Source organism: Myotis myotis, unplaced genomic scaffold (assembly GCF_014108235.1).
Source record: "Myotis myotis isolate mMyoMyo1 unplaced genomic scaffold, mMyoMyo1.p scaffold_m19_p_8, whole genome shotgun sequence".
NCBI lineage: Eukaryota > Metazoa > Chordata > Mammalia > Chiroptera > Vespertilionidae > Myotis > Myotis myotis.
The window spans coordinates 92,179,608-92,251,039 of NW_023416390.1; the positions used below are offsets into that span (position 1 = coordinate 92,179,608).

Here is a 71,432-nt window from a genome sequence, read left to right on the forward strand (position 1 = left end):
TAAAACACCCCGCTAGTTAATTTATTCTGCGTTTGTTCAATAAATATTTAATTAAATAAAAAATAAACTTTTTAGTTTGATGCAGTCCCATGTGTTTATTTTTTCTTTGTTGCTCTTGACTGAGGAGTCATATCCAAAAAAATATTGCTAAGAGCAATGCCAAGGAATTTCCTGCTTGTTTTCTTCTAGGGTTTTTATGGTTTCAGGTCTTACATTTAATTCTTTAATCCATTTTGAGTTTACTTTTATATACTGTACGTTGTAAAAGTAAACTCACACTTTTTTGCAGGTATTGGTCTAGTTTTCTAAACACTACTTATTGCAAAGGTTGTCTTTACTCCATTGTAAAGTAAATAAAATAAAATAACTGGCAGTTTGTATTTCTTAATACCTTAACCTTTTTCACCTATTGACCCAACCTCCCACCCTTGCCCATCTGCCAACCATCCATTTGTTCTCCAGATCTATGAGTTTGTTTCTGTTTTGTTTATTTGTTTTTATATTCCACATATAAGTAAAATCATGTGGTATTTATCTTTTTCTGTGTGACTTACTTCACACAGTACAATACCCTTTCAGTCCATCCATGTTGCAAATAGCAATGTTTCATTGAGTCTATGCACCACATCTTCTCTATCCACCTGTCTGTCGATGGACACCTAGGCTGCTTCCATATTGTGGCTGCTGTAAATAATGCTGCAGTGAACATGGGGATGCATGTATATTTTCCATTCGGCATTTTGGGTTTTGTTTTTGTGATAAATACCCAGAATGGAATTGCTGGGTCATGTGGTAGCTCTATTTTTCACTTTTGAGGTAATGCCATACTGCCTTCCAGGGAGAGTGCACCGATGTGCATGCCCACACCCGTGCAGGAGGGCTGCCTTGTGCCTGTGCTGGATGCATCAGGGTCGAGTATGTCCTCCCGTTCAGTGCATTGTCATTTCACTCTGTTGGTGGTTTCCTTTACTGTGCAAAACTTTTTGGTTTGATGGAGTCCCATTTTTTTTTTTTTATTGTTTCTTTTGTTGCCTTTGTCTGGGGAAACATATCCCAAAGAGTATTACTGAGAGTGATGTCAGAGTTCACTGCTATGTTTTCTTCTCAGAATTTTATGGTTTGGGCATCTTACATTTACCTCTTTCATCCGTTTTGAATTTATTCTTTTTTTTTTCTGTTCATCAGCTTATGTATTCACTTGATTTTTAGATTCACTTGTTGATAGATGTGTATTTGTTGTTCATAATTTGTATCTTTACCTTTTTCTTCTTCTTCCTCTTCTTAAAGGATACCTTTCAGCATTTCATATAATACTGGTTTGGTGGTGATGAACTCCTTTAGCTTTTCCTTATCTGTGAAGCTCTTTATCTGACCTTCAATTCTGAATGATAGCTTTGCTGGGTAGACTAATCTTGGTTGTAGGTACTTGATATTCATCACTTTGAATATTTCTTGCACTCCCTTCTGGCATACATGGTTTCTGTTGAGAAATCAGCTGACAGTCATATGGGTACTCCCTTGTAGGTAACTGAATGTTTTTCTCTTGCTGCTTTTAAGATTATCTCTTTGTCTTTTGCTCTTGGCATTTTAATTATGATGTGTCTTGGTGTGGTCCTCTTTGGATTCCTTTTGTTTCGGGTTCTCTGTGATTCCTGGACTTGTAAATCTATTTCTTTCACCAGGTAGGGGAAGTTTTCTGTCATTATTTCTTCAAATAGGTTTTCAATATCTTGCCCTCTCTCTTCTTCTGGTACCCCTATAATTCTGATGTTGGTACGCTTGAAGTTGTCCCAGAGGCTCCTTACACTATCTTCATATTTTTGGAATCTCTTTTCTTTTTTCTTTTTCGGTTGGGTATTTTTTGTTTCTTTGTATTTCAAATCTTTGACTTGATTCTTGGGATCCTCTTGTCTGCTGTTGGATCTCTGTAAATTATTCTTTATTTCAGTCAGTGTATGCTTAATTTCTAGTTGGTCCTTTTTCATAACCTTGAGGGTCTCACTAGATTTCTTGAGGGTCTCACAAAATTTATTGGTGGTTTCTAGAAAAATTCTTGAAAAACCTTATAATTGTGGTTTTGCTTTCCTCCATTTCTGTCATTTGTGACCTGTTTTGTCTCCTCATTTTGGCTGCTTCCCTGTGTTGATAGAGTGGCTTTGTGTGCTAGGTGTCCTATAGGGCCCAGTGGCTCAGCCTCCCCAATTACCTTAGGTGGACACTCTTGGTGCACGCCTTTGTGGGCTTTGCATGCAGTCTTGTTGTAGTTAAGTCTTGATTGTTGTAGGTATCACTGGAAGGAATTGACCTCCAGGCCAATTGGCTGTGAGAATCAGCTGTGTCTGCAGTGGGAGAACTTCTGTGCTGGAGACACCCTTATGGGGCAAGACTTGCTTCACTGGGGCTTTGGTGCTCACTGAGTCTGCCCCCTGAGTGTGTCCCTTATGGATCTGAGGAGTTGTAATCTTGATGGTCCCACTCTGACCACTGGGTACACTGGCTCTTGAATCTCTAAGGAGGTGCTAATTTAGCCTCTGCCTAAGGATACACAGCAGGAGCTATGAAGAGATATGCAGATTCCCCTTCCTTGTTTGGGGTTTGGAGGTGCCCAGATGAGGCCCAGCTGTGAAGCAATGCAAGCTGCTGTGGGGCCTTGGACCTTCTTTTTTAAGTTCTGGGTCTCTCTGACCCAGCTGCAGTTTGTTAGGTAATTTTCAGATTGCAAAGGGCCAAATGTTTCATATGCAAAAGCCTCTGTGCACAGCTTGGGTGGGACGGGGTCTCAGGGGATGAACAGGGCAGTGCAAACAGCTATGGCTGCTCCTCAGTCCTACCCTAAGAGGCCCCATGTCTCAGTGTCCTGGTAATTGCTGCAAGCACCTCTGAGAGAAAGCCGCCCTCAAGTTCTGACTGATGCCAGACAGTCCAGTTTCTCCCCGTGTGAGTCTGGGTCCCCAGAGACTCGCCCGGAACTGGAGTTCAGAGCAGTAGGGAGTTTGAGACTCCCTCCCAATTGAAAAAGACAACCTCGTCCCCAGTTGCCAGCCCTTTCCACATGCGACTCTGTACTTCTGCACTTTATTTCCACACACCTCCTCTGAGTCTCAGTGTGCTTTTCACTTTCCTTCTAGTTGTAGAATTTCCGCTCAGCCAGCCTTCCTGTGGGTCTGGGTGATGTCCGTTTTGTCTTTTAGTTGTATTTTTGAAGGGGTTGTGTGAGGCAGCAATTTCCGGTTGTTTACCTATGCAGCCATCTTGGTTTCTCTGAGTTTATTCTTGTATGTGGTGTAAGAACGTGGTCTGGCTTAATTTTTTAAGGTATCTGTCCAATTTTCTTAACACCATTTATTTAAGAGATTGACTTTACCCTGTTGTATGCTCTTGACTTCTTTGTCATAGATTAATTGACCATATAGTGTGTGTTTATTAGTTTGTCTATTAATCTACATGTCTGTTTTTATACCAGGACCATATTTCTACGATGACGACAACCTTGCAGTTTAGTTCAATACCTAGGGAGCACGGTACCTCCAACTTGCTCTTTTATCTCAAGGTTGCTGTGGTCGGGTCCTTTGTAGTTCTGCATGACTTCAGGGCTGTTTGTTCTAGATCACTGACTCTGGAAAAGCAGTCACATGTGTTCTGACACGGATCGCTGGAGTCTGCATATTGCTTTGGGTACGGATATTTGGCCCCACCTGTGAGGTTTTTTTCCTTCGCCATGTTTTCCATTTCAGGTTATGGTGTTTGATTTTCTGTGTAAAGAAGACGTTTAACACTTTTAAACTGGTGGTTTAATCATGGGGGCCTCCTGTTGGTTTTGCTTGTTTGGGAAAGGACCCTCCTTCATTTCCGAATGACCCTGCTGCCAGGTGGATTATAAACCATTGTTTCTCTTGTGTTTAGCACCTTAAAGAGCCCCGCCCCCTCTTTTCTGGCCTATAAAGTTGCCACTGAGAAACCCAGCTAGACATCTAAGGTCTCCTTTGCATGGATGTAGCTTAAGCTGCCCTCAAATTGTCTCCTTACTTTTACTTTTGCTGTTTCAATAACAATATATCTTCCTGTGGGTTTGGGGGGTTTATTTTGTTTGAAACTCTCAGTGTTTCCTAGATCTGTATGTCCTGTTCCTCTGTCGGGTGAGAACAATTTTCAACCATTATTTATTAGCACCTAGGGTTTTGTGTCTTTCTCCTTCTCCTTCTGGGATGCATATGCTGTCCGTGTTTGTGTGCTTGATGTTGGCCCAGAGGTTCTATATTCTTGTCTCTGAACTAAAATGGGTGCTCAGTAGTGTGGCTGAGTGTGCTGTGCCTGAGTGTGTGCTGTGGGTGAGTGTGTGCTGTGAGTGTGTGTTGTGTGCTGTGGGTGACTGTGTGTTGTGCCTCAGTGTGCTGTGCCTCAGTGTGTGCTGTGAGTGTGTGCTGTGGCTGAGTGTGTGCTGTGTCTGAGTGTGTTGTGGGTGAGTGTGTGCTGTGGCTGAGTGTGTGCTGTGGCTGAGTTTGTGCTGTGGGTTAGGGTGTGCTGTGGGTGAGTGTGTGCTGTGGGTGAGTGTGTGCTGTGGGTGAGTGTGTGCTGTGGGTGAGTGTGCGCTGTGGGTGAGTGTGTGCTGTGGATGAGTGTGTGCTGTGGGTGTGTGTGTGCTGTGGGTGTGTGTGTGTGCTATGGCTGAGTGTGTGCTGTGGCTGAATGTGTGCTGTGGCTGTTTGTGTGCTGTGGGTGAGTGTGTGCTGTGGCTGAGTGTGTGCTGTGGGTGGGTGTGTGCTGTGGGTGAGTGTGTGCTATGGCTGAGTGTGTGCTGTGGGTGTGTGTGTGCTATGGCTGAGTGTGTGCTGTGGGTGAGTGTGTGCTGTGGCTGAGTGTGTGCTGTGGCTGAATGTGTGCTGTGGCTGTTTGTGCGCTGTGGGTGAGTGTGTGCTGTGGATGAGTGTGTGCTGTGGGTGTGTGTGTGCTGTGGGTGTGTGTGTGCTATGGCTGAGTGTGTGCTGTGGCTGAATGTGTGCTGTGGCTGTTTGTGTGCTGTGGGTGAGTGTGTGCTATGGCTGAGTGTGTGCTGTGGCTGAGTGTGTGCTGTGGGTGGGTGTGTGCTGTGGGTGAGTGTGTGCTGTGGGTGAGTGTGTGCTGTGGCTGAATGTGTGCTGTGGCTGTTTGTGTGCTGTGGGTGAGTGTGTGCTATGGCTGAGTGTGTGCTGTGGCTGATTGTGTGCTGTGGGTGAGTGTGTGCTGTGGCTGAGTGTGTGCTGTGGGTGAATGTGTGCTGTGGGTGAGTGTGTGCTGTGGTTGAGTGTGTGCTGTGGGTGAGTGTGTGCTGTGGCTGAGTGTGTGCTCTGGGTGAGTGTGTGCTGTGGCTGAGTGTGTGCTGTGGGTGAATGTGTGCTGTGGGTTAGTGTGTGCTATGGCTGTGTGTGTGTGCTATGGCTGAGTGTGTGCTGTGGGTGAGTGTGTGCTGTGGCTGAATGTGTGCTGTAGCTGAGTGTGTGGTATGGCTCTGTGTGTGCCATGGGTTAGTGTGTTCTGGCTGAGTGTTCTGTGCCTGAGTGTGCCGTGCCTGAGTGTGCCGTGGCTGAGTGTGCTATGGCTGTCTGTGCTGTACCTGAGCGTGCCGTGCCTGAGTGTGCTGTGCCTGAGAGTGCCGTGCCTGAGTGTGCTGTGCCTGAGAGTGCCATGGCTGAGTGTGTTCTGGCTTAGTATGCTGTGCCTTACTGTGCCGTGGCTGAGTGTGTGCCATGGCTGAGTATGCTGTGCCTGAGTGTGCTATGGCTGAGTGTGTGCTGTGGGTGATTGTGTGCTGTGGCTGAGTGTGTGCTGTGGGTGAGTGTGTGCTGTGACTGAGTGTGTGCTGTGTGTCTGTGTGTGCTATGGCTGAGTGTGTGCTGTGGCTGAGTGTGTGCTTGGGTGAGTGTGTGCTGTGGCTGAGTGTGCTGTGGCTGAGTGTGTGCTGTGGCTGAGTGTGTGCTGTGGGTGAGTGTGTGCTATGGCTGAGTGTGTGCTTTGGCTGAGTGTGTGCTGTGGCTGAATGAGTGTGCCGTGCCTGAGTGTGCCATGGCTGAGTATGCTGTGCCTGAGTGTGCTATGGCTGAGTGTGTGCTGTGGGTGAGTGTGTGCTATGGGTGAGTGTGTGCCATGGCTGAGTGTGCTGTGCCTGAGTGTGCCATGGCTGAGTGTGCTGTGCCTGAGAGTGCTGTGGCTGAGTGTGCCTCGGCTGAGTGTGCCGTGGCTGAGTGTGCTAGGGCTGATTGTGTTCTGTCTGAGTGTGCTATGGCTGAGTGTGCCCTGGCTGAGTGTGCCCTGGCTGAGTGTGCTGTGCCTGAGTGTGCTCTGGCTGAGTGTGCCATGGCTGAGTGTGCCGTTGCTGAGTGTGCCCTGGCTGAGTGTGCCGTGGCTGAGTATGCTCTGGCTGAGTGTGCTGTGCCTGAGTGTGCTGTGGCTGAGAGTGCCATGGCTGAGTGTGCTGTGGCTGAGTGTGGTGTGACTGAGTGTGCTGTGCCTCAGTGTGCTATGGCTGAGTGTGCCGTGGCTGAGTGTGCTATGGCTGAGTGTGCTGTGGCTGAGTGTGTTCTGGCTGAGTGTGCTGTGCCTAAGTGTGCTGTGGCTGAGTGTGTTATGGCTGAGTGTGCTGTGGCTGAGTGTGCCCTGGCTGAGTGTGCTGTGGCTGAGTGTTCCCTGGCTGAGTGTGATGTGGCTGAGTGTGCTGCGCCTGAGTGTGCCATGACTGAGTGTGCTGTGGCTGAGTGTGCCGTGGCTGAGTGTGCCGTGACTGAGTGTGCCCTGGCTGAGTGTGCTGTGGCTGAGTGTTCCCTGGCTGAGTGTGCTGTGGCTGAGTGTGCTGCGCCTGAGTGTGCCATGGCTAAGTGTGCTGTGGCTAAGTGTGCCCTGGATGAGTGTGCCCTGGCTGAGTGTGCTGTGCCTGAGCGGGCTTTGGTGATCTTTCAGGTGCCGAGTTCCTGCTGGTTTTGTTGAGGGGGGGTGGAGGTAAACAGGATGCCCACGGACACCCCCATTCAGGGGAGTTCTCACAGTTACCAGAAGGTGTGGGCTCCCACACTTCTCCATTCAACCGTTGTCTCGTCTGTGGTTCAGCAGCTGTTCACCCAGCACGCACCTGTCGCTCTGGAGCACCTTTTCTCCCCACAGTGTATATGTCAGTGCTTGTGTCGGGGCGAGCCCAGCACCTTCTCTGGTGCCACCCTCTTTCCTGGCCTTCACTCATTCCCATTTCTATCTCTGCCTTTCCCTTGGGGTCAGATCACACCTGCTGGGGTCCTAATTCCTGGAGAGATGAAATGCCAGAAAATGGAATTCTAGAAAACTGTAAATAAAACTATAAAACTCAGTTCTCTGAACCTCAGGCATTTAAGATTTCACACATAAGACTGCAAAAATTTGAATTCAATGCAATTCCATTCAGTTGCCCAAACACAGACCCTTTAGCCCTGCATCTGGCACAGAGCTGGGCCTGGGGTGCCTCGCTCTTGTGTCACAATGCACACACTCAGGTCCTTGGAGAAGGGGCAGACATTTCAGTGAATAGTTTGAAACATAGGACCCTTAAGTGCAACATAGACCGATGTGCCAGCCCCAGAGTGACAGAGTGAAGATAGGACGGGCGGAAGGCGAGGTGCAGGTGATGCTGCTTAGGGAAGTACTGAGAGAGTTGAATGTTGAGTGACTAATCAGGTGTACCTGATAGGAAAGAAGGGGAAGAGGCTTGTCTGGCACAGGAACCAGAGAGAGACATGGAGAGAGGTGCAGCTAATAGGAGGTCTGGAGAACAGTTACCTGACCTTATATGAAGAATTCCCTGGACTTTAGGTCGTTGAGCACACTGAGGGCCATGTGTGGACAATGTGGGTCTCTGCTAATGTGGAAGTCACCATCCCTATGCCTCAATGCCAGGCTTTCCCCACTACTCCTTTCCCACAAATAGTCTCATAGGGTAATTCATTCCTTTATCAAAAACCTAGTTTGATGGTTCCTGGATGTGAAGAGAGTGGAGGTGATGGTTCCTGGGTGTGATGGTTCCTGGGTGTGATGGTTCCTGGAGGTGATGGTTCCTGGGTGTGATGGTTCCTGGGTGTGATGGTTCCTGGAGGTGATGGTTCCTGGGTGTGATGGTTCCTGGATGTGATGGTTCCTGAGTGTGATGGTTCCTGGAGGTGATGGTTCCTGGGTGTGATGGTTCCTGGGTGTGATGGTTCCTGGGTGCGATGGTTCCTGGGTGTGATGGTTCCTGGAGGTGATGGTTCCTGGAGGTGATGGTTCCTGGGTGTGATGGTTCCTGGATGTGATGGTTCCTGGGTGTGATGGTTCCTGGAGGTGATGGTTCCTGGGTGTGATGGTTCCTGGAGGTGATGGTTCCTGGAGGTGATGGTTCCTGGAGGTGATGGTTCCTGGGTGTGATGGTTCTTGGAGGTGAAGTGAGTGGATGTGTGAGCAGTGGCCCTCCTTCAGGGTGTCTATGAGGCCTGCCATGCTTGGGCTCCTGGGACTCACAGGCTGAGTAGAAGCTCCACACTCTTTGGTGGAAACATATTCCTGCTTGGTCGCATTTAATTTAGACAGTAATTGCCTTTCTACAAAATTAGTTTTTGGATGAAGGAGTTTTCAGTGGGTGAAGGGGAGGTAGCATTTATTAAGTACCTATAGCAGGGGCCCTCTTATAACTAGGACTTTACCTCACAACTCTGTGAGGTGGGATTGTTAGCTCCAATCTCTAGAGGAGAACAGGAGACTCAGAGAGGGTAAGTGACTTGCCCCAGGTCACCCAGAGAGTGTGTGCCAGCCAGCATTTCCGTCTTGATTGGACGGACTGGAAGCCCCACTCCCAAGATGCGCCCACGGGCCCGCGGCTAGGCACCTGCCTGCCTGTCGGGCAGCTCCAGGCTCAGTTATGGAGTGTGGCTGGTATGACTGAGCACACTTTCACCTTTTTGGAATTGTAATTAATTTAAATTTAAAAGTAGAAACTGAGGCTCCATTCAGTTATTGGAGGACTTTCATGTGTGTTTGGAACAACTTGGGCATGTGAACTGCTCTTTCAACCGTACATGTGACACGTTAAAGACAGGTTAAATGTTTCTGAGGCAAATAGCTGTGCCAGCTGAGACACCTGAAGTATAAAATACCCCAGATTTGGAGGTGCATTGACTAGATGTTGAGGTATAATATTTTGGATATATTGGATTAAATAAAAATATTTTAGAGATTAATTTCACCTGTTTCTTTTTCCTTTCTATGTGGCTATTAGAAAATTGAAAAGTAAATTTGTGGCTGAAATTTTATTTCCATTGGAGAGTGCAGTTCTAAAGCAGATTTGTTTGTTTTTGTTGATCCTCACCCGAGGGGATTTTTCCATTGATATTTTAGAGTGGAAAGGAGGGGGAAAGACAGAGCAAGAGAAACATGGATGTGAGAGAGACACATATATTGGTTGCCTCTCACACGCAGCTGTGAGATCGAGCCTTCAAACAAGATATGTGCCCTTGACTGGAATCGAACCTGGGAGCCCTTCTGTGCATGAGCCGATGCTCTACCCATGAGACAAACCGGCCAGGGCTAAACCAGAATTTTAAATAAATGAATGAAGTTTGTTAACTTGTCAGGTTCACCGTATGCAGCACAAACTAGTAATACAGCACATTCTGCAAACAGACTGACGTTCCTGCCAGCGACCCCATGGGCCCACAGGCCCCAGGCTCAGGAGGCCTTCTGTGAAGGGGAAGGCACCCATCTTGGGTGACACTTTCAGAGCAGCAGGCACCAGGCCCGAGGGCAGGCACCTGCAGGCTCCGGAGGGAAGTGATTACAGGGGTGAGCAGGGAGTGGGCAGGAGAAGGGCGCTGATGCAGACTCGGTCCTGCTCAGAGGGGCTTTCAGAGGCCCCGCTGGTCCAGGCCTTGGACAGAGCCCCAGCCACCAGCCCAGGCCTCTGCGGGAGCGCCCTCCGTGGGAGCAAGGCAGACGTTCTCGTAGCTGATTGCGGGGTTCATTTTTGTCTGAGTCAATTATTACAAAGGGTTTCTGTTTGCCCTCTATGACTACTGTTTGCGAAGCTCAGATTCAGTGTTAGAAGTCTGACTTTTCCTTCATGTCAAACTTTACTGACAGAGCAGCATACAAGTATTTGAGGGGAGAAAAGGAAGTAAAATGAGGTAAACTTTAAAGTTAATGAGGAAACAAATGATATTAGTGAGAGGTGAGTTATGTTGATAATTTGAAAAAATAATTGTGATTAGTATTCTGATTTATTTTGGGTGCCGTTTTTAGTACTTGTTGGAGCCGCTCACTTCTCCAGCAGTAGTAAGGCTATTGCTCAGGATTTTAATGTCTGCACTTTTTCTTTAGAGGAGGGAGGGAGAGGGAGAGGGGCAGGGAGAGAGAGAGAGAGAGAGAGAGAGAGAGAGAGAGAGAGAGAGGGCAATAGGAGTGTGGGAAATTTTGGAGTTAGGATGACTTTATACTCTTAATAGTGGCTGATTTCATATTTGTGGTTTCACGTACTTATGTGCAAAGCACCCCCAAAAAAATGCCAATATGATAAATGGTCATTTTGAGACAAAAGGTGGATCTTTGAGGGTGGCAGGGTCAGGGCAGCACTGACCAGTGCTGCTCAGACGGTTCCTGATTGACTGGTTGAGGATTCCACCTGTCAGAGAGCCCACGCTGGGGCTCAGCGTACAACTCCACTTGGTCCTGGCATCTTGGTTTTAGGGTTACCACCTGGGCCTGTCCTGTTTTCTCCATGTTCCCTCCCTCTCATTAGAGTGTGGTTGGGCCAACCAGGAGGTCAGTGCAGCAGCATCTGCTGTGAGGAGGTGTGGGGAGGGAGGGGACAGAGAGCAGGAAACGGGTCCTGGAGTAATTCTACGTGTGCGTGGCCAGACCTCCCTTCAGCTGTGCCCGTCTGAGGAGCACACAGGGGAAGACAGAATCTGAGGCGGCCTGTAGCGGTGTCAGTGCTGCCTTGAGCAGCATTATTAGCACAGCAGAAAGTCGACAACCGACAGAACTGCAAGAATTCAAGGATCCTTCCCAGCTCCCTAAGGCAGGCCCGTGGTTTTGTCATTTTTAGAGTCATGGAAACAATCTCCACTCCATCATAGTGTGACCTCCATAACGCCCTTCTCCTCTGATCAGTGTGGTGCACAGCACACTCTTATTACAGGCATATGTGTTTTACTTTAGGTATTTGTTTATTTCTTGAGTAGCTGGCTTTTGGCAGCTCAGCATGAAAACTCACTCAGCACACTAAAGCGAGGTAAGGGGAGAACCAGCTCAGGCAGAGCTAGAACGGAGTTCTATTTAGATAGACTTTCCGTAAGCAGGACATTCAAAGGCATGTGAAACCCAGGGACTTCCCGGGACAACTTTGATTCAGGCGAGCCTCTGTGTATGAAAACCCAGACAAAGAGCACTGACCACCTAGGGACACCTGAAATTTAGAGAGGTTTTTGCCTTATGAAGACATCTTCTTCAACTGAAGCTCCTCTAGTGCCGACAAGTCACCAATGATGCTGAAAATGCACAAACAGGGCAAAGAATGTAAGTTCAGGGCTAAGAACGTCCAAACTTTAAGAAAACTGAGGGAGGAAGATACTTGAAAAAATGGGGCTCTGTAATAAAGTGGTGCTAACGAACCTGTTTTGAGATGACTTACTAAATAGTCATTTTATGAAAATTGCAGGACATATTCATGAATAAATTAAAATGGTCCAGAGGATATAAGGTGAAGAGTATGTCTTCTAATCCACTCACCCCAATATTACCATGATTAATCACTTATTATTTATCTGTCCAGAAATTTCCTATGCATTTTTTTCTTGCCAGTAGTGTATGAAAATTCCTGATTCTTTCTAGACCTTTCTAATATTTGCCAAAAGTCACAGGAGAAAAAATTTATTTCATTTGTTCAGTCACTCAAATATATTAATGAGCACGTACTGTTACCAGAGGTGGGCCAGTCTGGAAATTGAGTCTTGTAGCATCATGGGAAAGGCATTTTATGGATACTTGCCAAGGAGGATTCTAGCAATAGTGGAAAGATTATTAGCAGAGCATACAGGGCACAGATGCTCTTATAAGACTGCTGCGCTCCATGAGGCACTCCTCTGGCAGGTCTAGCAGCAGAAGCTGGTCAATTTTGTCGGCCTGCCCATGGGCAAACTAGGCCTGATGTCTCATCTGAGACAAGGTTGATTTGCATTAGCTCTGTCTCACTGCAGAAGGCCAGCTTCAGGGGATGCAGACTCACACTTGTGCCCACTAGGGCCTGGAGGGCGAGGCCCAGAGCTGCAGTGCTGATAGTCCAGCACAGTCTCTAATCCCAGCTATGCTTTGGCCCAACACTGCTGCCAAAAATGACTGGGAACTTAGTTAAGCTCCCCTATATTTCCTTAGGCTTGGGAGAGAGCAGGCTTTTTTCAAACTATCCAATCTCTTTTCTAGGGCTTGTATCATTATCCTATATGATTTCCCTCCTGGATTTTCCCAAATTTGTCTCTTTCTCTTAATGTTGCCATTTTGGCTTCGACTGTGCATGCACCCATTGAAAGTACTACTGCTGAGCCAATCTTGAAATTCTGGTAAGAGTGAACAAACAAGTAAAAATTTCTATACTTGAGAAATGACATATTTTTGCTTAAGTGTCTTGGTAAAGCACAGCGTTCCTGTTTCCAGTCACCACATGTGCAGATTCACCAGGTGACCACAGGAGAACAAAGTTAGTATCAGCAACAGGATGACCAGACAAGTCAAACTTCACGTCTGCAGAAAAACCCTTTGCTGCTCCCCTTAACTCAACTACCACTTCCTTTTCATCCTATATAATTAGCTGGCTTCACAAGAGCTATTGAGATGGGCTTTGGGACAGGAATTCCCATTTTCTCAAGTTGCTGGCAATTGAATAAACCACTTTCCTTCTCATCGGAAGGTCTCATGAGTTTTCTTTTTGGGCATACAGCCAACTCAGGTTTGGTTTCAAAGGGACTTTCCCCGACACAACCTTCTCCCCTTCCCCTGGCCAGTTAATCTGGGGAACAGTGCCAGTTGTTCCATGGCATAGTTGGGAAATAGGTCTCTCCTGCCCACTCAGATGTTAATCCCTTTGGCTGAGCAATGGCAGCTATTCCTTGGAATGACTATGAAACTGCCCCTTCCTAGTTGATCTAGCTTAATCAGATATCTGGCTCCCTTCCCTTTCATTAATATCTAACTAAATGCTTACTGTAATACCACTATATGCCAAATATGTGTGTTAGTTCTGGGAATGCAATGAAAAAAGAAAGGCAAATGGCAGGACCCTTTCCTAGTGGGGTCATGGTGCAGATGGGGGGACTAATATTAACTCAATAGTCACATACATAAAAAGATGCTATAAAGATAAATACATAAGAGCTAGGGAAACATACAAAAGAGAGCTGCTTTAGTTAGGGAATGGCTGGGTAGCCAGGACAAGCTTTCCGCAAGACAGGACAATAGAGCTGCAACCTGAAGAATGAGTAAAAACTCCTGAAGTGAAGAAAGAAAAAGGATAGGGAAAGAACGTTGCCAGCAGAGGGAATGTACCATGGATCAAGTCCTGAAAAAAACCCAGGTGGGGAGAAGTTGACAGGAGAGGTGGGATCAGTAGACCCCACAGTACCTACTTAGAGTTTATACACTTTCCTAAGAGGAATGGAAAACCATTTGAGAGGTTTAAATAGGGGAGTGACATAATCAGATTTGTTCTTTGAAAAGATGATTGTGTTAGCTCTTATATTGCTGTAATTTACATTTATTTAATTTTGAGTGAAGCTGGTCATTTGTTCTTATGTGATGATCAAATGCATTTCATTTTCTTTAATTTGCCTTGACAACTATTTTTTTCTATTGGGTTCATTTTCTTGTATTGATTTATAAGCACTTTTCTATATTAAGGAAATAAGCCTTTCATGTGCCAAAAGTTATAAATAATTTTCCAATTTTGTCTTTTGGCTATATTTAGATGTTTTAAGTATTTATATGATCAGATTTATTAACATTTCCTTTATGGCTCCTCAATTTAATGTCATGCTCATAAAGGCTTTCTTTCCTCTAAGATTATAAATATATTTTCCTAGTGATCATGTTTTTATTTCTTACATTTTAATTGATTTATCTGAAATTTATTTATGTAGGAATTGAAGTAGGTTTACCTATTTATTTTTGCTGATTGTTGGTCCGCTGTACATCACCATTTTATTTTTCTTGTTAATATGAAAAACTACCTTTATCACCTACTAAATTTTCATTTGTAAAATATGCAGTTAGTTATAACAAAATATGCAGTTAGTTATAACTTTATTCTTCATTTTATTTATTCTTTTCTATTTCTGCACAAGTAGTGATGCTAATAAATTATAGTGGCTTTGGAATGTATTTAAGTATCTGGTAGCATTCAACCTCATTTCCCCACTATTTTCCTGGAAATGCTGGCCTGCTTCCTTTCAAAGCTCACTGCGCATAATGAGGCAGCTAGTGTGACCTCCGACACAACCTGAAGGTGCTTGTCATTTGTGTCTCAGTCCATGTGTGACATTCAGTGCCCGTCCAGAGCATGCACGTGTTTGCATGTTGGTCTGTGCCCTCCACTTCCTGTCATCAAGATGCCACTGGGGTTCATGTGCCCTCCCTGTGGTCATATCAGCAGAATAAACAGATGTCAGGAGCATCTGAACCCTGGGGAAGGGGGAATGCGGGCTGTTCTTAGCTCTCTTACCTTGATGATAGAAACAGTTATCATGAGAAGTAACAGGACTTCAACTGTAGAAAGAAGGGGAGCGCACATCCCCTGGTAGCTGGGCTGCTGGCCGGGCCTGCAGACCTCTCTCCCTCCTCTCAGGTGCTGGGCTTCCATCAGCCCTCCCTCCACAGGCACAGCAGGGCCTCCAGAGCCAGTGGACAACAGGCCAGACCCCACAGACCTCTACTAAGAGTTTATATCAGACGATACTTCACTGCTTACTTTTATGTTTAGAATATCCCCCCTCTTTTTATTTGATGTTGCCAACAAGTGACCTAGGAATGACTGGAAGGCCTTGAAACTCCAGTCTGGGAGTTGCATTTAAATCAATATTCAGCACCAGAGGGTCATCAGGACACCACCAGGATGCAGGTCACCAGGATGTGGGTCAAGGGCAGACCATGTAAGTGGGATGGTGCCGGGGTCCTGCCCCAGCATGTCCAGGGGTCCCCAAAGGTGTGGACGGAGTCGGCGAAGAAGAAGGAATGACACGGAGACAGCGTTCAGTTGATCAACAGCCTCGCCAGGATCTCTAGCCAGGATCTCCATCCAAGTTCTGGTCTGGATCTCCAGCGAAGTTCTGGTTAGGATCTCCAGCCAGGTTCTGTGTCCATGTTCTCTTGCTAGGTTCTCCAGCCAGGTTCTGTCCAGGTTCTCCAGCCAGGTTCAGTCACCAGGTTCTAGTCAGGTTCTCTTGCCAATTTCTGAAGTCAGGTTCAGTCCAGGATCTTTTGCCATGTTCTCTCGCTAGGTTCTGTCTCTAGGTTCTGAGGCCAGTTTCTGTCCAGTATCTTTTGCCATGTTCTCTCCAGCGAAGTTCTTCTGTCAATAGAGAATGTTCTGTGTAGGTTCTGGGCCTAGGTTCCATCTCTCTTGGTTCCGTATTCTAAGTTCTGTCTTGCTGTCTTATTACATCTGTATTTATACCAGTTGATTCAATCCTATCAATCTCTATTACAAAGGTTAGGGCGTTTCTTATCTCCATTCCAGGGAGTAAAGATTATGTAGCTTAAGCATGATTGTTCGTAGTTAAAGTGATTAATTACCCACCTGGCACTAGTTAAGAGGTTTTATTCCCTCCCTAACTTCAGGGGAAAATCCCTACCTGGGGAAACAACCTTTCTCAGAGAGGTGACCTTGGTTAAAACACATAGTGCCAAGAAGGTGAGCAAACATATTAAGAACAGTATGCCATATATGCCAGGTCCCTTGAAACAGCAAGCATGGACCGGCTCCCGGCAGGATGGGAATGTGGAAGTGCAGAGCGCTGGCTCCAGAAGGACAGTCACACTTGGATTTGAGCTGCAGACTGTCATTAGGTGGTAAGTACCAAGTGACGAGGGCTCATGATGAACAAACTTGGAAAGAGCAGGGGCCAGAGGAGCAGCAGGTTGTGTGATGTGGGAGATGGAGCAGACACAGCAGATGGGCCATCAGGGTCTGCAGGCCCAGGCCAGCCAGCCGCTGTCCGCAGCCCACCGCGCAGCTCAGCTGGCACACAGACACTCCGGCCCACAGTGAGGAAGCCAGTGCTCCTGGTGACCTTACCGGGATGGGGGCTTGGGTAGGGCCTCCACCTGGTTCCAGCTCCAGCTTGCCTCCTCCTCCCCTGTCACCTTCCCTTCTCCTGCAGGCCTCCCCCTCCCCTGCCCACCTCCCAGCTGCATCTCCTGGCCTCAGTGCAGCAGGAGTCCTCTGGTCTTACTCATCCTAGTTCCTCAGAGCTGAGCTTAAGCGTCACTTCTTCAGGAAGTTTCTCTGGTGCTTCTACCTGGCTGGTCACCTCGAGGCTGGGGTAGATGCTTGCTCTGGGCCCAGAGCATGTGCCTGGCTCTGCTTCTCTGGCTGGGCTGCCTGGAAGCAGACCCTGGGGCAGAGTGAGCCGGGCGGAGCACAGGTACACCGGGAAGCTTTTAGTCTTTGAAGAGGAAGTGTGACTGCCTGCTCTGCATGTGCAGCACGTAGCTCTTCCTGCTACTCGAGTCCGGGGCAGAGGCAAGGTCGGAAGTGAGCAGGTCAGTTAGGAGGCAAGAGGTGAGGAGGGTCGAGGTGGGGAGAGCGGGGCAGAGGGTTCGGAGGAGCTGGGTGGCAGCTGCTGGGGGTCTGCCTCCTGCGGAGGACATGGTGGGACAGAACTCCTGGCAGCTGGCTGTGAGCCTGTGACTGTTAGGGGGAGAAAGTTCCTGAAATGGTGGGGCCTGTCCCTGCCTCCTGAACCCCCCTCCCCCCACCGTGCACTTCCTGTTTTATGTGCCCTTTCCTTGGAATTAGAGCTCCTTACAGAGACAATCAGGAAGCCAACTCACAAGAATGTCCAAAGGACTCAGATGTCTCGTCCAGAGCGCTGCCCGCAGGGCGGCTTGTGGCGAGGAGGGCCTCCGCATGCCAGTCTGTGTTCTCAGGACACTTTATCTCCCGTCCTGTGTGCAAATAAATGCAAAGCAGACCAATGACAAAGAAATGGGCATCTAAAGCCGAGTCAGGGGCTTCCTTAGGGGTGAGCCACACAAAAGGGGGGCAGGTGTTTCAGCCCAAGCGTGCCCACATTTCCCAGCAGTGCCGGGGATGGGGGCTGCTTGCAGGTTTCCACTCTCAGCTTCGATCTCCAAGAGGGAAACTGGCCCGGGCAGCACAGGAGGGCTGCTCACCGAGAGGGTGGGCCCTGCCCAGCTGCACAACAGGCTGCCTGGCAGGGGGTGGCAATGGAGGAGCCTCGGCCTGGTGCTCTGGCAGGCTGTGCTCTGGAGTAGTGGTCGCCAACCTTTCGGACCTCACGGACCCCCGGCTGCCGACGGCTGCTCTGAGCACCTAGAGCGGGGCTAGGGGAGGAACCGTCTTGTGGAGGACCTAAGGTCAGAACTGCAGGGATGATGCTTAGAAATTGCAGCTGCGGTGTGACTGGCCCAGGACCATGGGACACAACCAGTGGCTCCACAGCGTGGAAGGTGCGACCAGTGAGCCCGGTACCAGGAAGGCTGGGGAGCGCTGGAGCCCAGTGTGTGTGGGGAGTTGGGGGAGGGGAGGCCGCTAGGAGAATGCAGACAGGAAGGAAGACTAGCTGTGCCTTCCAAACAATAAAGCCTGGGACCCAGTGGCCCAGGAGCTGGGGTGTCAGGGAGAGCTCTGCAGGAGGGAGGTGGGGTGGTGCTGGGCCAGCTTTCCCGGGCCTGCAGCGGAGACAGCTGAGGCCCAGATGTGATCTCTAGTTTGCTTGAAACTGCCTCTGACCTGAGGCTTTGTTTCCTAAGATTGTTGGCTCACTGTCCTGAGCACTGAGTAGATGCCTAGGAAGGAGGTGGCTGAGGTGGGTGTGGGATGAGGAGGGTTTGAACAAAGGGGAAAGGAGAAAAGTTTGCATTAAAGAAATGCGCTTTCTTTGCGGTTACACATGCCAAGGCCCTGAGGCACAAAATCTGAGTCTGTGTGACTAGAGCAAGGATGTGGAGGGCAGAGCGGCCTGGACGAGGCGGGGCAATGCCAGGAGGCAGGGCCAGGCCTGAGGCCTGTGCCAGGGGTGACGCTGAGGCCTGGGCTGGGAGCGAGGAGCCTGGGAGGGAGCTGGAAGGTCAGTGCTCCGATTATGTGTTGAGGCCCAGTCCCTGGAAGCTCACTCAGGCTTGTAGACCTTCCGTTTCTTGTTAGGAAATGAGAAAAGCACTGTTCCGCTGGCCACTTTGCCCTTGTCTCAGAAGCTGCCTGTGGCTCCTGTGTGCCCTCCGGCCCTCGGCCTGCCAAGATCCGGTAGGAGCCGTCCATCTTCCAAGAGGCCGGTCTCTTGGTTCGACCCTCCTGTAATCACTCCCCACTCCACCTAGGCGCCATGGCAGCTCACACAGTGGAGCTCACCCCAACCGCGCCACCTCCAGAGGTGCCGGTCCCCGGGCCTGGCTTAGACACCAGCCTCCCGGCCTCTGGGTGCTCGTTCAAAGACCCCCCTCTGTGCAGGCTCTTCAGTCCTATGATCATCCCTTGTGGCCATTGACCATTTCAGCCTCGTCACTGATATGGAATTTTTGGACTGGAACCCGGATTCTTTGTGAAATATGGTAGCAATCATCTCAGGTAGAAACTATAGTTTAACTTTAACCCTGCTGTTTGGCTTCTGTTCTTATTTGCTTGCTAAAATAATAGAAAAATTATTTTGATTTTCTGAATTATATAAATTATCTCATTCGATTGAGTACCTTATTGATTGTAATGTGAATATCCCATTGGTTGTGGTCATACTGATTATTGAAGCACATTATTCTGTACCTGGGAAGGACAGCACAATTATCCTAAGGTCAGAGGGCTCCAGACAATGTGTCCCTATTGACTCAGTGGTCCCAAGACCTGAGGGCTCTAGATAATGTGTTTCTGTCAACTCAGTGATCCGGAGACCCAAAACTATAATTTAGATAACATGCTTAAGTCTGCTTCTGTAAACTGCTTTTTTGCAAACCAGGTTCCTCATTCCAAACCTTGGTATGTAATCGATACCTTTGTGATTTTTGCCTATATAAATCTGGTGTTGCGGCCATCTTATCACTATGAGATCTGGGAGAGTGAAATGCCCCCTCATAGTCCCGGATTTGGAATAAATGTGACTCTTTAATTCGACTTCTTGAGGCGTCCTCCTGTGATTCGCAGAGTACATTACAACACTCTCTCTGGCTTGGTGGCCCCACTCACTCCTACGCTTGCCTGTCTCACTCCATAGCTATGTGGCCTTAAGCAGCCACAGGGCCCGTGGATGTGCGGGCCCCACACACAATGGACTGCAGCTGGGAACACAGCTAAGCTGGCCCGATGCTGGACCGGACTGTGCCTTAATACGGGCGGAGACTCTGGGCAGCGGCCTCGGCTCCAGCCCTGCTGAAGATGAGGCTGGGCTCCTTCCAGGGCGGGAGGGCCAGAGATGGGATGTTGGAGAGGAACCGAACCCCCTTAGTTTTCCATCACCAATGAAGCTTTCCACCAAGCCCATCCTCCTGTGGGGGTCTTTAGGAAATTCTTTTCCTCATGGCACCCCAAGAACTCCACGTCCACCGAGAACAAAGAGATGGTCTGAAATTAAAACTTTTTAACTAAAAGCAGTGTATGTGAGGTAGTCATGTCCTAGGTTAGAATCCTCCCTGACAAAGGTCAGTCTGTACCTTACTGAGCCTATCTATTGTCTTTCTGCATCTAAGGTAACATTCTGGGACTATCAAGGTAACTTCCCTTTTTTGGGATCCCTGAGGGCACAACCACTGCACCAGGGCTGAGACCCCTGATCCCCTTGTAGTCATTGTCACCATGCTAATTGCTGACTGTTAACTCTCCTGCACCCACCTCAGCGAAAGAAGCGTGTGTCTATCACCTTACTTTTTATCCAGTCCCAGAGGTTCCCCCCCCACTTTGTTTTCTCCCTCCTCCCTAACCTGTCACCCATGGCTTTCATGTAATCCACTCACCTCCTCTCTTTTGATTGTTATGTAGAAAGCAGGGAGCAGAACTGCCATTCTCCGGAGCATTTTCTCAATCAGTTGAGATTTTACTTCCAGTAATTGTCAGTTTGGCTCAAATAAACTCACAAAAATTCTCTACAGGTTTGAATGTTTCTTAAATTTGCAAGAGTTAAGCAGAAGCCTGAGGCCATGAATGTAAGTGCCTGTGTAGCCAGTTTGACACCAAACTCTCCTGAGGTTCTGAGGAGGAGAAGGAGGAGGAGGAGGAGGAGGAGGAGGAGGAGGAGGAGGAGGAGGAGGAGGAACTGGAGCTCCAGAGATGGGTCTCTTTCCAATCTGGTGGGAAAGGCGCAGTGAGATGGGTGGGGCCCAGGCCTGAACTTCTGAGCAAGTTCAGTGTAGCCTGCTGGGAGGTGGAGTGTTTGTTTCTGAGTCCAGTGGATCAGCTGGCTGTGCGTCAGGCTGTCTTCTGTTGGAGTTGTCCTGTAACCTGACAACCAAGGGGTCCGGGCTGCCTGTCACTGCTTGAGCCAATTAAGCAGAGACAGGGTTGAATCCTAGATGAACATTTATTCCAATCCTGCCGGCAGCGTGGGAAAGCAGCAGGTCACATATTCTGGTGACCACGAAGGGACTTAAGTGAGAGACTCCTCGGGGTGAGTACCGGGGATCCTGCTTGCTGCCTGGACTGGGGATTCCTGGGGCTGAGGTCTGGACTCTTTAATTTGTAGCGCTGCCAGAAATTTCCTGTTCTAAGTCCCAGCTGCAGCCTCAGCAATCCCTGTCATCTCACCTGAGACCGAAGGTGAATCAAGCGTTTTGTAGGAGGAATCAAGCATTTGTGAATGTGTTGCTAATCTGAAGAACGTTAATTATATATATATATATATTATCACCTAAAAATTAAGGTTTCCAAGGGTTAAGAACTCTAACTAATTAGAAAGAAATTCTGATTTTGGAGTAATAGAAAGCATGGAACATGGAGATGCATTTTGAAGGGAAAAAAAGTGGGTTCTAAAGCTGGTCATTTCTGATAAAGTTGTATGGTTTGTGAAGAAAGGTTTGTGAAAGTTGCAGAATATTTGTAAAGAGAAATGTTGAAAAGAATTTATATAAATGACATAGGCCAGTAAGCCAGGACAGGTAGAACAGAGAAACTGAGATGGTTATCTTCCCTAAACCAAGGACACTTAAGAGTAAATAATTTGCATTTTGCTTCCCTAACCAGAGGGTATATAGTTTATATCAACCTACTCAGGGAGACAGATAGCAGAAATCCAATTAGTGCCATTTGCTGACCACACCCAAGGACAAATGAAGTTAAAGAGAATAAGCCTCATTTAGGTCAGTTCTTTTCTAGTCTATTAAAAGGGAATAAGTCTTTCCTGTTTTTGTCCAGGAATCAAACGTTATATAAATTACTGAATGGTTATAAGTTATGTTAATCAGGTAATTGATTTTTTAAAAAGCCATCTTCTTAATCATGGGAACTGAAGGTTGCTAGCCTATGTTTGTGTTTAATATCCTTTTCTCACTTTGAATGCATAATAATAATAATGATATATGATATATAATATTTTGGGAAAATAAGTTTGACAATCTTCCCAGGGCTTGAATTTTAAGAAACTGAAAGGGCGAGGGCTATGCCATCCATCTTGCCCCGGATCCTCCATTTTTGGGCAAATGCCTTAGCCATGTGCTCCGCAAGGAGCTTCTTCCTGGAAGCCTAAGTCTCTGCTAGCCACACCTAGGATTTCTTTAAACTAACCAATGATAATCAAGGGAAGTGCGCGCCATAGATACGACCACATCCTGTGTAACAAGACACCAAATTGCGCTCTGCCAATCGGCAGGGCCCACAGTCCTCTCTCCTCCCCTTACTCCAACCCCCTATAAAACCCCTCACCACACAGAGCCCGCTCTTTTTTGCCACTTGCCGCTGAGTCGGTAAGGAGGGTAGGGGAGCCAAACCTGGGTTTGAAATAAAGACTCTTATGCCTTTGCATCGGATACGGCTGGCTCCCTGGTGTGTTTTCTTGAGGATCCTGAAATCTGGGCATAACAGAAACTTTTCTTGACCTAGAATTGGCTTTAGGTCATTCCAAAGGCCCTGGAATGCCCTAAGGATTTGTTTTCTCTCATGAAGGAAAATTTTATACTTTGTCAAATAAAGAAATAGCTATATTATGCTTTCATTTATAACACTACTAGTTACTTTAGAACATTGTGTTTTGCAGAAAGGACAAGATTTCATGTCATTTCCATTATAATCAGATCCATAACCATGTCATTTTAGAGACAGTCACTGTTTTGTTATAATGCATTTGGAAAAATGATACATCTTCTGAGGGATCCATGGAAAGGACTCTGACATTTTCAGATCATTCCCTTCGAACTTGATGAAAATTATTAGAACTCTTAGAATATCTGGATTTATAGAAGTACTGGCAGGAAAAATCAGGAGAAACAATAAATTGATTATGGGACTGAATGACTTAAAATAATCATAGAGATTTGTAACTTGTTGAAAGTATTGCTGATTCTTAAACTTTATGTTTTTTTAGATATAAGGAAGCATCTTTAAAGCAATTTGGTAAATTATATATTTTTCTCCCGACCTAATCCCTCCAGAATTTGGCAATTCTTTATAAGTGAGTCATGGCAATACATTTCTTTGCATGAATCCAATAAGACCTGTTTACAATTGTGGCTATATTAACCAAGACTTCGACTGGAATGTCATGTCTGAGAGAGACGTGCCCAGACTCTGGATGTCACCAGAAAGTTTAAGGAATGGAAGCTGACCTCAAAGCCCATAAGAGCCCCTTGGAGAAATAACCTGGTACCTTGCTTGGCCACATCTTTCCAGGTAAGGAACAAAGGTTACTTTTCTGAGAGATGGCGAGGAAGGAACCTCAAGACATTTGGGAACCATAGAATGTGAGGAATTCACCCAAGTCCACAGGTATTGCAGGAAACCTGATGGCAGCTAGATGGTTTGGTTTTCTTTGCTCTGAGGGGCTAATTAAAGCTCAATCATGAAATTCCAGCAAAGCCAAAAAAAAAAAGTCTATATGATCAATTGCTATTCTTACTGTGTTTGTGCAAATGGTCAAGCCAAATTGAAACTAGACTTAATACAGTAAGTGAATTGGTCTTTAATAAAAATGAGGGTGATTTTAGAAAGAAAAATTGTGTTTCAATAGGAAATTATTAGAACTGAAATATATTTCCCTTCTACCAGACCATTTGCCATAATTCTTACTGTTCTAACTTTTGCACAATGATACTAAATTTTATAACAGTTTGTCTCCACCAGGTTACAAGCCCTACTCGCACCTAGGGAATACCATCTCTAGGCCCCATTCCCGCCTTGTCCTGTGCCCAGGCCTCATCGTCCCTCTGACAGAGAGCAATCATCTCTTGGCTCTGAGAGAAACCTCCGTCCCTTCTCAGCATGAAGCAGTTACGGAAGAGACCCCGCCCCCTCTTTGCTCAGAAAGAATTCAGAGCCAAGGTCCTTGAGGAGGGATGTTGTGGGCAGTTAGACAGACATGAGCAGAGCAAGGACGATAGGCCACCCTGCACGGCTTCTCTAGCGCACCTGCCCTGTGATGTCACAGAGCACTCCATTAAGGAATCCTTTGCAGTGGTTCTCCACCTTCCTAATGCCGCGGCCCTTTAATACAGTTCCTCCTGTTGTGGTGACCCCCAATTTCATTGTTACAAATTGAACATAATTAAAGCATAGTGATTAATCACAAAAACAATATGTCATTATATATGTGTTTTCCGATGGCTTTAGGCGACCCCTGTGACAGGGTCGTTCGACCCCCAAAGGGGTCCGACCCCCAGGTTGGGAACCGCTGCCGTAGAGGATTAAACATCAGAGCAGCGTGCTTACCACGTGACCCACCATCAGAGAGGGGACGCTTGGTTATGCTGAGTGTGAGGCCTGGGTTCCTGCTCAGTGCCTGAGCCCAGGTGGAGAGGCTCCCGGTAACAGGAGATGCGAGTGGGCGTTGCTGATCAAGCCCAGGATGAAAACAGGGATGATCGTCCTGGCTGAGATAGAAATCAGGATTCGGACAAAACAGACACAGACTGGAGGGCCCGCCCTGCCACAGGCAGCTTTGAGGAGGACCCACCTGGAATAGGTGGTGACAGCTTTGGAGACAAGTATGGAGATCGAGATCATTATGATTCAGACCGATACCGTGATGGGAGTAGGGATAGTTACCGCGATGGCCTGCGCGGGATCTGGACTGCGATGGTGGCCGGGTTGCTATGATGACAGAGGCAGCAGAGCCTATGAGAGGCTGTGCCTCCAGGACCGGGCAGTGGCAGAAGAGACATGGTAGTGGGTGCCGGAGGGATGCTGACGGCAGAGGAGGCGGGCCCGCTCTGAGGGCAGATGTGAGGGATGTGATGATCGGTCATGGAGCTGATAGGGGTGATGACAGAGGCCCCCTGAGACCCAAGCTGAATCCAAAGCCTCGGAGCGCTCCTGAGGAAGACGCCTGCTCTGCTAGCACCTCCCAGCCAGCGGAGCAGCCTTCGTCTTTGGCAAGGCCTGTTGGCACAGCTGCTAGGGAACGGGATGTAGAGGGGCGGCTACAGTGGGGCAGGAGAAACTGCAGCCTCAGCTGGATGAGCCACAACCAGAACAGCGGCCTCGGGAGAGGAAGGACCTGCAAGGAGAGCAGATGAAAATAAAGTGGGTGGGTGTGTCCCAAAGGGCCACCGTGGGAACTCCAGCCGTGGCCCAGGACACGGAGGGACAGACCACTGGCGAGAGTCAGAGAGGAAAGTTGGCAAAAAGGCTCCAACTCCCTTTCTCTGAGTCTCTCTCTACCCTGGAACATTCGAGAGCAAGCCAAACCTCTAGCCAGACAAGACAAAATAAAACTCACATCTCCTGGAAAAAAGAAAGAAGAAAAGAGAATCCAGCATTGACTTGTGATCAAGGAAAGGCAGCTGGGTCGTCTTGCTGCCATAGGCTTTGCGATGCTCCTCCCATCACTGCTCTCTGGGACCCTTCCCTTCTCTCAAGTCTCCTTCACAGACTCCTGGACACCCGGAGGGGTTTTCCGTTCAGGCTCCACTCAACGTGTACGCTGTTGAAGCCGGCCCTGCCCTCTGTTCGTGATGGCAGCCATGCCCAGCACCCAGGCGGCCAGTCCCGGCCTGGCCTGTGAGGGCCAGGGAACGGTGCAGGGGAACATTCGTTTGGATTGTCTTTTCTCCACTGGAAAATTACCAGAGAATTATTTTTTGCAGATTTAATGTAATGGAAGTGGAAACTTGGACACATTAGAACAGTGGTTCTCAACCTTGGCTGCACATTAGAATCACCTGGGAATCTACTTAAAATCCTCATTTCTGGGCCTCATTCTCCGGAAATTCTGTTTCTTTGTTATGGGGTGGGGCCACACCATTAGTAACAAAGAAACGGAATTTCCGGAGGATGAGGCCAGAAATCAGGATTTTAAAAAGATTCCCAGGTGATTCTAATGTGCAGCCCAGGTTGAGAACCATTGCATTAGAATCTTACAAATTAGAACAATTGTGGGAAACTGGAAACACCAAGACCAGATTTTCTGCTCTTGCATTTCTCTGCTCAGAGGCATTTGGAAGGCCAAGGTGAGTCAGGGGGGCAGCCCTGGGCGCCATCCTCCTCCCACCCCGCCCACGGGTTTTGCTGCTGTCTCTGACTTCAGATGTGGCTTAGAGAAAGACCACCTTGCTCCTAGCAGGCCAGGTCAGCATGGGTGTGTGGTGCATGGGGAGGGATCAAGGTCAGGTCCTTGGGTGTACCCTCTTGGTCCTTGTTTTCTTGGTTCCTGAGTTTGGAATTAAATCTGGGCACAGAGCGGCCTCGTGTAAAGCTCCTCCTGGCCTCTGCACCCCTCATCCTGCCCGCCTGCACCCCCAGGTATGCGGACGCACACCGCACACCATAGGCTCCTCGGCCCTGTGCCCACACCCACCCGCTTTGCTAGGGCGTTACCTTTCCTCAGGCCTCGGGCTAACGCTCGCTCACCTGTGCGCGCCTAGAAGGCCAGGCTGAACTCTGGGAGCGGCTCCTGTCCACCGCGCCAGTGCCGCCCTCCATGACGCAGGATTAGTGTTCTGCTTGGCTTTCCTTTGCGGGTGGGTGAGACCCCGTGAGAACAGTCTGTCCTTCTTTCCTTCCAAACCCCCGGCACCAGCACAGCGCCTGGCCCCGGATGGTCTCCGCAGCCCCACACGGAACTCCACCGGGTGAACAGCCAGGGTTCCTCTGGGCACAAGTGGACCCGGAGGCCTTGCACGTGGCTCGGAGGGCTGGCCTCCTGCACGGCCAGCGCTGAAGACACCCGGGCGTTTGGCGCCTGCAGCAGCCTCGCCCTCGTCGCCCTCCTGCCAGGCTCCCAGGTAACATTTGCGTCTAGATGCCACCATTAACGCCACGGACACTTTCCGTTTTCAGATGGTTGTTCCTGTTAAGTGGAACAAATGACTATTACTTGTTTTATTTTCTTCTTAAAAATCTGTTTCCAAATGGATGTTTTACCACGTTTTCAACAGTAGATATTCCCTGTGACTGAGCTGGTGGCTGGAAAGAGCATCGGCGTGGGCTGGCAGCGGGGCTGGAGCGGTCCCCGCTGGTGCAGTCACCTCAGCGGCGAGACCAGGAGCGCGGGAGGGAAGCCACGCTGTGCTCACACTGTCTGCAGAGTTGGCACCACAACCTAGGAACCCGCATCCTTTATAAGTTTATTTCTCAATTGGTAATGATTGTCATAAAAGACTTCTCTACACTTGCAGTATGGAGATAAGAATAAAAAAATTAGACCATATTTTCAGCACCTGAGACAATGACAATATTTTAGTATATTTATTGGTCAGTTTTCCCATGTGTACATATTTTATACGTATTTAATAAATATGCAAATCTGAAAAGAAAAAATATACACTACGAAGAAGAAAGTGAAAAATCTCCCAAACTGAAGCCCCGGGTGTCAGTGCTGTTAGCGATGTGATGTGCAGTCTTCGGGAATGCTTCTCTCCTGCTCCAATAAATACCACCACGGAGATGCTCATCCATCTTGCTGGCAACTTGCTTTTTGTCGCTTGTACTAAATCATGAACAACTTTGGGAACCGCGAAGTACAGCAGCCTCATTTTTAATGACTGGCTAGCAGCCTGTTGTGGAGATGTACCACCATTTATTTGTCAAAATTGTTTTTATTTGAAATGTAAGTTGTTCTCAGTTTTTGCTATTATACATAGTACTTTGATAAATATCTTTGGCTGTAGAAGAATATACTTTTGCACTCTTATTTATTTATTTTAAGATACATTTGCATAAGGGTGATTTATAGATCGCTGTGCCTGCGTGATTTGGAGCTATTTGACATGGTCCTCCAAATTGCATTCCGAAGAATGACATCTGGTTATTTCTTACAGAAGCATCGGAGAAGCTCATTTCTCCACACTTGTCCTTGTCCCATTCAAATTTCCCTCTGATTTCATTAGTTTTGGTCAATCCATGTCTTTTAAGATCAACCATTTCTCTGAGATTTTAAAATTTATCAACGAGGTGTACATAGTTCTATAATAAACAAACACTGTTTGTGCCTGCGGCAGTCAGTCCTTTGTTAAGAAGAACGGCTTTAGGCATATTTCAGGATGGCTCCTCTCCCCTCTCTGCTGTAAGGGCATTTCCCAGCCATCTTCATGGCGAACCTGGGGCAAGTCCTGGATGGAGGCAAAACCCAGGAAGTGTGAGACCCTATGACTGGCCCGAGGGAGGGCCCGAGGGAGGGCTGACCAGCAGTTTGTCATCACAGTTGGGCCTCCCAGCATGGCTCCCAGGTAGTGTCTGCCCTGGGCTTTTTGGTGGGCCTGATTCCTGCACCCACCTGTCTGGGCAGAGGCTGCCCGTGATTTCAGTTCTCTGATGGGTCCAAGAAGAGTTGCTGATTTTCAGTTTGTTCAACTCTTTGTGCTGTGAGAGTGAGAACAAAAGTCAGGCCTGGGACTCAGAAGTCCTCCATGCTTACCAGTAATGCTTTAAGTTTTTTTCCCCTTTTTGTCAACTAGCATTGTGAGATATTTGTCTATATTATGGTCTTTTCACCACATAAGTTCTTATAATTGATTCTACTTTTTAGGATTTGAATGAATCCAACTTTTTTGTATTTAATAATTCTTTCCTTTTTCCTTAGGTTTGATTTTGCCACTATTTTTCTAGCTTTTTAAAAATTATAATCCAGACTTGAATATATGTGTGTTTTTTTTTTAATTGATTTTGAAGAGAGGGGAAGGGAAAGAGAGAGAGAAAAAAAACATAGATGTGAGAGTGAAGCGATGATTGATTGCCTCCTGTACACACTCCAACCAGGGATTGAACCCACAGACTGGCTGTGTGCCCTGACCGGGAATCAAACCCTCAACCTTTTGGTGTAAGGAAAGATGCTCAAACCACTGAACCACCCAGCTACCCAGAGCTTTTTGAATTGATTTATTTTTACTGTGTTATCTCTTAACTTGATTCCTTTGTTCTGCTACAATCCTTAGTGAAAAAAAATTATCTGCATGTTACTACATCATAAGCTTCTTTAGGGCACGTTGTCCCGTGTTCTCACCAGCACACTTCAGTGTACAGTGCGAAGCACACAGGAGGGGCATGGCCCGCGTGGCTGGACACATGATGAATGGATGCGTGAATGCTAGATTTAGGGGGTCTGTCGTTTTAATTCCATATATTTTCCCTGTTTAAACTTATGTGACTATTCCTTCAAAATTAAATTTTCTGTATAAAAAGCTCTTGCTTCTTTGATCCACTTCTACTGTCCATATAATTTTATGTCTTGCTTTGTAAAATTTAATCTGGTTATCATATTTTTATGAAATTAATAATGTTATTACAGATTAATTTTACTTGCTTATTAACCTACCAATGTAAAGTTGAGATATTGCCAATTATTTTTGCTATTAAAATTATGTAAATATTTTTATTCATAGAGTTTGTAAAGTATTGTAGAAAGTTTCTTTACAATAAAATTACTGTAGTGAAGTCTATGGAACAAAGGCATGAATATTGAATTTATTTTTATGTTTTTATATTTTGACCTATGGCTTCCCCAAAGGGCGGGGCAGAGTCTGGCAGCCCCTGCAGCTAGGAATAGAATTGTGTCCCTGCAGTTGCCCACTTGGGGTGCTGTCCATCCTTGTGTCTCATCTCTGGTCCTATGCTCCTTGTCTGTCTGTCTGTCCCTCTTTAGATCTTCAGAACGTTTCTCAAATGCAAAGAAGCTGAGAGAGAGAAAGATCAGGAATGAAGAGGGTGTCTGTGGGAATCTCCACACAAAGCTGGAGCGCCACCTGGCGGCAGCGGCGTGAGGGCGTCCAGGTTGTAAGAGGCCTCTGCTTTACCTGCTTATTAAATTTTTAATGGGGGAGTGGGACTGGGGGGAGAGAGAAAGAGAGAGAGAGAGAGAGAGAGAGAGAGAGAGAGAGAGAGAGAGAGAGAGACTTGTTGCTATATGCATTATTGGTTGAGTCTTGTATGTGCCATGTCCCTGACCGGGATCGGGATGACACTTCAGCCAGCTGAGTCCCCCGCCAGGGCAAGGCCCCTCTTCACCTCCTTTTTAAGAAGGGTCACAGTTGCATCTTAGAGTCTGTGAAACGAGATGTACCTGTGTTCACATTTTTAATCCCATAAATGAGCAATATCATGTAGACCAGTGGGTCTCAACCTTCTGGCCCTTTAAATACAGTTCCTCATGTTGTGACCCAACCATAAAATTATTTTCGTTGCTACTTTATAACTGTAATGCTGCTACTGTTATGAATCGTAATGTAAATATCTGATATGCAGGATGGCCTTAGGTGACCCCTGTGAAGGGGTCGTTCGACCACCAAAGGGGTCGCGACCCACAGGTTGAGAACCCATGATCTAGACTGTTCTGTATCTTGCAACGATCGTAAAAAAAGTCCCTCCGCTCACACAACTAGAACAGGATGTGAAACAGGCTCATCTGCTCAGCAAGCACCTATCGTTAACCACTGTGACATCTGCCTCCAGGACGGCACACCTGGGACCAAGGCATCAAAGTTTCCAGGAGGCAAAGCGGACTCTGCGGGGGAGGCAGCTCCAGCAGCGGTTTGTGTGAGGGGTGCCCGCCCTGTGCGGGGGAGCTGAGGGGTCCTGTTCAGGGAGATGCCTTCAGTCCTAGGTGTCGTGGAGACATCTTATTCGAGATGATGAACCGGCATGTGATTTAGAACAGGGCAGCTTCCCCAGGACAAGCGCGAGTCAAGTTGAGTAGTAGGTTGTCAAGTGCGCATTTGGTGAAAGGTATAAAGCGAGGTTAATGCATCGCCTCTGCCCTGACTCCAATGAAACGTCAAGTCAGTCATTTCCTTGTGCCCCGGTTTCCTCATCTGTGAAATGGAAGAGGCTGGACTTAATGAATATGAATGTGCCTTCTAACACAACAACTCAATGGCAGGTTTTTTTTTAAAAAGATATATATATATTTTTTTATTTTTATTGAGTTTTAGAGGGAGAAGAAGGGAAAGGTAGAGGGAGAGAGAGAGACATCAACGTGAGAGTAAAACATCCATCGGCTTCGTCCTGCACGCCCCACACTGGGGATGGAGCCCGCAACCCTCGCACATGTCCTGATTGGAATCGAACCTGTGACCTTTTGGTGCACAGGACAACACCCAGCCAGCTGAGTCACATGGGCAGGGAGGAAGTCTTTTTGAACCTATAGTTTGTGGATGAGGAAGAATAACCTTGTTAGAAGCTGATGGTCAGGGATGGAGTCTTTTCAGCTTGAGTTCAGTAGCACTGAGAAACATTGCCTGTTTATAACTCTCAAAAGGAAACACAGGCCCGTCCTGTCTACTCTTTTCAAGACTTCAGGGTGGCTGACAGCAAGAACATGAGCAGAGGCGAAGTCTGAGATCAACGTGTCACTTACAGCAGAAGCGATGGTGTGTCATGCACCCTGGTCTTTGGTTCTGGGTGGCTCCCTGGCAGATAAATCGGCATTATTTCTAGGGTGTCATCGTAGCATAGATCTGTCCCAGGAGAGTAAAGAAGGTATTCTTAGCTCCCAGTGGGAGGGACCAGGGTTTTAACCATTCTGGGCGACTCTAGATTTGGTGAGTGAGGTTGCTGAGAGTGGGGCACATTTACACTTTTATTTATATGTGGGTTACACAGTCTCTTTCTGATTACATGTCCCATTCATTCATTCATTCATTCATGAATACTACTATACATCAGGCATTTCCCTAGACACTGGAGATGCAGCCAGTAACAGCCGGTCCTCATGGAGCTCACATCCCACCAGGGAGACAAACAAGATACCTTGTCATGTCAGGCAGTTGTTTCAAAGGTAAGAGGAACCAGGCTAGCGCCCAGAGTGACCATGTATGTTACATAGGAAGGTTGGAGAAGTCTCTTGGATGAGGTAGCATTTGCGTGAACAGAGAGAGTTTTTCTAGGCAGGGGAATGACAAGAACAAAAACCCTGAAGAAGAAATGAGCTTAGTATGTTCACAAAACAGCCAGGAGGCTGAACAGTCAGGGAGAGATTAATGGGTGATGATCCCAGACAGCGTGGGGTGGGCCTGTAGGCCTTGTCAGTCATGGCAGGAAGTTTGAGTTTGCTCCTGGTTCTATAGGGGAGCCATCAGGGGACCTGTCAGGAGATGAAGCATGTGCCAATATATGTTTAAATCCAAATGCTGTGAGCAGAGTTAATTAGGGGCAAAGGTCAGGGCAGAGAGAGCCCCTGAGAAGCTGCGGCGGAGTCTGAGGACATGTGTGCAGGAGGAAGCTGCTGGGATGAGGGCGAGGGGGGCGCCATCTGGGCATGTTTCTAACGAAGAGCACAGGGACTCGCTGCCGGATTGGGTGTGAAGGGAGGGAAGATGCAGAGTGACAGGGCTTCTTGGCTTCAGCAACTGGGCTGCGGGCAAGCTAGGTGAGGAGCTGGCGAGAGAAGCAAGCTGCGTGTGCACCTGGGGCCTGCCCGCTAGAGCCCAGGGCACATGTTGGGGATGGAGTCAGACACCTGGAGTCGGAGCTCATGGCTGTGGTCCGGACCAGGGGGCTATGTGGGAGCTTTCAGCATGCATGTGAATGTGCCATGCTGGGGCAGAATTTTAGGTCCCAAGACCATGGATTACACGGGACTTAACCCGTTCGGTGGCTTCAGGCTGCGCTGTTGCTCCAGCTGAGACAGCAGGGTAGCCATGCATAAGAGAAGATGCTGTCAGAGTTTTCAGTCCCCAAGTTACCTCCTTCGCCCTGGTACATGGCTTGACCTTCAGACATGTCATTCATGTCACCAGGCAACAAAGATGAGCAGACTTCTAGCTGTTGTTTGATCCTGAGAGGAATAACTGGACTGCCATCTGTCTGCTGGGACCTTTTTGAGACTCATTTCTCTCTGTACTGTTTCCCTCCATCCTCAATAAATGATCTTCTAGGATGGAAATGCTTGCATACAATAGTCACTCAAAGGAAATTTATTGAAAGAATGAATACTCAATAATTTTATAGGTGAGTCAAGCTGCATAGGGTTTGACTTTCCAAATAAATGATAGCCGAAACCAGTTTAGCTCGGTGGATAGAGGGTCGGCCTGCAGACCGAAAGGTCCCAGGTTCGATTCCGGTCAAGGGCATGTACCTGGGTTGCAGGCACATCCCCAGTAGGAGATGTGCAGGAGGCAGCTGATCGATGTTTCTCTCTCATCGATGTTTCTGACTATCTATCTCTCTCCCTTCCTCTCTGTAAAAAAATCAGTAAAATATATTAAAAAAAATGATAAATGTTTGAATAAAAATTACAGCCTTTTAAAAATACATATTTTTTTATTGATTTCAGGGGGAGGGAGATAGAAACATCAATGATAAGAGAGAATCCTTGATCAGCTGCCGCCTGCATGTCTCCCACTGGGGATTGAGCCTTACCCTGGCATGTGCCCTGACTGGGAATTGAATGGTGATCTCCTGGTTCATAGGCCAATGCTCAACCACTGAGCCATGCTGCCTGGGCAAAAATTACAGCCTTTAACTTACCGTCTCCTATGACCAAAAGTCTCAAAGGAGTTGCCTGTGTTTCAATTTGATGAATTCATTCATTTTTTTTTTTTTAGCATAAATAAGGGTTTTACTATTCAGTTTGTGTGAATGACACACTGACATACCCCTAATTCACTGTTCCACACACCCAAGGCCCTGAGGCTGCAAGAGGAGAAGCGAAGCCCATTGATGGTGAGAAAAGGGTCGGGGGTGGGAAGAACCTGAAAGCCTCTGAGGGTTAACAAGGCTACTGGGACCAGGACCAACGGCCTAGGAATAAATCCAGGATGAACAGGCATCATCCAGGGCTGGAGGGGATGGTGATTCAGGATTATCGCTGGGACTGCCATCTGCTTCTTGATGGGTTACTGGGCTTTCTGTTCAGCCCTCACTGTCCACCACAGTCCAGTGTTCCTCTGCTGTCCCATCTGGCCTAGTGATCGTGGTCACACAAACACTCTTGAAATAGGATTTGGGCTGGGGCTGCAGAACTGGGGCAAGGCCCTCCAGGGAAACCTGGGAATCAAGATTCTTGTCCTCTTTGGCTCTAGAAGGGGTGGGGGGGTGTCACAGGCCACACGTCATCAAACCTACGAAAAGGTCTCTGGGAGCCCAGCCTGCCGCTGGCTTTGGAGAGTCAGTTCTTGCATCACTCTCCAAGACCCCAAAGATCCTGTGTTGGTGACTCTCTGGATACGTAAGCACTGAGTCCCGAAGCGTCTGTCCCGCCTGCAATCTCTCACTCGGTGTGTCTGACTCAGTACCTGGAAGTTCAGGAGGGTGGGGAGGCGAGGTCCAGGTCCCCGCTCGCTGAAGATGTTACTAAAATCCCGCACCAGGTCATCAAAGCTGAAGCTATCCTGGAAACGCATCCCCCTGCAGAGCTGAAGCTGAAGCTGAAGCCAAATTCCTCAGGGGGCTGGGGGTCCTCAAACCTCAAGCTCCCAGGGTCCCACGTGGCCCCTTCCTCTTCTTCATCATCCTTATCTTCATCTCGAGTCATCCCTCCAAAAAAGGATCTCTGTGGCTCTGAGGTTCAAAAAGCCAAAAAAGCCCCAAAATATTCAAGCCTCTGAAACCCTGAGCCCCACCTGAGGCCCATGCACACTTGTAGGAAACTTGCGCTACGCTCTCATTCGATTGTTTAACAAATAGCTATTGGTTGCCTGTGTGCCAAGTGTTCTTCTAGGCACTGGGGATAGAACATGGACAAGTCCTTGCCTTCCCAAAGTTCACGTTCTGGTGAGAACAGGCAGGTGATAAATAGGCAGCAAATAAAATACAAAGCTAGGTAGTTGTGATGTTATGAAGAAAAACCAAGCACAGTAAGGATGAAGGTCTGGTGAAGGTACCACTGTGGATGGGTGGTCCAGGAAGGGCCTCTGAGGAGGCAGGCTTGGGGCTGAGAACTGAGCGAAGTGAAGGTGATGGTCCTGTGAAGGTCTGCAGTAGGACCAGTCAGAAGGGACTGCAGCGCAAAGGTCTGGGTGGGATGAGGTGGCATTCCCAGGCAGCCAGCAAGGAGGTCGCCATGTCTGAGCCACATAGGAGCTGCCAGCGAGAGTTCAGGTATCATGCTCTGTGAGCTGGGGAGCCATCAGCCTTTGAGTAGAGGAGTGACATGATTTGATTGATGTTTTCAAAGGACCAGTGTTACTGCTTTGCAGATAGTGGATCACGGGGGACAAGAATAAAAGTGAGGAGAGCTGTCAGGTCGCCGGGCAGCCAGGTGAGAGAGGGAGGCAAGTTAGAATGGTGACAGGAGGAGATGAAAATGGTCAGATCCTGGATGTATTCTGAACCTACAGGATTGTTTATAAATTGGATGTGGGTTGAGAGAGAGAGAGAGAGAGAGAGAGAGAGAGAGAGAGAGGAGTCAGGGTATCTCTCAGAGTTTTAGCCAGAGAAACTGCTGACTGGGATGAGGGGAACGCAGCGGGGATGACAGGTGAGGTGAGGGGGTGGAGAGCTGCACTGGGGAGCCACTCGATGTGGATGGTTCTTAGAGCCACAGGTCTGGACGACTTTATCGAGAAAACGAGTTAGCTATGGGGAAGAGGAGGTGGCCACACACGCGGGGGTGGGGGAGGGGGGGGCTGACACTTTTTCTTCTTCCTATTTTGTCCTTATAAAAGAGAAATAACTGGCCTAGAATTCCTTCCTAATCGGGGTTAACCCGTCACATGGCAAAACCACTTTCCCCTCCAAAGCCAGTGAAGTGCAAACCAACTGGGGGATTCGGAGCTACGTGTGGCGTTTATCAGCCGTTTTTCTGACGTGAAGCCTCTCACGTCTACCTTTTTGTCCCTTCTTTCACCTTTTGTCTTCTTTACCTGTGCTGACAAAATGCACAGTGTGGCCAACATGAAAGCGCACAAAATCTTTATTTTCTAAATATGAGTACTCGTCCTATGGACCTGCTTCTGGTGGAGGATAAAGAAGAAAACACCAGTTTGCTCCCAGGACTGTGCCCCCAAACATGCCCTGTGTCGCCTCCACTGCCCGAGAGGAAAGACAGTGCGCACGCCCTCCCTCAGAGGGCCTGGGCTCCAGAGAAGGTCCCTGGTCTGCTTTGCTAACAGCAGGTTTGTGATGTTAACTTAAAAAGGAAAAAGGCCTTTCAAGGTTAGAGGCCAGATGCTTTATTTGAAATTGGTAATAATAGATCTTTGGGAGCATTGATTCAGGCAGTAGACAACAGCAACGGGCAGGGAACACTTACATCAATAGATAGAAGGCATTTCTGTTGGTGTCGGATGCTAACACAGTCACGCTATTTGTAAACAATGTTTTAAAATCTCAGTCAGGTAGCCATCAGTCCAGTTGTCCTATGTCAGCTTTCCTATCATCTTTGCAAACAGATGATACAGGTTGCTTAGGCCCAGTACAAGGGACATTTTGCCCTGTTTTAACATCCAAAGATTTGAGGCCTAAGATGCGCAAGGCAGTCCCTCTGGGACGGCAGCTCTGGTTCTATTAATGTGGCTCTGTTTATATTATTGTTTACACTTTCCCTCCTTCTGAGCACGATTTTTCCTTGAAAGCAGTGCTGACCATTGGTGGACAACAGCTCCGATGAGTCATGAAATGTTCGGTCCTCCATTGGCAGGGTCTTGTTTGGGTTTGTCACCACATCGTTCATCCTCATCACAGGAAGGCCAGGCCGTTCCTGGATGTCATGCTCCGAGTGTGAAGGAAAGCAGCTTCTCTTTTCTGGAAGCCTTGGGCCACAGTGAGCGACAAGAGGGCCAGAACAGAGAGGCTTTACTCTCCTGCTCCTTTAAGAACTAACAACTCCCGCAGTTTCTTGAGGTTTTTCACAGGAAGTCTCATAGGCCTTAGTAAGCATCTCAAAACTTTAAGCAGCCACTACCAGAGTGGCATCTTTGTACTATGGAGCTGTGCCGAATAAACAGTTTTATAACAGCAGGAGTGCCTGTGAGAACAAGTGGAATGCAAGTCCGACGTGAAGAACAGACCTGACCAGGAGGCAGTCCCTGAGGGCAGTCAGCGGGAGATATAAAGAACCATGAGGGGAACTTGGGCTCTGCTTTTAACCATCTGGCCTGTGCCCAGGTTTCATCCAGTTCCATCTCCATTTCATCAGAGGTGCCTTATCCAAGTACAACAGGAGGTGCTCCCAACAGAGCACACCCCACCTGTTCAGCCAGGATGTGGTCAAGATGAATTCTATTGTCTAATGGCCTCATGGAAGGAAGCGTAAAGACCCCCCTGGCTGGCTATTGCTGTGGGAGTCATAGTAACACCTGCCCAAGGAAAAAGTATTCTTCCAGATCTGGCGCCTCCATGGGCTGACCTCACCAGCCATCGGGCATCCTTGACTGTCCATTCACTCACTGATGTCTGGAAAGCACAACGGCCTCGCTAAGCCTCACTTCACGCCTCTGTGAGGGGAGTGATAATGTCCAAGCCACAGAGCTGTGGTGAGAAACGCCCCAGGCAGAGTGCCCAGCACATGGTGGAAGCTCACGGAGCACAGGTTCCATCCCTTCATAAATATCACGCACTTTATCGATCTCTGAACTAAAGCAGTCTTATTTCCTCTCATGTTTCAGGTGGAGTGGGCAGGGCGTTAGCCCCGGGGAACAGTGCAGTGCAATTATTGCCAGTACTTGGTTTGCATCAGCCTCATGCTGGGAACTTTATGTCTCCAAGCTAAGATTAATCTTGTTTTCACACTGAATGCAGGTGCACAATTTCATGAATGAGGACAGTGGGTCATAGTGTTTAGAGGTTTGACCTGAGATCATGTGGGTGGAAACATTCACGTCCAGGATCTTGCTAAAGTGTGTCCCTATGAGTACCAGGCATTTTGCTGGGCTCTGGGGGATTGCAGAGCTGAACAGACATAGCAAACCTACCTGAAAAGCTCATGGATTAATGGGAGGAGAGGCAGGCATTCGGAGGGCTTTTAGAAAACAGCGTGGAAGTGCACAGAGAGGTGTGTGCAGGATGCCGTGGGAGCCACAGAGGGGCCTGAGGCTTCTCTGGAGTCCATCATATGTGGCCCGGAGCCTAGACCAGTGATGGCGAACCTATGACACGCATGTCAGAGGTGACACATGAACTCATTATTTTGATTGATTTTTCTTTGTTCAATGGCATTTAAATATATAAAATAAATATCAAAAATATAAGTCTTTGTTTTATTATGGTTGCAAATATCAAAAAATGTCTATATGTGACACGGCAGCAGAATTAAGTTAGGGTTTTTCAAAATGCTGAAACGCCGAGCTCAAAAGGTTCGACATCACTGGCCTAGACATGAATCATGAGACAGAAGCTCAGGGCCAGTTCCATGGAAATGCTTCAGTGACAGAAACATCAGTGACACCTGACAGGACTTCTCTGTGTCCCTTGGTCTGTTCATTGGAAGCCACTCTGTGAGATTTATGCCTCATGACAAACAATGTCTCAGCATGGTTTCTGTTCATTTGCTTGGTGTCCAGGAAGAGCTTTCTTTTAAGGGGAAGGAGCCCACCTCCATGCCACCTGCCAGTGGCTATTCACTGCTGTGGCCCGTTACTGCTGCCGTCTGCTGCCAAGGAAGAGTGTGCATCCCTGGAGGAGGAGCTCATGCAGTCAGCAGAGGAGAGGAGGCTGAACTGAGAATCAAGTGAAAACAGGTTCTGGCAGCACAGTGACAACCCTGCTCTCCTGCCTACGTCCCTTGTGTCCAGCAGGGTCCCCACTCCTCATCCCACCCCTGTGGCCACCCACCCGTATTCTCCATCCTCTTCTTCAGCCCATCCCACTTGGGCGTGAGTTCTGCCTCATTTCATCACTCAAAGTCTCTGTTGAGCAGATTTGCAGATTTAGCCACTATTTAGAAACTACTGAGCAGCTTGACAACACATTGTCAGCTTTTATCTCATATATTGACTAAACAGTAAGTGGGGGCAAAGGGAAGTTTAAGAAGACACCAGACCCTCTGAGATTCCCGCTGTGAAAAATGAAGGTGTCAGTCCAATTCACTTTAGTGTATTTCCACACACTTTTTCTTATTATACACAGATAAGACATGGATGTCTCTTGCCTCAAAAAGCTCACAAGTGATTGTGTTGCACATATTTGTGCATGTGTATGTGTGATGCAATAGACAATTACAGTTCATATGGGTGTGTTTAATGCTGGGGAGAAGTAAGCTATTATAGCCCAGAGGAGATACATAGATGCTTCACATAGGCTTACAACCAGGAGGTGGAGAAGGGTGGATGAGCATGGGATTTGCATTTAGGGAAAAATCATTCTGACTGTGGTTTGGAAATGAATTAGAACAGTTCCAGACTAGAGAGATACTGGAGTCATCCAGGGAAGAGATGGGAAAAAGTAGATAGTTCAAGAGCTACTAAGAGGTTAAAATCAATAGGCTTGGTCATATATTTAATACTAGAGGCCTGGTGCACAAAAATTTGTGCACTTAGTGGGGATGGGGGAGGTCCCTCAGCTCAGCCTGTGCCCTCTCACAGTCTGGGATCCCTAGGGGGATGACCACCTGCTGGCTTAGGCCTGTTCCCTGGGGGATTGGGCCTAAGCTGGCAATCAGACATCCCTCTGGCAGCCCAGGAGCCCTCGGGGGATGTCCACTTGCCAGTAGGGATCAGGCCTAAGCTGCAGTCTGACATCCTTAGTGCTGCTGAGGAGGAGGGAGAGGCTCCCACCACCACCACTGTACTTGCAACCATCAGCCTGGCTTGTGGCTGAGCAGAGCTCCCCCTGTGGGAGTGCACTGACCACCAGGGGGCAGCTCCTGCATTGAGCGTCTGCCCCTGGTGGTCAGTGTGTGTCATAATCACCAGTCATTCCCAGTCTTTCTGCTGTTAGGGTCAGTTTGCATATTACCCTTTTATTATATAGGATAGAGTCCTGGTGCATGGGTGGGGGCCGGCTGGTTTGCCCTTCAGGGTGGGCATCCCCACTGGGGTGCCACTGGGGTGCCTGGCCAGCCTGGGTGAGGGGCTGATGGCTGTTTTCAGCTGGTCACACCCCTTCAGGGTGGGGGTCCCCACTGGGGTGCCTGACCAGTCTGGATGAGGGGCTGAGGGCCGTTTTAAGGCTGGCCAAGCCTCCCGGCCTTGGAAGCTCCCAGCCTCTCTATTTTGTCTTTTTTTTTTTTTTTCCCCTGGGATTTATTTACCTTCTATAATTGAAACTTTGTAACCTGGAGTGGAGCTCAGAGCCAGCCAGGGCTTGGCTTCCTCCATCACCAGGGGCAACCCAAGGCTCCAGCTCTGTGGCCATGGCCAGCTGAAAGCAGGTATCTGGGATTTATTTACCTTCTATAATTGAAGCTTTGTTGCTTTGAGTGGAGCTCAGAGCCAGCCGCAGCTGAGAAGCTTGGCTTCCTCAATCATTGTGGCAACCAAGCCTCCTATTTGCTCCAGCTCCTTGGCTGCCGGCCACCATCTTGGTTGGGTTAATTTGCATATAGTCACTCTGATTGGCTGGTGGGTGTGGCTTAAGGCATAGCGATGGTATGGTCAATTTGCATGTATGTCTTTTTTTTTTTTTTTTTTTTTACCTTTTAACATAAGACATTTTATCTCCATTCTATTAATCATCCTGTAAGATTCAAAACTAGAATGATCCTTATAATATCAGTTTAAAGCTACCCAGGTGCAGAGTTTAGTCAACTCAAATGAATGCAAAGGGATTCACATTTAGGTCTGTGCTTCATTCATAGAGTGAGGTATTTCAAGTGGAAATCTCCACTGATCACATACATCCACCAGCCTAAATAGCTGCAATAGACTCAAGGGCAAGGCCTGCAGACCCCACAGGCTATGGCTATCCTAAATGACCATCCTCACATCACAACTCCAATTTCAGGGCTGTGTTCCAATCAGATAGTAGCACCTTTTAGAATCTGGTGAAAATCCACAAGACAGGGTAGCCACACACATAAAAATACCACTCTCGACACAAGGGTTTGTAAAAGAAAACGAAAAAGAAACACCACTCTACTCACAAACATATAATTCTTGCCTAGTCATCTTAAATTCCAGCCCTTTAAGTGTAAAACTGGTGACCTAATCCCATCAAGGCCAACTTCAGTCTCCTTCCCCATTTTGTAAAACAGAGGGCAAGTGAGAGAAAGCATAACACCCCCTGAGGCTGGAAGAGGACTTACGAAATGCACTCAGTCAACTCAATGGTCTGTTTTAATGCACAAAAGGCAAAGACATCCTTCAATCTACTCATCAGATAATGGATCCTTCTAATTGAGTACAAGTTCATGTTTTGGTGATTCAGCTCTTGTAATCAAATGGAACCACAACTTGAGGGACTGACGGAGGAGTCCCTATCTTCCCACCTCCCAGGGTCACTGGTCTCTCACTGTGGCAACTGATCAGTGTTCCATTTCTACTTCTGAAGTCACTGATTAAGCAGAAAACACAGAAAGGCTAATGCAGAGGATGGTGACTGTCCAGACTTAGCCTGGAGCTTGGCTCCAGAATCAAGATTTGCCAGAGTCCTGGAAGTAAATTTGTCATTTATGTGCCATATACTCCACCCTATATTGCCACCGGATTTAAAACATTCTTTGAAGACAAATTTTTAAAACAGACAATTGAGGATTAATATGAGGTTTTATTTACCCCTTGTGTTTCACAGTCTAATATTCCTGCCCCTGTAGTAGCCAAAATAGCCAAGTCTCAAAATTAAACCTGGAAAATGATTGATCAAGCCATTTTCACTCAGAATTTACATATAAAGACTGTAAAAAATGGACTAGAAGATAAGATTTCTTCCATTTATTGAAAAATACCACAGACAAAACCAAGACTTCTGCCTCAGTGCATCTAAATGTTAAGCTTGAGTAATCAAGCTTGACCTGATAGGAGTAACAACTCAATGAATGTAACATCTTTTTATGTGTGAGCACTTACTCAGGGAGCAACTGGTAACTGCAATTAGCAGAAAAAAGGAAAGTAAACTGGATTGCTAAATAGGCAACGTGCATATGATACGATTATCATTTTACATGGGGGGAAAAATCTGCTAACAGCCTCTAGTTAATCAACATTCTACTGGTGGGAAGGGAAGGATGTATTTGTCTAAACCTGCCCAAATGTCCACAGACCCATACAAGAAAGCTCAAGATGTAATTCATAACTATTCAATGCACTGAAGTGATCTCATTTGAGCCACCTGCATATTTGTGGCCAATATATTGGTCTATCTGATATCAAAGGCAATTCAAAATTGCCTACCATGCTACTCTTTCAAGAGAAATAGAAACCAAAGTCCCCAAATCTGAATTTTTGCCAAAATATCCATTAGATCTATTAATAACCAAACAGAATGACTTGACGTAATCACTGTCTGATACATGAGATGGGTCATGATGAGAAAGTCAAAGGTTAAATTGTTGAAAAATTAGACGGGCCAGGTATTGCCCAACTTGATCGTCTCTCATCAAAACCAGGGAACCAGTACCATCCCTTCCTGAGAGCCCACTACGTGCCAGACAGCAGGCAACACCTGGGGGGAACACCTGTTATAAACAACAGGCATGGTTCCTGCCCATGTGGAACATTCAGAATAGCTTCACAAAAACCAAACCAAACAAAACAAAAACACCCCAAAAAACCAAAACATTAGTCAAGTCACTAAACCCACAGATGTGGAAACTGCTAGAAGAAGGGTCCATGGCACACTGAGAGCCTAGAATGGCAGATGGAATTACTCAGAGGTCAGGAACTGGAGCTTAACAGGGTGAAGAGGGGAGGCAAGAGCCGCGTGCTGCGTCACTGTTAATCAGAGTTCTTTAGAAAAGACTTCGGTCTTCAAAACCTGAGAAATACACTTTGCTCATTGAAAGGAAAAACTACACGTTTTCCAAGGATACATGTAAGTGTATTGATTGCCTCCAAATTGATAACTGGGCAGAAGGCCAAAAAGGTCAGTGAATTCTGGATGTCATTTAAGTCATTTTTTTTAAAGGACAGGGTTTGGCTGTTTCAAGATGGTGGTGCCCAGGAAAGAGGGAGTAGACTAAGATTCTGAGGAAAAAAAAGATATAAAGAGAAGGGAATCAGAAAATGGAAGGAATATTTTTACATGAACAAATTAGAATTTACTGGGAAGGGAGTAAGTACCGCATTTCAGTGTGAACTGTTAACAGGAGAGCCTGAGGAGCAGTAAAAGCCACGGAAAAAATGAACCTGACTAAAAGCTTTAGCAATGGCACATTAACATTACATTTGTTACTGGACTCTAAATCCGGGCTATGCAACCGTTTGGCAGTAGTTGGCATTAAAAAGTGATGTACAGTAAGTATTAAAATGTGACTCAGATCTCAAAGGGACAGTCCAGTCCTTAGGCCAAGGCATGGGCACCTTACAAAATCTAGCTATACCAGGCGGTTAGTACCTGTTAGTATCTCCAACTACAGGGACCATGGGTTTTACAAGGATTTGTAAGTTAAAGACTGAAGGTAATCTGGTTAACAGCTGTCCCAGCCCAAGGTAGACTGGGGCATCTGAAGAGGTCAAGACAATGAGGCCATAGTTCTGTGACATTTATCTAGATTTCAGCTTCTTTTTCCCTATAACAACATTTATCAAACATATTTACCTGTGTATGCATTAAACATGTATCAAACATCAATACCCCTGCCCAGATAACTCCCAAAGGTCCTCATGTAATCTGCATCCTCAAATTCGACACATGATTTGTTTGTTTTTGACCACAACTTCCTATGAGGGAATCATCACAAAACAGGCTGGGCGAAGCTTTGTCAAGGAACGCACATACCGGAAAATATGTCTAAAATCCAATGATGGGATGGAATAGAAACTTGGCCAAGAATATCTATTTCAGCCTTGGAGACCGAAGACCATCCAATGCAAATGTCTACCTAGCAGGTCCACGGATGCCTTCATAGACAAGAGCACAGACCGCATCCTTTGAAAACTTCTAACTACTCCTCCGGGATCTGTTTATCGAACTGAGACCACAGGCAATGCACTGAGCGAAAGGGAAGACGCTGCCTCATTGTTCAAAACCTGTCATTCCTTTTGGAAACACAGCATCTGCCCAGGTTTTCTTTGGCTCCGAGCGAGCTACAGCCCAGGCTTTCTCTGCATCGGGAAGGCATTGTCTGCTCCAGCCTCTGTCACAGGAGGACTGGGTACGAAGCCCAGGTGGCTCCAGGCACAGCTGGCAACAAGGACGGTAGGCAGGCGGCCTGGGACCCAGGGGTGGCCTGTTCGCAGGGCGGCAACACGGGCCCTGGCCCAGCAGCTGACCCTCCGCATCTGGGAGAGGCAGGACCCGGGGCTCAAGACTCTGGGCCCCGGGGGTCAGTTCCCCACGGACTCCCCGCGCAGCCCAGCGGCTCGGGCTGGGTCGCTAGCCCCGGAAGGGTGTGGAGAAAGGCTCTGGGATTCTGACTGCGGATGGCGCAGTCGCCCGCGTGGAGACCCGCGACAAAGGTGCGAGCCCCGGCCGCGCGCTGCTGATCAGCGGCGCAAAAAACCCCACCACCACCCTGGAAAGAGGGGTTCAAGCGCCCGAGTTCGCAGATGGGCTGGACAGGCCGGGAAGTTCTCGCAGGCAGAAGTCAGAGGGATCCCCCCTACCTCCTCTGCCTCCCCGCGGCGGTGGCCGGGCACTCCCGTACCTTGGTGGCCAGGTCCGCGGCCGCGATGTCCGGGTCCCCCGGAGCTCCGGGGGCTGCCTCCGCCACCCGGCTGCCGCCGCTGGGCTCGGGCTCGGCCGGCGCCCCGCTCCCCGCCTCCGGCTGCTCCGGGCTCCGCTGCTCAGTGGAGCTCCCAGCACCCATGGCTTCACTGCGGTTCCCCCGCGCCCAGCCGCCGAGTCACGCCTTCTGTGGGGCCTCGGGGCGGAGCAAGCAGCCATTCGCCCGCGATGTCCCAACAGCGCCTTCCTCTCCCGCTCCTCCTCCGAACGCGCCAGGACTGAGAATCTGCATGTATGTCTTTTATTAGTGTAGAGGGTGAGTGAGGGAGAGGGGATGTCAGCAGGATACCAATGTTTCTGGCTTGAGCAACAGTGTGGTTAATGATGCTATTGACTGAGATATAATTCTTGAAAGAGGTCAGGGTGGGGGGATGGAGGGAAAGAACAAAAGTTAGGTTTTAGATTCTGACAGTGAGATGATTTGGGAACATCTAAGGCAGCAGTTCCCAACCTGTGGGTGGCGACCCTTTGGGGGTCGAACGACCCTTTCATAGGGGTCGCCTAAGACCTCAGAAAACACACATATAATTACATATTGTTTTTGTGATTAATCACTATGCTTTAATTATGTTCACTTTGTAACAATGAAAAGACATCCTGCATATCAGATATTCACATTATGATTCATAACAGTAGCAAAAATACAGTTATGAAGTAGCAACGAAAAGAATTTTATGGTTGGGGGTCACTACAACATGAGGAACTGTATTAAAGGGCATTAGGAAGGTTGAGAACCACTGATCTAAGGGGAGGTGTTAATTAGGAACTTTTTCATAAAGACCCAGAACTCAGATGAAAGTCTGGACTGGTTTTATAAATATGCAATCATCTTTGTTTTGCTGGTAACTGAGGGTGTGGACATAAAAGACAGTGATAACTGAGAAAAGGAGAAATGCTTGGGACTAGGTCTTGAGAAACTTCACTATTTATGGGCGAGAGCAAGAGGGTAAACCTGAACAAGAGATGAAGATGGTATGGCTAGCGGAGGAGACATTAGACCAGGGGTGGGCAAACTTTTTGACTCGAGGGCCACAATGGGTTCTTAAACTGTACCGGAGGGCAGGAACAAAAGCATGGATGGAGTGTTTGTGTGAACTAATATAAATTCAAAGTAAACATCATTACATAAAAGGGTACAATCTTTTTTTTCAATAGTTTTATTCATTTCAAATGGGCCGGATCCGGCCCGCGGGCCGTAGTTTGCCGATGGCTGCATTAGACCAATGGTGTGCTAGGTCATGAGGGCCCACAGAAAAGTGGTGCAAGAAAGAGAAAGGTCAACAGAATCAAATGCTATTGAAAGGTCAATAAAGACCAAGCCCAGAAAGTGTCCACTGAACATGGCTGCATGGACTTCAGTGGAGGCAGGAGCAAGGGCTATTTCAGTGGAATGATGGCATCAGATCCAGATCAGAGTGGGTTGTGGAGTGTGCGGGAGACAAAGAAATGCAACAGTGAGAGTAAACAACTCTTCCTTAAATTTGACTATACAGAACAGGAGGGCTATTTGCAGTGTCTGGAACTGGACTCGTGCTGATGGTGAGCAAATGTTTAAAAGCAAAGAAGGGTCCGTTGAAGAAAGGCTGTAAAATATTGGAAGTAAAAGTATAAATGATGGTTAAAGATTCTGAAGGTAAAAGGTGGCAATAGGATCCAAAGATCAGATGGAGAGAGAGTTGTGTCAGCTCCTCTGCTTTGTTGGAGTGAAGGAGGACAAAATGGGTTCCCTCTCAGGAAGGTTTGTGTGTTTAGTTGTGGGAATTTTCTGTCTGATATCATCTTCTTTCTCTGTGAAGATCATTTAATGAGAGAGAAGAATTTGGGTATCAGGGGCAGAAACTTAAGAAAAGCAGATTAAGTTTGGAACATATTACTATGGAGTGACAAAGATGATGTGGTAGATTTGTTTGGCAGAGTTGTGGACTCACTTGAATTTGAGGGTCAAGCAGGTGTAATGCATCTGAGATGCCCTGGTTGGAGAGAGGCATGGAGATGGTATCCAGTTGGGTTTTCCCAGACTTGGGTCTTATCTGGATGGTATAAACAAAAGCAGCAGATGGGCAAGGCATCGTAGGATACAGGCAACATGTTATTAAAAGCATGGGCCATGGAGCCTAAGTTGAATCAGTAAATGAGGAAAGGAGAGGGTGAATGGCCTTGAGTTGAGGGACTGACGGATTGAGAGTAGTTGAGTAAGCGAGGGGGAGGAGGAGATAGTGGCTGAAAGTGCTTACCTAGTGATTCCAGGAGTAGAACATTGCTAGCTCATGCAAGTTCTCAAGTGTGAGGTGGAGGGAAAGAGAAGACACCTAGAAATGAGTAGGTCAAGAGACTGAATCAGAGGCTGTCTATGGGGCCACCCCTGTGGGTGCTGACATCACCCAGGATGATGGAAAAGCCAGGGTAGAAAAAGATGACCCACACAAGCTTTCAATGAATGAATGGAAATGGCTGGTAGACAGGCAGCTAAGAGCAGCAAGCAGAGGGAGGAGGGTAGTGCTGTGGTATTTAACCCAGAAAACCTTGCAAAAAATGGCTCTTAACTTCCCTTCAGAGGACATCAGTAAATCATAGCTAATCTTAAAGCGTTTATTCACAGGTGTTCAATATTTGATGACCACTGACTATTTAGTGTTATCAGAATTTTCTGTTTGCCAGACACACTGCTAGAGACTGGCTGACAGTGAAGAAGATGCATTTCCCAAGGATTTAACTGCACAGTGGACAATGCAGACACGGGACAGGAGCCAGTGGTGCGATGACTGTGCTGTGTTTGAAGCGGAGGAGCTGCATGATGGCTCGGGGGGTGGGGGTGGGAGTCATTCATTCATGTGGGGAAGGAGAAGGGGGTATCCAGGGAGAGATAGTTATTTGGGCTGGAAGTTGAAGAGTGAGTAATTTTACCATATGGTGAAGGGTGGCGGAGGAAAGTAGATTTGAGGCAGAGGTACCAGTAGGAGGAAAGACCTAGAGGCATGAGAGTTCATGGAGAACACGATGTCTCTCATCCATTTTGCCTCCTGGGACATGGCTGGGAAAGGTGATAGTTCTGAGAGTAAATTTCTCAGAAGATAATGTGAAAAAAAGAGGGAGAAGACAAGATGGGGGCGATATAGGCAGACATGTCCCAGGTCGTGTCCGGAGCAAATGGAGTAAGCAGCTGAAACTAATAACACCCACCCCCGAATTGGAGAAATTACTCAGCTGGTGAGACGGTTTGCAGCTGGGAAGGGCAGAACTCCCCTGGAAAGGTAAAAAAAAAAACAGGGATCTGGGCAGGAAAGTTTGCCAGACCTCTGAGCCCAGAGGGTCAGAGGGAGACCACGTGGCAGACAGCAGCGTCCCTTGGGACTGGCACATCCCCTGACTGGGGAAAGGAGATCCGAGAGATTCCTGGCACCGGGGGATTTGAGATTTGGGTTCTGTGATCACGGAGGACTGAGCCTAAAGGGGGCAGCTTGAAGAAGAGTTACAGAAACTCAGCCTTCCCAGTTTCCGCGGCCAGCGTTTGTTTGTTTGTTTTCACTGAATCCTGTTCATAAGACATTTCGGATACAGACACTCACCTGTGCTGAAGAGAGGGAGAAGGTGCAGATGAGTGGAATCTGGGGAGAGGCTGAGGAGAAAGGGGGGGCCAGGAGAGGTGGCAGCGAATTGAGTGCTGAGACACCCCTGGGCCCAGGACTGGGGCAGCCATTCTCTCTGGAGGGTGGGACTCCTCCACCCAGCCCCCAGGCTAGGAGCACAGCCACACCCAGATTCTACCCTGAATGAGATGAAGGATTAAATAATCTGATTAGTCCCTGGGAGTTAACAGGGTCTGGCCTACAGAGGGATTTTCAATGCCAGCAACAACACAGAGCAGGATAACGATTAAAGACCCAGCTCTGGACAGTTGACCTCCCCAAACCAGTTTTAACACATTGTTTGCAGGTAGTTTTTATCTCTCGCTAACAGGTGGCATGGGCCATTTTTGCTAATTTTTTGCGCAAATGGCAATGTTCAGTAAAATTACGATAACTTTAGTTTTACATATTTTTTTTCAATGAAACTTTTTGTGATTTACTCTAAAATGTATACTGAATTATTTTTCTTAGAATCGCACTGAATGCGTGGCGAGGCAGAGAATTGTGTGAAGGGATGACTCTACGCAGTTGAATAGGTTACTGTTATACCTGGAAGTACATACATAATTCACCATTGTATGTGTTAGAGACCCAAATTTTGTCCTTTGGAATTCGTATATCTGCATGTTAGCATCCCTTTAGAGCAATAAAAAAGTATAAAAATAAACGTATTTATATGTTAACCGCATTCTACCGCTAGTCTATAAAAGACATATTAATACGTGTCCCTTGCTCTACTACCAGTCAACGTAAAACGTATAAATACATTTCCCGCATACAATGTGTTAAGTGCAATAGAGAAAATAAATCCTTGCTACTGGATAGAGAAGCCGTATAGCCTCAGAGGCCAACCCAAAAACACTGCCACCCAGAGGCTGAGCCACAAGCCGACTCTTAGGTAAATACAAATTAAGGCAGTCTGGGACACAAATAGAGCCTGCTTTAAAATCAGGACTGTGGTTTACAACATGGAGGAACAGTGTATCGTAGGGAAATTCAACACTCTCCTGAGTGCCTGACAGGACTAAGGCAAGCCAGACTGAAGAGCAGAAGAACCGAAGGACCTTCACTACTGCAATTCTTTTTTCTTCTTTTTCCATCACCTGATTTTACCCTTTTAATTACTACCTTCTTATTTTTAACCAGTATTATTACTGCTACCATTTTACCATTTTTTTTTAAAGTGCCATTTTATTTTCTCTTTATTTTATTTTGGGATTAGTGTTCTCCATTCTATTTTCATCGTTCCTTTAGCATCAATTTTCCCTACCTCAATTTTCCCTCTATGCTAAAACCCTCTACCCTTTTACCTCTATGCTAAAACCCACATTTCCCCTTTTGTTGTCCTGTTTTTCTTACCCTATTCCTGCTTTAGATTTTCCCTATTCCTTCTGTTTAACTCCTGTCAAAATTTCACCGTACTTATATATCCTATTTCCAATCCACTGCTCTAAATCCTTATATACCTATCCCTTATCTTTCTTCACTATCCAAAATTTTCTTTCTCTTCTTTTATCTTTCTATTGTTTTGTTGCTGTTTGCTTGATTGTTGAGTATATTGTTTTGTTGTTGTTGTTGTTGTTGTTTTGTGTGTGTGTGTGTGTGTGTGTGTGTGTGTGTTTTAGGACTGGTTGTGAGGCTGTTTTGCTTTTTCTTTTTATTTTTTCCTGCTGTTTTTTCTGCTCCCTCCACCCCCCTTGCCTCCCCCCCCCCCCCGGTTATTTTTGTGCTTCTGTTTTCCCTTGCCTCTCTTGATATTATTGGTTGTTTCTAGTTTGCATTCATTTCCAGGGAGCTGTTGCCGGAATTTGTTGGGATTAGTGGCGGTTCTATCAGAGTTTTCTCCTCATATAAATACTCTCTTCCCCTCTTCTACTTCATTCTCTCTTTTCGTTATTTTTTTTCTTCCCCCTCCTTTTTCCCAATTTCACTTTTGCACTCCTTTTTTTTCCTACTTTTTTTTTCTCTTTTATCTTTTTCTCTTCTTTCTTCCTTATCCCCTAATCCTCTTAATTCGGGTGGTCACCATCATTTGGGGTTATTAATATCATGACTATATTTGTGTTCAGTGCCTGTTATGTGGCACCTTGTTGTGTTGTATTTTGTGCCCTTAAATCAACACAGCAGATCCAAGCAACAGCAGCCTCCTGATCACCACACCCTCTGTATGAGGAACAGCAGCTGTACGTGAAGCCTCCCCACACCAGCCAGAAGAGCCAGCACAGCTGTGAATAGCACCCACCAGAGGAGCTGCTGCCAACTGAGGAGCAGCTGCTACTGCAACTGCCTGAGGAGCAACCACATCCCAAGAAGCCACTGCCACCCAGGGAGCAGCCACTGAATGACTCAACATCTATAAATGTCATTGAGATCAAACATAAGTAGACAAAGAAACCCCCAAAGGAAAGAAAAGGAGGATTGCCAGAAAAGCAGCTAAGTGATACAGAGGCATGAAACATGACAGAAAAAGAATACAGAATAAGGCTCCTAGAGTGCATAAACCCGATGGAGAAAAAAATCAACAACTCATGCAAGAAGCAAGAAGAAACAGATGAAAAAATCAATAAATTATGCAAGAACCAAGAAGAAATGAAGAGCGATATAGTTGCAATAAAAAACACCATTGAAAGTATCAACAGTAGATTAGGAGAAGCAGAGGACCGAATTAGTGAATTAGAAGACAAGGAAGCAAAACACACCCAAACTGTACTGCAATTGGAGAAAAAAATTAAAAGTCAGGAGGAGAGCCTAGGGGAGCTTAGGGACAACACGAAACAAAACAACATACAAATAATAGGGGTGCCAGAACAACAGAAAGAGGAACAAGGATTAGAAAACCTATTTGAAGAAATAATATCAGAAAACGTCCCTGAGGTGGGGAAGAAAAAAGTCACACAAGCACAGAGACTCCCAAACAAGGTGAACCCAAAAAGACCCACACCAAGACACATCATAATTACCATGGCAAATGTTCAGGACAAAGAGAGAATCTTACAAGCTGCAAGAGAGTGACGGAAAGTTACATACAAGGCATCTCCCATTAGATTATCAAATGATTTCTCAACAGAAACACATCAGGGCAGAAAAGAATGGACAGAAATTTACAAAGTGAAGCAAAGCAAAGGAGAGAATTCAAGAATACTCTATCCAGCAAGGCTATCATTCAAAATTGAATGGGAAATAAGAAGCTTCGCAGACAAAAAAAGGCTAACGGAGTTTATCACCACCAAGCCAGCAATGCAAGAAATGCTAAAGGGACTGGTGTAAAAAGAATAAATAAAAAGCTCAGAAAGAAAACAGCGACACACAAAAAAAATGGCTCCAAACAAGTACCTTTCAATAAAACTTTAAACGTAAACGGACTAAATGCTCCAACCAAAAGACATTGAGTGGCTGAATGGATAAAAAGTCATGACCCATACATCTGCTGTCTACAAGAGACCCACCTCATTAGAAGGGACTCACACAGACTGAAACTGAAGGGATGGAAAAATATCTTTCAGGCAAATGGAAAGGAAAAGAAAGCTGGGGTAGCAATACTTATATCAGACAAAATAGACCTCAAAGTGAAGGCCATCACAAGAGATAAGGAAGGCCACTTCATAATACTAAAGGGATCAATAGAACAAGAGGATATAACCCTGGTAAACATATACGCACCCAATGCAGGAGCACCCAAATACATAAAAATACTCCTGGAAGACATCAAAGGAGAGATCGACAACAATACAATCATAGTAGGGGACTTTAATACACTGCTGACATCACTGGATAAATCCACTAGAGAAACAATCAGCAAAGAAACAGCAATCCTAAGTGACTCACTAGATCAGATGGTCTTAATTGACATCTTCAAAACACTTCACCCCAAAGCCACAGAATATACATTCTACTCAAGTGCTCATGGAACAGATTCAAAAATAGACCACATATTGGGTCATATAGTCTCCCCAAATTCAAGAATATTGATATCATACCAAGCATCTTCTAAGACCACGATGGCATAATATTAGAAATGAACTACAATAAAAACAACCCAAAACACTCAAACAGTTGGAAGCTGAATAGCATGTTATTAAATATTGATTGGGTTACCAATGAGATCAAAGAAGAAATTAAAAACATCCTGGAAACTAATGACAATGAAAACACAACAGTCCAAGGAAAGCAGCCCTGAGAGGGAAGTTTATAGCTCTATAGGCCTATCTCAAAAAAAAACAAGAAAAAATGGTAGTAAATCATCTAAATCTACAACTCAAAGAATTAGAAAGAGAGCAACAAGAAAAGCCCAGAATGAGCAGAAGGAAGGAAATAATAAAGATTAGAGCAGAAATAAATGACATAGAGACAAAAAACAAACAAACAAACAAACAAACAAACAAACAAAAAAAACACCAGAAAATCAATGAAACCAAGAGCTGGTTCTTTGAAAGGATAAACACGATTGACAAACCTCTAGCAAGGCTCACCAAGAAGCAAAGGGAGAGGACCCAAATAAACAAAATCTGAAATGATAGAGGCGAAATAAAAACAGACCTCACAGAAATACAAATGATTGTTAAAAAATACTGTGGACAGCTCTACTCCAACAAACTAGACAACCGGGAGGAAATGGAAAAATTCCTATAAGAATACAACATTCCAAACTCAATCAGGAAGAATCAAAAAATCTCAATAGGCCAATAACTATGGAAGAAATTGAAGCAGTCATCAAAAAGCTTCCAGCAAACAAAAGCCCAGGACCAGACGGCTTTACAGGGGAGTATTTTTTTTTTTTTTTTTTTTTTTTTACCAAACATTCAAGGAAGAACTAAAACCTATCCTCCTCAGACTACTACAAAAAATTAGAGAGGAAGGAACACTTCCAAGCTCATTCTATGAAGCCAACATCACCCTAATACCAAAACCAGGTAAAGACAACACAATGAAAGAGAATTACAGGCAAATATCCCTCATGAACATAGATGCCAAAATCCTCAACAAAATCTTAGCATATCGGATCCAGCAGTACATCAGAAAGATCATACACCATGACCAAGTAGGATTTATCCCAGGGATGCAAGGATGGTACAATATCTGCATATCCATAAACGTGATACATCACATAAACAAATTGAAAGAAAAAACAACAGGGTCATATCAATTGATGCAGAAAAAGCATTCGACAAAATCATACACCCATTTTTGATAAAAACTCTCAGCAAGGTGGGAGTAGAAGAATCATATCTCAACATAATAAAAGCCATATATTACAGGCCCACAGCCAACATCATACTCAATGGAAAAAAACTAACACCATTTCCCCTAAGAACAGGAACAAGACTGGGATGCCCACTTTCACCACTCCTGTTCAACATAATACTGGAAGTATTAGCCATTGCAATTAGACAAAAAGAAGAAATAAAAGGCTTCCAAATTGGAAAAGACGAAGTAAAACTATCCTTATTTGCAGATGACATGATATTATACATACAAAACCCTAGAGACTCCATCAAAAAGCTACTAGACTTAATACATGAATTTGGCAATGTAGCAGGATACAAAATTAACCCCAAGTAATCTGAGGAATTTCTATACACCAATAGTGAACTTTCAGAAAGAGAGAATAAAAAAACAATCCCATTTACCATCGCACCAAAAAAAATTAAGATACCTAGGAATAAACTTAACTAAGGCGGTAAAAGACCTCTACTCAGAAAACTACAGGACGTTGAAAAAAGAGATAGAGGAAGACAGAAACAAATGGAAGAACATACCGTGTTCATGGATTGGTAGAATCAACATCATTAAAATGTCCATACTACCCAAAGCAATCTATAAATTCAATGCAGTTCCCATTAAAATACCATTGGCATACTTCACAGATCTAGAACGAACTCTCCAAAAATTCATCTGGAATAAAAAAAGACCCCGAATAGCTGCAGCAATCCTGAGAAAGAACAAAGTAGGTGGGATCTCAATACCAGATTTCAAGATGTATTACAAAGCCACTGTTCTCAAAACTGCCTGGTACTGGCATAAGAACAGACATATAGATCAATGGAATAGAATAGAGAGCCCAGAATCTGCCCGAACCAATATGCTCAATTAATATTTGACAAAGGAGGCAAGAACATACAATGGAGCCAAGATAGTCTCTTCAGTAAATGGTGTTGGGAAAATTGGACAGATATATGCAAGAAAATGAACTAGACCACTAACTTACACCATACACAAAAATAAACTCAAAATGGATAAAGGACTTACATGTATGACGAGAAACCATAAAAATTCTAGAAGAATCCAAAGGCAACAAAATCTCAGACATATGCCGAAGCAATTTCTTCACTGATACAGCTCCTAGGGCACTTGAAACTAAAGGGAAAATGAACAATGGGACTACATCAAAATAAAATCTTCTGCACAACAAAAGAAACCATCAACAAAACAACAAGAAGACCCACTAGGTGGGAAAACATATTTGCCAATGTCATATCTGATAAGGGCCTAATCTCCAAAATTTATAGGGAACTCATGCAACTTAACAAAAGGAAGATAAACAATCCAATCAAAAAATGGGCAAAGGACCTAAATAGACACCTTTCAAAAGAGGACATTCAGAAAGCCAAGAGACATATGAAAACATGCTCAAAGTCACTAATCATCTGAGAGATGCAAATCAAAACAACAATGAGGTACCATCTCACACCTGTCAGACTGGCTATCATCAACAAATCAACAAACGACAAGTGCTGGCGAGGATGTGGAGAAAAAGGAACACTCGTGCACTGCTGGTGGGAATGCTGACTGGTGCAGCCACTATCGAAGACAGTATGGAATTTCCTCAAAAAACTACAAATGGCACTCCCATTTGACCCTGTGATCCCACTTCTAGGAATATATCCCAAGAAACCAGAAACACCAATCAGAAAGGATATATGCACCCCTATGTTCATAGCAGCACAGTTCACCATAGCTAAGATCTGGAAACAGCCTAAGTGCCCATCAGTAGATGAATGGATTACAAAACTGTGGTACATCTACATGATGGAATACTATGCTGCTGTAAAAAAGAAGGAACTCTTACCATTTGCAGCAGCTTGTATGGAACTGGAGAGCATTATGCTAAGTGAAATAAGCCAGCCAATGAAGGAAAAATACCACATGATCTCACTCATTCATGGATAATAAAGACCATTATAAAATTTTGAACAATAATAGGTACAGAGGCAGAGCTGCCTCAAACAGATTGTCAAACTGCAGTGGGAAGGCCGGCGAGGGTTGGGGGGGGGGGAGGAGGGAGCGGGGTAAGAGATCAACTGAAGGACTTGTATGCATGCATATAAGCATAACCAATGGGCATTAGACACTGGGGGGTCGGGGAGGCCAGGGGATTGTCAAGGGTGGGGGTGGGGGGGAAGGACACATATGTAATATCCTTTGTAATACTTTAAGCAATAAAAAAAAGAGAGACTGGGTCCTGGGATCAGGGCAAAAACGGGGATTCTGCGTTGAAGGATGAAAGAGAAAAGATGAATTTATAGTGCTACAACACGGTCACAGATGAGGATGCTGCAGTTTCACATCCGGAGCTCTTGGTAGAGTCATCAAACAGGCTCATTTTCCTCCCCTGGGGAGTAAGTTTACAGGTCCTGTTACCCTGGAAGATGGCATAGGCCTAGCTTATATGAAAATAAATTCAAATATTTGATGGCAACCTTCACCTTTGGAGGTTTTTGTATAAAAATAAACCATACTTCTACAATGTCCATGCACCCATACATTAAGTCTTCATGTCCTTGGCCACCATTGAATTTGACATCAGGCAGAATGCCTGGCTTGCTCTTCTTCCTGTAAGTGATATTTTGTGAGAGCATTTCCTGTTGAAAACTCTGTGCTATCAAACTGTTGTGATTGATTTTCCCCTTGTCCCACAGGAAGACCAACTGAGCCTCGATCTGACTGAGTTCTGGTGCTAGACTGTAAGGGCGCTGAGGGCAAGAATCATGCTCCTGACCTTTTCATTTTCAGTACCGAGCACCGTGTAAATGTTGGGCTAGGGAGGGCGATCCCGGGCGCACGCGCTACCACCCCCAGGCCGAACCGCCGCAGGCTCACCAGGCGATCATGGCCATGTGTCTGTGGAGCCTGAATAGCCTCAGGTTCTCTACAGAGTGCTCTGGGCAGTCACTATAAGCGGACAGAACTGACCCGTAAGATGAAATAAATTACCATCTGCATTAGCTTCTAGGACTGAATAACATAGTACCACAAACAGAGTGGCTTAAAACAAATGTATTCTCTCACCCTTGTGGAGGGCAGAGTCCTATCTTCAGGTCCTGCAAGGTTGGTTCTTTCTGGCAAATCCACTCCATGCCCGTCTCGCAGCTGTGGGACTGCTGGCAGTCCTTGGCTTTCCGTGGTTGGTAGCTACGTGCTCCCCATCTTTGCCTCCATTCATGTGGCCTACCGCCTCTGGGAATCTCCTTTTCTTTCTCTTTGTGTAAGGACACCAGCCACTGGATTTAACCCCAAACCCAGGATGATCACATCTAGCGATTTTTTATTCTACCTGCAAAAACTATTTCCCAAACCTCTATTGCAAATTCACAGCTACTGGGGGTAGGACCAGGGTCTCCCTTTGTGGCAACTACTGTTCAATCCACTCACCCTCCCTGGAATCAGCAGCAGTTGACACCGGGCTCGGGCACGTGGATGTCTTCCTGTTCTGAGTGCCCCCGTCCTCTGCACGCCTGGCCCAGTGCCCCGAGCCTGTGGTCCTGGGGTGTGCCTCACAGTCCCCTGCTCTATTCCTCCCACAGGCTAAGACCGCTCCCAAGATGTGCTCCATGCCCTGTATCACACTGCTGTGCTGCCTTGCGTTGCTCTTGGCTGCTGGAGACGTTCTGCCATGAGACCTCCATTGCAGTGCACGCAGCTTACAGGCAATCTGTTGGAGGGTCCAGCAGCATCTTCCCACACGCCAGGGGCTCCCTTGGAGACCTGTCTGCTGGGCCCTGAGGTCTCTATTTCCAGCCCTGCGCCTGGCCTCTGCCTCTCTAAGCTGCCACCTCTCAGTCACGCTTCATCCACGTGGCCTGGTTTGGATGCCAGCTATGGCTTTTGCAACCTGGCAGCCTGGCCTAACTCGGAACTCAGAGTCCTTCTGACCTGCCTGTTGTCTTGGGTGCACATCTGTAACGGCCTTTATTGTGAGACCGAACTTATTCCACGCTTGCTGTATCTTCTGGGCTGGCCCATCCTGTTTCTCTGGCAGGTCCTGGGCCCTCTGTCCCCCTGTCCCTCCCCTGGCTGGCTTTCTCTGCTCGTGCCACAAGGAAGGGCCTCGGGAGAAAGAGCAAACCCAGGTCTCTTTCTGAAGCCTGACCAGGAGTCTCGTCGGGCAGAGCTGATTCGGAAAGGGCTCCCTCGTCAGCAGGGGGGTTATCTCATTGCTGCTCCTTATTCCTTGCAAGGCCTTGGGGGAGTCCACTGGCTTCTCTGACTCGGGGTTCTCCTCTGTACAAGGGGGATAGTAATAGAACCTTGTTCTGGAGCTCTGCCGGCTTGAGGTTCGGCATGATGCCTCCCGCCCTCTTTGAGGGTCATTAAGGAGATTTTGGGAAAGATGATATTGCACGATTTGTCGGGAGGCCCTGAGGACACAGACCTGTCCACCACCTGCGGACTTGGAGGAGAAGTGTCTGAGGCCGCATGGTTGGAGGGAGCAGATTCACCTGGGAAGGGAGTTTGTTTCTGTGAGAGCCTCTCAGGAAAACTATGGCACCTTCCGTCTTTCAGCACTTGGGCACCTCAGCAGCTCAGAGCCACTTTTGTGCCTGCCTCTAGCAAGTGGATGGGCAGTGCTGTCGGGTTCCACACTAGCTCTCCCTTTAAGATGGTTAGACTCGCAGTTTGCATCCCAGTTCACATTAGCTGCTCCCCGCACACCTGGGGGTGGACCCCATAGCATGGACTGAATTGTGCTCCACTCCCCACTTATATGTTGAAGCCCTGCCTCCCCGCAACATGATGGTGTCTGGGGATGAGGCTGAGGGAGGTAATTAAAATCAGATGAGGTCCTGAGGGTGGGGCTCTCATGATGAGATTAGTGCCCTTATAAGGAGAGACATCAGATCGCTTCTCTGTCTCCACCACATGGACCAAGGGAAGGCCATGGAGGACACAGAGAGGAGGTGGCCATCTACAACCCAAAGAAGAGCTCTCACCAGACACTGACCATGGTCTGGGGCTTTCATCCTCTCACCCTGTGAGAAAACAAATTCCTGTGGTATAAGCCCCTCCTCTAGGCCATTTTGTTATGACAGCCTGAGCTGACCAAGAAGCCCAACCCTCGCCTCAACTAACTACTGGATAAGTGGCAGCCATGTGACAAGTTGGGCTACATGTCATCTCTTCCTGGGAATTTCAGGTGAACCCAGACAGTGTCAGCATCTCTCCAGGTGGCGTGAGTCCTGAGGAAAGTAGCCTTTGAGAGCACAGGTAAATATGTGGAAGGGTGGCAGGTGGGCCAGTCTTCTGAGAAAGAGAGAAGCAGGTGCACAGAGGTAAAGAGCTGGAGGACGGGCAGCTGACACTCGCTGGGACCCCTAAAGAAGCCTGTTTTTCCACTGTTTTTCTTGGGATCCTGCTACTCTCTCGCTTTAGATGCCACATATGAAATCTCCCGTGTTTTTGTTGCAAAGCTACAAATCTCCCCCTTTTTTCTTATAAGCTGGCTTGAATTTATTTCTGTTCCTTGTACAAAAAAGTTACCAGGTAAGCCATTTGTTCTGATGTCTTAACTTGTAAGTATTTATGTTTGGATGCTACAGAGACTTTTGTAAATTGCCTCAGAATTTTTTTGTGGGAACAGGTAGATTATGAAGAACTAAAGAGAATTCAGATATACTCAGCGATTTCCTTCTGAAGCTGGGTAGGAACTGCTGAGATAGGCCATAGTCTCTCGGATGTCCAAGACAACAAGACAGGGCCTGGGAGAAGTCAAGACTGCAGAAGTTGGTGGCTGACCATGGTCCCTTCAGTTGTAGGAGTCTCCCTTCTGTCACAAAGGAAAGCCGCTGGCCTGGCATGACTTGTTTTTAAAGCCTGCTATTGAACTTTCCTACTCTGCTCTGGCTTTGCAGGAGTTTCAGGCTGTGAGTTATTTGTGCTTGCTTCTCGGAACACACCATGAATAGTTTTCATTATGGCTGCAGACAATCACAATTGCTGTTATTGAGGATTTATAGAAGCGCGTATGTTTCTAAACACCTTTTTATGATTCTCCATTTCCATGACAACCTAGATAGGCTGCTCAGTACACATGGGCACTTCTTTGGAAAAACTGATGGAAGAAATTCTGAATTGACAAAAGCGATAAATAAGAGGTTGGCTATTCACATAGTTTTGTGGAGGATGCGCAGAAAGCGGGCTCCCTGGACACTCGGTGCATCCCCTGTTCTCTTTACTGATAGTGAACAATGTCTTACAGGCAATAGGCTCCACATGAAAACGTGGTGCATTGATTGGTGAGCCCCTTGGGAAGGAGAGGAATATAAAGTGAGGGTTATAGTTTGCTGCTGCCAATTGGAGATAAATCCAAAAGGAAGAGCAGGCAGCCATAGTGAGTGGGGAAGGGGACTCAACCTTTAAAAGATGTGATTCACATACAGTGTTTAGGAAGCTGCCTGCTGCATAAACCAAGATATACATTAATTTCTCACATAAATGTGCCCAAAAGCCTGAGAGATTGGTCCCCTGCCCTGGGTCATGGAATTGGCAAAGGAGGAGGCAGGCAGCCTCCAGGCTTCAGTGCCGGGACACAGTGCTTTGCAAGGAGGAGCAGCTTCTCATTTTCTGAGCTGGGGTGGGTGCATTTTGCAGACCTGAGGCCTTGACCTGTACGGGGAGCAGGGGGAGCCCGAATTCTCTTTCTGTTGAGTCCTGCTTTCGTGAAGATTCTTGGTTGCAAAGAGCAGAGCAAAGAGCCCTTATCCACTGTACCCAGTTGGAACAAGAAAGAGAATTTATTATAAGGAAACAGTGACTTACTGGATTCCAGGGGAAGGGTGCTGTGGAGCCTCAGAGAGCTGACCCGGGAGGTAAAAGGTGTGAAGTCTGTACACTTGCTCTGTCCACTCTCCCATGTGGCTTTACCTGGCTCTGCGCGCACAGGAGCATACTGAGAGAAGGAGGTCACCAACAGCCCTCACTCATCATCAGTTTGCCAAACTCCCCCTGTGTATCTGTCCCTGGGATGGGCGCTAGTAGGTAAAATAAGTAAGAGCCAGGCCTAGCCTCGTTAGTTCATTGTCTAGATGGGGAGAGAGATAAGTAAAAAGGTATATAATGGAAATTTCCAGAAGGGGGACACATTTTGGGGGACGGTTTCAGAGGAGGGTGTGTGACGTTTCTGTATGCATTTAGTCATTCTGCTCTAGAGCCTGGGACACAGTGGCAGACAGACCTTAGGCCCTAATGAGGAGGGCAAAAAAGCGAGTCCCAGTCCATAGTGTGGCCACCCATGTGGTGCTGCCCCCCCCCCCCCGGGTGATGGCAAAGTCTGGGGCAGGAGCGGTGACGAGCACCACCTGCAGTGAAGGGTGAGGGCAGGTAAAAGAGAGCCCCCAAGAGCGACAGGGCTGGGAAGGTGGAACGGGGCGTGCTGAGCCCAGGGCTAGATGAAGGGCCATAATGAAAACTATTCATGGTGTGTTCCGAGAAGCAAGCACAAATAACTCAAAGCCTGCAACTCCTGCAAAGCCAGAGCAGAGTAGGAAAGTTCAATAGCATGCTTTAAAAACAAGTCATGCCAGGCCAGCAGCTTTCCTTTGTGACAGAAGGGAGACTCCTACAACTGAAGGGACCATGGTCAGCCACCAACTTCTGCACAGTCTTGACTTCTCCCAGGCCCTGTCTTGTTCTATGTTAGATGAAGGTCCAGGCGACGTCCATCATTAGGTACCGCACCATGTTGAAGAGAAGCAAGAGCATTCCAGGCAGAGAGAGAACAGCAAGTCCAGGCCTCAGGGCAGAATGAGCGTGATGTGTAAGAACTACCCAGCGGGGAGGAGGGGAGGACATGAAGCTCAAAGAGGGTCCGGGGCCAGGTCACCAAGGCTCTTGCAGGGTCTTGTAGGCTGTGGTGAGGACTTGAATTACAAGTCAATTGAAAGACATGGAAGGTTTTTGTCAGTGTTGGTCTTCTCAGTGTTGGGGAAAGGCCCCTGTGGCTGCTGGATGAGGCTGGTGGTGAGGGGCGTGGGGGAGCGGGGAGAGCAGGCGGGGGCAGGAGGCAGCTTCTCCCAGGCCCAGTAGAGCCGTTGTCCTGCTGCAGTTAGTGGTGGTGGAATAGAGGAGCATCCAGCCTGGTGACAGATTCTGGAGGTAGAATGACCAGGATTTGCAAATGACCTGGACATAAGAAGCGATAAAAAGACCGGGTTCAAGGATTGTTCTTAGGCTTTTAATCAAGGGACGGGGGATATTGTGGGGCTGCTCCTGAGACGCGGACACTCGGGAGAAGAGCGTCTGTGGGGCGTAGCGAGGGACATCAGTGTGGAGCGTGGTTCTCTCGGCGTTTCCGTGGAGCTGGCAGGTGGGGGCAGGGCGAGGCGGTGCACTTGGTGGCGCCATCCAGTGGGAAGACAACATGAGCCTCAAAAGGGAGCCATGGGGGTGGATTAACTTCACTACAAGCCACATTAAAATCATAAAAGAGAAACGTGAAATTAATTAAAAATATATTTTATTTAATCCAATAGATCCAAGGTGCAATCAACATGAATTAATTTAGTGAGATATTTTATTATTTTTTGCTACTACTTTGTCAAAACCTGGTGCATCTCTCCCACTTCCCCCACATCTCCACCAGCCCAGGGCTCAGTGCCTGGGGCTGCCACTGGAGCGGGTCCAGAGGCTCAGGTTAGAGCTGCATTTGGGGGCACCGGGAGTGGGGACAGCTTGGCCCGGATGACCTCGGGCAAGTCAAATGCAGGGAGAGAGGTAGGCAGGTGGAAAGCGAGCCCAGGGCACTCCAACGCTGACCCCGTGGGCCGAGCAGGAAGAGCTGGCACAGGATGTGGCACAGGACTGGAGGAGGCCAAGACCCAGCGATCCAGGCTCTGAAGGCTCCATGTGGGGCCTGGGTGTGAGCCGGTGACAGAAGGAAGGAAAGGGCTTTCTGGTGTCAGAGACCACGCAGCAGCTTCGCAGGAGAGAGGCACGTGGAGGGCTACAGGGTGGATTGGTCCAGATGCAGGAGAAGAGGGTGAAGGGGGTGCTGGAGCCCAGGGCTCTGTGTCCATGCTGAGGGCTCAGGACTCGGACCTTCACAGTCTGGGTCAGCGGTGGGGGCTGCAGGTGCAGCCTCGCCAGAGAGCTGTGTTCACACACACCATGCATCCAACACACTTCCCCTGTGTTCACACACACCACGCTTCCAACACACTCCTTCCGTGTTCACACACACCACGCTTCCAACACACTTCCCCCGTGTTCACACACACCACGCTTCCAACACACTCCTTCCGTGTTCACACACACCACACTTCCAACACACTTCCCCCGTGTTCACACACACCACGCTTCCAACACACTTCCCCCATGTTCACACACACCACGCTTCCAACACACTTCCCCCATGGTCACACACACCACCCTTCCAACACACTCCCTCCATGTTCACACACACCACGCTTCCAACACACTTCCCCCGTGTTCACACACACCACGCTTCCAACACACTTCCCCCGTGTTTACACACACCACCCTTCCAACACACTTCCCCCATGTTCACACACACCACGCTTCCAACACACTTCCCCCGTGTTCACACACACTATGCTTCCAACACACTTCCTCCGTGTTCACACACACCACGCTTCCAACACACTTCCCCCGTGTTCACACACACCACGCTTCCAACACACTTCCCCCATGGTCACACACACCACCCTTCCAACACACTCCCTCCATGTTCACACACACCACGCTTCCAACACACTTCCCCCGTGTTCACACACACCACACTTCCAACACACTTCCCCCGTGTTCACACACATCACACTTCCAACACACTTCCCCCGTGTTTACACACACCACACTTCCAACACACTTCCCCCGTGTTCACACACACCACCCTTCCAACACACTCCCTCCGTGTTCACACACACCACACTTTCACCATGCCTCCCCCCTGTTCTCACACCCCGTGCCTCCCCTGTGTTCACACACACCATGCCTCCCTGGGTTGCCCCGGGACAGCTGCAGGTGCTGTCCCCTGTGCTGGTCCTGCTCTCCCTCCTACTCAGGAACACAGAGCCAGAGAGAGTCCCAGGCTCTACGTTATACACAAAACTGAATTTCCAAATTTTACTATCTGTTCCTAAGGACTCACCCTAGCCCACCTCAGAGGCGATTGGCAGTGTTGGGGTGCAGCCCACGGCCACCAGTGGGAGCTGCTGAGGCCAGGGGTCAGGAGACACCAGGCAGGAGGGAGGCAGCAGCGGATCTGCATTGAGAGCCGGCCTGGTGGCACTGGAAGGCTGGGGCCTGGTGGTGGTGGCCTGTCCTGGCGGACCCTCCATCTCCTGTGCAGGCTTGTCTCGTCCAGTGTCCCCTTCCAGAGCGGCCGATCAAAGGCTGTCCCTGCTCCGTGCGGGCTCCTGTGCGGCCTTCCTTGCAGGCAGACTGTTAAACCCATCCCTGCCAAGCCCCAGTCTGACCGAACAAAGCAGGATGAGCGCAACACCTCCAGCTCAGCTCCTTGTCCTCGTCCTCCCACTCAGCCCCACACAGAGACGTGGCCAGGCAGCATCACTGAGAGCTGGGCACGCAGGGGGCTGAGGGCTGGAGAGCGCAGGAGAAAGTGGCCACATTGTGGTCCCCAGCCCGGATCTGTTCTACAGAGGTTTGAGCCCTGAGGCGGCCACCGGGCCAGTGGGCTACAGACCACGCAGGCAACCTGAGATGTTAGGGCAAAGTCCTAGCTCCCTCTTCATGCCTCTAGTCATTCATTCACTCAAGTCATGAGTGTACTGAGAGCTGGCTCTATGTAGGCCTTGCTTATGCAGCAGTTCAAACAAGGGGCGTCCAGTCCTGCTCTGATAAAGCAGAGATGTGTACGGTCTAAGCCAGGGGTGGGCAAACTTTTTGACTCAAGGGCCACAATGGGTTCTTAAACTGGACTCAGAAGAAGGAGCTGCGGCCGTGTTTCCCGACGTTGCCATGTTAACACTGCTGCTGGTGAAGGAGCGGAGGGGAGAGCAAGAGAAAACCTCCGCTCTTTCGGCTCCGCGGGCCTGATAGAACAGCCGAACGGGCCAGATCCGGCCCGCGGGCCATAGTTTGCCCACTGCTGGTCTAAGCAGAGGAGGCCAACGTTACACAAACACACCAACACATGCATCGCTTTAAGTTGTAAGTGCCGCGGAAGGCAAGCGTTTGAGTCTGTGAGAGGACCCACAGGGGTCTAAGGCCAGTTAAGGGAAGCGGCATTTAGGTAGTTCAGACCCTACTCCTCAGCCCCATACTCACACCTGGCCCTGCCGCTAGGAGACTGGCCTTCCGTGGGCCAGGGAGGGAGGGATGAGCAGCCGGTGGCCCTGCGCTGGATCAGAGAAGCCGGTGAGCCCGGGGTGGGCACCTGAGCTCCCGGCTCTCACTCCCAAGCTGTGGGAAAATCCTAGGGCTGGACCATCACGGTCAGTAAACACTTCACAAAGTGTTCAGAGGAGCAAGCGAAGATGCCACAATTGGGGAAGCCGCGCACAGCTTTGTGGACGAAGTGGGTAGAATGTAGATGGACATTGGCTGACGGGGAGGCAGCAGGGATGCTAACACAGGGCATGAGGGGCCGCTGGTGGGCTTGGGGAGAGCATCCATGAAGCCGTGAGACAGCCGGGGCTCCATCAGAGGAGCTGGAAGGAAGGCACACCACTGCCTGGCCAACGGGGCTCCTCCTGGTGTGGCGCGGGGCATGCAGTGAGGACAGCTCGCAGTTACACACCAGGGTCTGAGGCTCACAGAGCCCATCGCTGGCCTTAATGTGAGCATTTTCAAGGAGAAACCCTGAGAGCAATGGTTCCTGCTAAGCAGCAGAGAGCAGAGAGAGAAGCGCAGTCTTAGGAAAGGCCCCAGGGAGGGCGAGCCAGAGCCCGAGCCAGGAGACCAGCCAGCGGCCAGGCGGCCAGAGCAAGGGGACGGGCAGAGCAGGGCAGGTGCAGAGCAGGGAGGCAAGCTAGCGGAGGAGGGCGCCAGTGACCAAGGGGAGGGAAGAGCACATGTGCGACCCTAAAGAAAGCAGCTGGGAGGGCGGGGAGCAGGAGGCTCATTCCCAGGTGAGACCTCGCAGGAGGCGAGAGGGGAGCAGCGACCTCCGGACAGGCTCACAGAGCCCTTCCCACAGTGACGTGCCCCGCCCGCAGGCCTGCGCTATTGCTCTGCGAACACAAATCATCCTCACGCTTGCTTCCCCACTTCCCCACTCCTACAGTTTGGATTGAGATACCAGCTGCTTCTCAACGAAATATTAAATCGGCAAGTGGCTTGGAACCCAGAGCCAAGGGTGGGGGAGGAGGGTTGGTTTCTCTGACCCCTTCTCCTTGAAGGCAGCGGTGAGGGTGGCACTTGGCCCCTGAAGCCGTGCTTGAGAAGGCCTGATGGCAGCGTGACAGTCGCGCATCTGTGGCTCTGCAGGTGCATGTCTGTGCAAGTTGGAGAAGATGGGGCAGAAATCGCGAGCTTCATGTCTGGCCGAGGAGCCTTCATCGAGGATGTTAAGAAGGAATGAATGGCTGGGTCTCTTTCACCTTAGTTTTCCTTCTCAGACTCTTGCGAGAGGTTCCGGGACAGCTGTTGAAAGGAAGGCTCACGAGGTAAGCAGCTGCAGACTTCCCTTTGTCTATGGAGATGACTTTGTATTTTTCACTGCGACACTTAAAGCCTTCACAGCATGAGCCCCACTTGCATGTCATGCTCTCTTGGCTGCAACTATTCACTGCCTTTTGGTCATCACTGGCCCTCATCACATTCCTCCCGCAAACAGACATGAGCACCCACTGGGCGCCAGGAATGCTCCAGGCACAGGGGACATCGGGGCAGGACATCACACCCCTCCTTCCTCCACCAGCCAGGGGAGGGCGCGGGAGGAGGCGCACCCAGACCACCCTGTGGGCTCAGGCCGCCCTGCAGTCCAGACCCAGTCAGGTGCCAACTGCGCGAGATCCTTTCCCCTCTCAGCCGCGTTCTCTCCCATGCTAAGTTGGAGTAAGGACACCAGCTGTAAGGTTTGGTGCAGGGATCCATGAGAAAGGGCATGTATTGAGTCCTGTGGTCGGCCTGGAAACTGACACTGTCCCTGTGGGAGTGCATGCTCCCACCAGCCTCTCAGGAGGCGAGGCACTGGGCTTGCGGGGGCGGGGGGGGGGGGGGCGGGGGCGGGCGAAAAGACCGAAGAAAGTCAGAGGACAGGAGCTTGGAGCCTTTGTGGTAATCACACAGGACGCCGGGGAGGGCTGGAGCGATTCGGATGGCAGTGACCTGGGAGTGACCTGTGTGATGGAGCAGAGGTTCTGAGCCCAGGAGGGAAGCGGAATTGTGACTGTCAATGGGGAAGTTAAGAGAGGGGGCTGGTCTTAGCAGAAGAGGTGGAGTTCAATATTATCCCAGAATTCTGGAATGCCTTAGTTATTTGGAGCCGGCAAGAAATGGTGGCAGGAGTTACTCCCAGCTGTGACGCAATCATAGGGAGCACTCAGCACCTTCTGCAAATTCCCTGAGGGGCGCGAGGCGGGCGGGGAAGGGCCTGAGGCACACCTGGCTCCCATCACTCCTCTGGGTCATGAGGAAGCCTCTTGTGGCCGGGGCTCCTGCCCGGTGGACCTCACTGCACAGGGGGTGGCCGTGTGGCCTGGTGGGCTCAGCTGGCCGGCTGTGGGTCCTGGCTTTGCCTGACAGCGAGGGGAAGGAGGCCCAGGGGGTGAGATTGGACAAGCAGAGCTCGCACCTCATCAGGAGGCTGCTTCACACCTGTTTCCCCAGCTGCTCTGCCAGGAGCTAACCTGCTGGTCCCTCACCGCCCTGGGCTGCCTCACCGGGGCTGGGACGTATTCCTCATCCCCGGACTTGCTCAAAGGCTCTGTCTTATCAGCAGGGGCCGGCTCTTATGCCTGTTGTTGGCACCTGCTTTTTTCTGGCTGTGACCCCACTGACTAACGCCCGGCAGCAGGCACTGTTGTCAGTGAGGGCTGAGCAGCGTGTGGTCTAACTGTCCTCCCTGTCACATTCCTGTGGCTCCTACGTAGCCCACGCCATCTTCTCCAGTCCGCGTGTCACAGGCCAGGAGAGCACCCAGCACCGGGACAGTGTGTGCACAGCACAGAGACGGGAGATGGTGCTGCTACACGAGAGTCGCCCAGTGGGCAGCTGCGAACATGGACCTGAAGCCTACGTGCGGGCCGGCTCTGGAGTTTTCCAGCTGAAGTTAGAGGAGAGCCTGAGACATTCGGGGAATGTAAAGAGGGTAGAAGGGGATGAGGACACATTTGTAATACCTTAACTAATAAAGAATTTTAAAAAAAAAGGGGTAGAAGGGTTCGAGAAGTCAGCAAACAGACAAGAGGGAGGAAGAGAGGCATGTCCATTAGGAACCCCAACCCTCCCTCTACTCCTCACCTGACCCTGACCTCACTCTGCTCTCTGCGGCTCCGGAGCAGGGAAGAGAGAGTCCTGCCGGTGTGGGGTCGAGGCCAGTGAGGCCATTAGAACTGAGCCTGGAGTGTGTGACCCAGGAACGGCCCAGAGACCGGCTGCAGGTGAGAGCTGGAGGGAGGAAGTGAAGAGGCACCTGGAGCCCAATGGCGTCTTGCTAGGCAGCCTGAGGGTTAGGTGTCTGGAAGGAGCAGGGCAGGACCGAGAGAACCTCAGGGAAGCAGAGCCAGACGGGGGCCGAGGCGGGGCGTGGCTGTCTTCTGAGCTGTCCCTGGTGTGGAGAAACTCACCTGAGACTGTGTCCGCCCCTCTGTGTCAGGGTTCCTCGTTTCCTATGGCTGGCACATCTTCCCTGGCCCCACCACCTACCAGAATGTAGACTCCAGAGGCAGGAACAGCCATCTTGTTCATCCTAATGCCCAGGGCCTAGAATAGCAGCTGCCGCATGTGGATAACTACCTGTTGAATGAGATACCTTTAACGCGGCGGCTCTGCTATCAGTAGTGAAGAGTGAGGGAATTGGTCACATGAGAAACAGGCGCATGCCTCTGGGCGTCCCCCAAATCGCCATGTCCTCGTAAGACCCAGCCGTGCGGGTGGAGAGCAGGCGCCAGCTGGCTGTAGTTACCCTCACCTACAGTGCCGCCCACGGTGACCACCAGCTCATTTTTCTTGAGCCAAAGGCCCAGACAATGGTTCTTAGCCAGAGGTGTATGTGAACATCCTGGGGGATTTTTATAACTTGCACATGCCCATTTGGACTGTTTACCTACAGAAAAGGGGTTTTGAAACAACTGAAGAGATTTGATTGTGGGTTAGTTCTGCAGCGTCCAACAGAAATATAATGCAAACTACTTAAGGAATTTAAAATGTTCTAGTAATTACATTAAAAAAAGAGAGAGAAAAAACAGGTGAAATTAAATTACTGACATTTTATATAACAAATATATACAAAATGTTATTATTTCAATGTGAATCATTATAATAAACCATTAATGAAGTAATTTACATTCTTCGTTTTGTGGGGGAATGTGGTGAATTTGAGTTGCCCAAGGAAGCGGTAAGCACTGAGCCTTAAGGGCAGCCTCTGGTCCAGGCTAGACAGTAACTTGCTGTGTGTGCACTGGTAAATGGTGTCCCTCTCTGGGCCTGGGCTGCCTCATCTATAACCAGGCCCTGTGCATGCAGCCCTGAGGCCTCCCAGCAACTCCGTGAAGCAGCGCCCACCTGCGGGTGCTGAGCTCACAGAGAGGAGCACTTGCCTGGCCTCAGCCCGGGTTTGCCTGACCCGGTGCTCTTTCCGGTTCGCGTGTCCTTTCAAACCCTCTCTTTTTCAGACCAGAATCCTCCTAGTCAGTCATCACAGAGTTCCCTCCTCACTGCAGGTCCTGGTCGGAGTGGCAAGACCTTCTCCTCTCCGCCTCAGCCAGAGGTGAGTGGAGACCTAGGATAAGGTGTGTGTGCGGGAGGATAGCCAATGCCCATTTGTTTTTCTAAAAAAATGCACGGAATAATGCAATGCCTAAGGAGCTCTTCCCTGGACTCAAAGGCATGGTTTACTCTGGGAACTACAGGGGGCAGCAGGCCTGTCCTCACAGCACCACCCGCTGGGCGCAGGGAGGGACCTGACCTGGCTGCTGCCTTGCCCTGGCTTCCCGCTGTGCTGGGCAGGGAAGCCAAGGGAAACTCAAAGGCAAAGTAGCTCCAGATTTGCTGGTGCAAGTAAGTCCTCCTCAGTGGAGGGACTAAAGCCTGGCATTTAGCAACTGATGAGGTTTTTCCAATAATAACTGAGTAATAATTCTTAAATAGAAGAGGATTGCATTGAAACCAGATGCAAAACATGACCCCCTGCCTCCACCCCTTCTTGTATTTCCACTCACTAGTTTAAATATTTCTATTTTCTTTTTTTCCTGCAAAAGGCTGAAACATATATTTTGCTCTTAAGTAAAAATGAGTGATTTCCTTCCAGCGGCTCCCGCACAGCTCCTGCTGACTTCCCACAAAGGCCAATTACAGACAGACCCTCATTTGCTACCGTGTAGGCCTCACAGTGGCTGTGCGTGGACGTGGGGGTGATGGGACAGGGGCCAGCCCTGGCCCAGCTTCTCACAAGAATCACCCTGCTCACCTGGAGAGCCAGCCAGAGGCCCTCATGAGCGCCGCCACCTCTGCCGTCACTGCTGGGGTGGAGACTGGAGAGTGTGGCAGCCCACACTCTGAATCAGGCTCCCGCCACCTGTGCCCGAGCTCCCCAGGGGGACCCGCTCCCGGGGGTACGGCTCTGATGTAGCAGGAGAATGTGTGCAGAGCAATGAATGCTGCTTCTAGTTTCTAAGACAACTCAGAGGCCCTGAGGGCACAGGGTCCAGGGAACTTATTCTCACTGCTAATGGATGTAATTTGACAAAACCACTTCCCGCTGTCCATGCTCACGGCCCTTCGGCTTGGCACTGCCAACAGCCCTACACCCAGTGAACTAATCTTTTTTTTATAGCGACGCAACTTAACGTTAGGGAGCGAGCTATGTGCTGACACGTCGTGGGCACAAGCCCTTTGAGTTTCTCTGCCGTCCTAGGGAGGGCCTGGGAGCCAGAGCAGGCCTGCGGCTGCAGGGCTGCCCCTTACAGACCCCCCCTCCTTCAAGGAAGGACATTGTATCAAATACTGCCGAGGGCAGGGTAAGAGGAAGACTGACATTGCTTGTTGGGTTCAGCAATGTGGGCCATGCAGGAGCGCTCTCTCAGAGTGCTGGGGCAAGCCCCCGGGGGGCAGGAGAATAGCCACAGGGGACATGGGGGAGCATTTAAAAAGTCAAGGGGTTTTGCTATAAAGGGGAGTGGAGTAGTTGAAGGTGGCTTGAGGTGAACATGGGGTCAGAATGAAGTTTCCTTTTTTTAAAGGTAGGAATGACAACACAATGTGTGTCTCTGATAGAAATGGCCGTGTGGACAGTAAAACAGCTGCTGATGTTGGAGAGAGAGGAATGAGTTGCAGGAACAGTGGCCCTGGGTAAGTGAGAGAGGCTGTGGCCTGCAGCCATCTCTGAAAACTGGCTCCAGGACTGGGCGGGCGCAGAGGGTGGGAGCTGTCAGAGTATGGTGCTGGCTTCTCACTTCTGGTGGGTGGAGCACAGCAGAGCAGGCAGAGGCCTGAGGAGGAGGTGGGGATGGCGCAGCTCCCTGTCCTTGGAGAGGGAGTGGCCAGGGCTAGGCAGCTCAGAGGGCAGCAGCGGGCAGGACTTTGGAGTGGGGGGTGGGTGAGTCCTGGAGCAGCATGTTCAGTTGGTACCGGATGTGGGCGCAGAGATGAGGACAGAAGGACTCAGTGAGGTCAGCTTTCCCTGAACAATGAAGGCAAACCTGGCTGCGGACTTGGAGGATGACAGTGATTCTAAAAAGGCCAGGTGTTTGAGGGCAGGGACTAAATGACCAATTTCATCCATCGTAAGTTCCACTGGCCTTGAGCGCTGTTGGAACAAAAAAAGGGAAGAAACCATTCAGAAATGTTTGAGAATTAGGAGATTTTAATGCAGTGATGGCGAACCTATGACGCGTGTCAGAGGTGACACGCGAACTCATTTTTTTGGTTGATTTTTCTTTGTT

General features: G+C 48.2%; 1 protein-coding gene and 1 pseudogene across 1 annotated transcript; one reads left to right on the forward strand and one right to left on the reverse strand.

Annotated features, from left to right (window-relative positions):
* Window positions 1–6,120: 6,120 nt before the first annotated feature.
* LOC118662097 (keratin-associated protein 4-3-like) lies at window positions 6,121–29,574 on the forward strand. The gene is made up of 2 exons (XM_036320684.1): window positions 6,121–6,743; window positions 29,457–29,574. Exons 1-2 carry the CDS (start codon window positions 6,121–6,123, stop codon window positions 29,572–29,574), a joined length of 741 nt encoding a protein of 246 aa, XP_036176577.1.
* A 3,953-nt stretch (window positions 29,575–33,527) lies between these two features.
* Window positions 33,528–44,591, reverse strand: LOC118662098 (annotated as a pseudogene).
* Window positions 44,592–71,432: the final 26,841 nt, after the last annotated feature.

Excerpts from the sequence above, each read along its gene's own strand:
- LOC118662097 (XM_036320684.1), top strand. The coding sequence starts at position 6,121 with ATGGCTGAGTGTGCTGTGCCTGAGTGTGCCATGGCTGAGTGTGCTGTG. Across the intron at positions 6,744-29,456 it reads GCTGAGTGTGCCGTGGCTGA|ATCTTCAGAACGTTTCTCAA; the intron begins GTGTGCCGTGAC and ends GTCCCTCTTTAG.